Source organism: Artibeus jamaicensis, unplaced genomic scaffold (assembly GCF_021234435.1).
Source record: "Artibeus jamaicensis isolate MK-2021 breed Jamaican fruit bat unplaced genomic scaffold, CSHL_Jam_final scaffold_916, whole genome shotgun sequence".
Taxonomy (NCBI): Eukaryota; Metazoa; Chordata; class Mammalia; order Chiroptera; family Phyllostomidae; genus Artibeus; species Artibeus jamaicensis.
Genome location: NW_026522059.1, coordinates 921,869 through 988,155, shown reverse-complemented (window position 1 = coordinate 988,155; position 66,287 = coordinate 921,869). Strand labels below are relative to the sequence as shown.

Sequence of the window (66,287 nt, the reverse complement as noted above, 5' to 3'; positions counted from 1 at the left end):
AACAATACTTTGTTATAGACTTGAAAGTCGCTAAGAGGGTTGCTCTTAACTGCTCCCCTCACAAGGGAAAAGCAACTTGCAACTATGTGAGGTGATGGATGCTACTGAACTCACCATGGTGACCTTTTCACAATAAGCTCATGATCTGATCAGCATGTTGCACCCCTTCCACTGATACAGTGTTATCCACCAAGTATCTCAAAACTGGAAACAGAAGTAGCCCAGCTTTGCCTGTGTTTCTGTTTAGAGACGCCTTACTTAGCTACATTGTAGCTTCAGTGACACTGGGCTCACAGACATGGGCACCAGGACCTCGCCCAAAGGAAGCTCGTCCAACCTGTATATTTTCCCCATGGCGCACATCCCAGCCCTCTCCTGCCTTGGAAACCAGCCAGCACTTCCGCCCCGTGCCCGGGTGCTATTTTGAACAGCAAAATAACCAACAAAAATGCCAAAACTGTGGCACCAAGTAACCCATGCAAAGCACACCTGCCTGCAGCAGAGAATGTCTCCTGGTCAGGCTCAGTGTGTCGGGTGACTTGGGTTTGTTGCCACTCTGCCATGAAAGCTATAGGACGGGGGCTTGGTCCAGGAGGGAGGCAGTGGGATGGGATCGCAGGGAGAATCAAAATATCCAAGGTGGCCCTGGCTGGTGTAGCTCAGTGGATTGAGCACAGGCCTGCAAACCAGAGTATCGCGGTTCGATTCCCAGTCAGGGCACATGCCTGGGTTGCAGGCCAGGTCCCCACTGGGGGACACATGAGAGGCAACCACACTTTGTATTTCTTTCCCACTCTTTCTCCTTCCCTTCCCCTCTCTCTAAAAATAAATAAATATTTAAAAAAATATCCAAGGTGTGTCCAGAAGTTGGGAGTGAGGGGGAGGAGGGGAGAAGCGGGGGCGGACAGGAGCCTGGGCACCTCTCCTCACCACTTAGCCGCCTGGCATCCCGAGGGCCGTGTTCTGGGCTGTGCACAGTCAGGCGAGGCCACTGCAGGGCAGGGTGGGCCGGTTGCACCCCGCACACCAGTGGTGAATGAGGCTGTCCCCAGGGCTGGAGCTGGCTCTGGAGCTGACGGGGCCCCGGGGCTGCCACTGAACGATGTCTAGGGTGGTGGTGCAGAGGCCACGCCTGGTCTGCACCACCCCAAGCCCTGCAGCCCCACCACCAGCTCACACTCACACACACACACACACACACACACACACACACACACTCGTGCACACCCGGCCAGCCCAGAAGGGCTCCCCCCTCCCTCATTTCAGAGTCCTGTCTGCCCCCCCGCCCCAGGCTACCTTTCTTCCCAGGCTCCTGGAGGCTGCTGGCCTCCTTCCCACCTCCTCCCCGTGAGCTGCCCCAGTTCTGGAAGGCGCTGCCCACAGATCAAAGGTGTGAGCCGCCTCCTGAGGCTTGGCGTCAGGGACCCTGTGAGCAGGCCTGGCTTTCTCCAGCTGAAGGAGAGACTCTGGAATGGGGGTGGGGGCAGCGTCCCGACGGAGAGCAGGTTCACAGGTTCGGAGAGAGCGCCAGGGGGTCAGAGGGATCCTCCAGCTTGTGCCCAGCGTGCTCGGCCCACCAAGGGCCACAGACGGTTCTGCAACATGAAGCGAGAAACACACAAGGGGGAGTGTGCGGTTCGGGGTTTTGCACCCAGAAAAACTGACGAGCTATTCTCAGCTTCCATGAACCGGGGGGTTCTGTCCCCGGGAGACAAGGCCCCAGAGAGCCCACTGGTGACGATGCAGGAAGGGCCGGTGTGGACGGCGTGTTTGGAGGGAGCTAACGGTCCCTGAGGACGCGGCTCGGACAGGGCACAGACGCAGCAGGACCACGAAGAGGTGAGGGGCGCAACAGCGAACTCTGAGCGTTCGCAGCAATTGGACTGTGGCCCGGTAGCGCAGTCGCCCCGAGGCTGCGGCGTCTGCCGGGTAAAAGAAATGAGTGACTAGGAGGTGCCAGGAACCCGGGCCGTCCTGTTCGCTGCCTCCTGTCCGCCAGGGCTCTCGGCGTGAAAACCAGAGTATGAAAGCAGGTGCTACCTGGTCTGGAAACAAGGTCAGGGCTGAGGGGAGACCCTCCTGGATTAGCGTGTGTCCTCGACCCAATGAGAGTGTCCTCATAAGGGCAGAAAAGGACCCGGGGAGCTCCCGGGGCAGGGGCCACGTAAAGACGGTGCAGAGATTGGAATGAGGGGGTCACTAGCCAAGGAACACCAGGAGCCCCCAGAAGCTGGGGGTGACGAGGTCGGATCCACCCCCCGGGGACCTTGGTCCCGTCCAGGCCTTGACTCCGATGCCGGGCCCCCAGACGGTGGGACACGAGGTCCCGCCATTTCAAGCCGCCTCTCAAGGTCGTTGGTTACGGCAGCCCCAGGGGACTCCCACAACAAGCGTCAGCACGGCTGGGCCAGGGGCGCCACTGTCCCGAGCCCGTCGCATGGTAGCTGGTCCTCATACCCGAGGTCCCTGCTCCTCCCGGGGCCCATCCCCCGTCTCCACTCAAAAGCCTGCTCTCCTCCTCCCTGGAGAAGACTCAGACAGAAGACAGACAGACAGATAACAGACAGTAGATAGTAGATGACGGACGACAGGAAGAACAGCAGGTCGGCCGGTGGATGAGACACTGAACCCCACAGTCTCGAGGCTGCATTGTCTTCACGCCAGCTGCGTCCCACAACAGGTGTGTGGGTGCCGGCCGCATGGAGTCTCCTGGGACCCCCCCGGGCCCCATGTTGCTGGCACTTTTCTGCACTCTGTCCTGACACGACAGCTCATTTGCCGCAGCTGCTGCTGAAGCCGAACGCTGGGCCCGAGCGCGGGGCTCTCCGAGGGGTCTCGGGGGAGCCGACGGCACAGTAACCACGGTGACTCCTGCGTGGCGCACCCTGGGGACGTTTTCACCAAGAACAACTTGATTTGCTCAGCAGGTGCTGAGTCCCCTTCCCAGGGTGTCCCCTGGGGCCTCCCCTGGATCCAGACCCTAACTGTGTCGTCTCAGGAAGGTGGAGGCTTGTCTTTCTGTCCATCTTGAAGTCTGTCCATCTCACAGCCTGGCCGGGGCAAACGTGGTCCTCAGGTCCCCAAGTCTGACAGGGTGGGCCCAGTCCTCAGAACCAGTGGAGCAGGGACCCCATGTCCCCCTTCAGAACAGAGAGCTCTGGGGAGGCGGCGGGCTGTCGGAGAGAGCGGGGCTTCCGGCCCCGCCCCACACCACGGCACCCCGCCCTCATTCATTCATTCATTCGGAATCACCGACCGCCTGCCCGGGGGCTGGCCAGAGAGGCCTGGTTCCAGGGGTCTCTGTCCAGGGCTGGGCCAAAACACAACCTCCCTCACGCAGCCCACCCAAGAGAGTGGGGGCCAGGAGCGCAGACTGTGGTCCTTTCCCAGCTCAGGCCCAAACGAGGAGAAGCCCAGCCAAAACTCTTGAGAGCATTATTCGGGAACCGGACAAATGGATCCTGAAATTCATCCGTGAGAATCAAGCACAACCTTTTAAAAAGAAGAGCAAGGAGGGGCACCTGCCTGCCAGGTGTGGAACCTGCGGTGAAACTGCCAGAATCAAAGCAGCACCGTAGGGTCCTCGGCGCAGAGTGCACAGTGGGCTCCTGAGGGACTGCACGTCAGTAACAGGGTGACGCCCTGGCTGGCGTGGCTCAGTGGACTGAGCGCCAGCCTGCAACCCAAAGGGTCTCCGGTTCGATTCCCAGTCAGGGCACATGCCCGGGTTGTGGGGCCAGGTCCCCAGTAGGGGGCGTGTGAGAGGCAACCACACACTGATGTTTCTCTCCCTCCCTTTCCCTCTCTAAAAATAAATAAGTAAAAATATTTCAAAGAAACCAGTTGCAGACTTGTGAGGGACACATTCTGCTACCAAGGTGGCACTTCGCGCCAGCGGGGAAGGACTACTCGCAGAGAACACGGCTTTGGGGCAGGCGGGAGGGTGGACGGCTGAGAGCGCGGCCCCGGGCCCGGTGCAGGCGGCTGCACGGACCTCTGTCCGTCGGTTCGGGGGGCCTTCGGCTCGCGCCACGACCACAGGTCCCTCTGGACGTGCTGACTGGGACGCGCATCCCTGTGAACTGTTCAGAGCGGAGGGGCTCACCGCTGGGGCACGTCCGCGTGCCCGCCAGACCAAGCGCGGCCCCCGCACTGCGGACAACCACCTGCCACCACGGTCGTGCGGGTGTTGCGAGGCGAGACACAGGCCCCACAGCTCGGAAGCGGGGGCTCCGTGTTGCCCCCCGAAGTCCCCACTCATTTCCAGTCACACACCTTTCTTAAAAGAGCTGCGAGAATTCCCTTCCGTTTGTTTGAAGTCCTTCCCTCGAATAGCAAACTCGGCACAAAGGCCGGCTCCTGGACGCCCTGGCTCCCTGGTGCCCACCGCGGGGCCGGCTTCCAGCCTCTCCTGGGTCGCCCCCGCGCAGCCGCCCTAGGTCACAGGCGGCGGTGCTGTCCCAGGGTCCCAAAGTGGCAGCCCTGGGGGCGGGTGGCATGTTACTGGGGGGTGGGCAGGGCAGGGTGGGGGCATCGCAGAGCACAGAGCAGATGACCTTGTGCCGTTTCCGCCAGCGGAAGTGGACACCACTCAGCAGTGACCCCGGTGTCCCTCACCCTGGACCCCAGACACCTCTCCACAGGTCATCAGAGGAGCCTGACAGGGAGGTCAAGGCCAGGTCTTAATGGAACCGCTGTCCTTCCCAAGGAGTCCAGGACCCAGAAGTGACCAAGCCCTGGGTCAGCCACACAGGGAAGAGGAAGAACTGGCCAAAGACCTGAGCCAGAGGAAGCCTGAAGTGGCCGCCGAGTGTCACAGGGTGAGCCTGGACCACAGGACGAGCCACATGGCCAGTGGGTGCAGGAGGCCTGGCTGGACTTGGGTGCAGGGACAGGACCACAGAGCCTCAGCCGGAGCAGGAAGGGCCGGAGAGGCTGCGCCCTAAGACCCACCTCCAGCCGTCCTGCCCTTCTCCCCCGCCAGAGTGCCCCAGGGCCTCTGTGCCATCCCACACGGGGGTGGGGGACGTCTGGGGAAGAGGGCCCCTGAGTGTGGGTGCAGGCACTGGCACGGGCCTGTGTGTGCACCCCACCCGCAGTCGTGGGCCGAGAGTGAGGCGGGCGCGGCCGGGGCGTTGCTCTCGCCTCCGCCCGAACCACCTGCCCCACTGCTCCCTGGTCTCGCCAGGCTCCAGCCCCGCTGGGCAGCCGGCACCACAGCCCCAAAACCGGGTGCCCCCGCCCCTCCCCAGCACCCCACTCCCACCTCCCTTCGGGCACCCGTGTCCCCCACACCCGGGCCCAGAGCCAGGTCTCTGGATGCAGAAGCCACTTTATTTCTCGGTAGAAGACACCCTCACAGCCAAGCCGCTGAGCCGGGCCTGGCTCAGCCCGGCTGCCGCTCAGCGAGTGGGGGTCCCAGCCCCCTGCCCTCATCCCCAGACATCCAGCCCACCCGAGGGACGCTGGTGTCCGGCAGGCGCCCTGCTGGCTAGGACTCGGAGCTGGTGGGGAGACAGGCAGGGGTGAGGGCCGCGGAGGGTGGCAGAGCCGTGCCGAGGCGGAGCCGGGCAGAGGAGGGGCAGCCACAGGCCGGGGGCACCCCTCAGAAGCCCTGCAGGAGGCAGGGGACCTCAGGGCCCAGCCCGGAGGAGGGTGGGCCCCAGGCTGAGCAGGAGCCCGCCGGCCAGGGCCCAGGGGCTGCCGCCCGGCCCGGGCCCCCCGTTGCACAGGTCTTTGTGGCAGCAATCCACGTCCACCTTCAAGACCCCAGAGTTAATGAAGCCCATGAGGTAGTCCGAGAAAAAGTGCCGCTTCACGAAGTCACAGGACGAGGCACACATCCTGTTCACCGAGTGGTCCTTCCGGCCTGGGGAGCAGAGGCGCTGGACTGGGAGCCCCAGCTGGGCCCTCTCGGCCTCGCACCCGGCCTGGCCCAGGATCAGGCTCAAGCCCGGAGCAGCAGGCCTGGGACCCTGTCCCCACCTACACTGTCCCCAGTGACAGGGGCCGCCTTGGGGGGCAGCTCACAGTCACACGGCAGGCCAGAGGGGCTCAGGCCACCCCCACCCTCCCCACCGGGCCCCGGCTTACTGCTGCTGGGGTCCGTGATTCGGACGCTGGCACACACTGTGTCGGACGGCGGGCACTGCCTCGGGGTGCAGTGGCTGGAGTTGGTGGTCAGGGTGCAGTCCTGGCACCACAGGCCATGAGCTGGGCGGGCCGAGGGGCAGGGTGACCCGAGGAGCTGGGGGCCGGCCGGCCAGCACCCCCGCATCCTCCTGCCCGCCTGCTGCAGGTGCTCCTAGGAGAACCACGGGGCTGTGGGCGGCCGGGCAGCCGGCCCCTGGCGGGCAGTGACCAGGCATCCGGAGAGTGGGCCCTGGAAGAACCCCTGTGGCTTCCGGGTAGTTTACAGTGAGGGTCCCTCCCCTGGGATTCTGGAAGACCCCTGCCCCTCCTGGGCTTCCCGGGCGGGTGGGCCTGCACACTCCCACCCCTCCCACGTCCCCCCTTTCCCAGAGTTCTCTTGGTTCTAAGTTTGCAAGGACCAAACAGGACTCGAAGGGCAACCGGGGGTGGGGGGGCTCTGCGAGTCGTGGAGCCCAGACCCCCTGCACTGAGTGGGGCATCGGTGCAGCAGCCAAGGAAGAAGGCCCTGGGCCCTCCGGGGTCCGGAGGGACCCACGGGGCTGGGAGTGCAGCACGGCCCCCTGGGGCGGTGAGGGGGAGGGCCCGGCTGGCCTCGCAGGGGCCCAGGAGGGGCTGTGCCTTTGATGAGCGCTGGGGTCTGGGGGCGGAGGGGGAGGCTGGTGGCCCCACAGCCCAGCTCTTTCGGGGAACCGGCCCTCCCCGGGCCGGCCGCCCCAAACTCACCCGGCGCAGAGCACAGCAGGGCGGCCAGCAGCGCCAGGCTGAGGCCCTTCACGGCTGCGGGCAGCATGCTCCAGGTGGGCGTCGGGAAGGCACGGGCGCTGCGGGTGGGGGTCCTCCGGGGCGCAGGCCTGGCAGGGAGAAGCCTGGGTCAGCAGACACGGCGCCCCGGCAGGCCCGAAGGACCCTCTCCTCTTCTGGCCCCCGAATGCAACCTCCTCCCGGGAATCCACCGCCGGGTCTCCCCGGAGCGCGAAGATTCCCACCCCCAGCCCATCCCCCAGAGCGTCCGCCCCCACACAGTCCCCTCCGGCCGGCGACAGGCCGAGATGCACCCCTGAGCGCCCAGCACCTGTGGGATAAGGGGTGTCGGGCGCGTTTTCTCCTCCTCCCCGGGGCAGCGGCAGGCGCGGCCCTAAGGAGAGGGCAGGGCGAGGTGCGGGAGGACCGCACCTGCTGTGGGGGGAGGGGCGCGTGCTGAGTCCCCACCCCGCACCCCTGGGCTGGGGGGCCGGGAACCCCGCGCGGAGCCGCCTCCCTTCGCCTCCCCGGCGCGCGCCTCAGCGCTCCCCGAGGGTCGGAGAGTGGAGGGCAGGCCGCGGGTCGCGGGGCTGGGGGGAGGGGTGCGCACTCACATCCCTGGGGTGTTGGCGCTCGGATGCTCAGGGTCCCCGGGCGGTGCTGGTGGCACGGGGAGCGGCGTCCTTCGCTCTCCCTGCGGACCGGAACCTGGGGCAGTCTCCTCGTCTTTCGGGGAACGCAGCCGCAGACGCGGACCCCGCGCGAGAGGCGGGGCGGAGCCGGGCTGGGGGCGCGAGAGGGCGGGGGCGGCGGGACTCACGCTGCCGGAGCACCCAGGGCTCTGAGGTCCGAGGCTGCTCTCGGCCCCGTACGGTCCTGGGCCCAAAGCCAGTGGACGCCGGCTCGCCCGCGCGCTCGCCTCTCCAGTTCCCGCTCCCTCCGCCGCCTCCACCTCCCCCTACCCAGGCGCGGGAGGCATCCCTTCCCCCTCTGGTTGGCTGAGATCCCCTTGGAATTTCTCGGAAGAACGTTTACTGTGAAAGGAAGCGAAACACACAAAGACGCGGGGAGGGAGAGAGGGAGCAGCGAAGGTGCTGGTGCGAGGTCCCCGTTCACAGAGGCAGCCCTGCCCCTCCCCAGCCCCCGACTGCCGGGGGCTCTTCTCCCGGAGCATCCCCACGACCCCCACCAGCAGCCGCGGACAACCCCAATGCCCACCTCCTGGGCAGGACGTCACGGCCCTTGGGCTGCGGTCTTGGCTTTGACTCTGCCCCCACCCCCCACCCAGCTCTGACCTGCTGCGCCTTGGCGCCTGCGTCGCTGGGTCTGGCATCGGTCTCCACTGGGCTCTGAGTAAACCAAGCGGGGGCGTCGCCGCTCTCCGCCTGCCTTCATGTGTCCAGGAAATATGAATGGAGTGCCCACTATTGGCCTGGCGCTGCCCTAGGGCCCCCCCCCACCACAGCAGGATGAGAAGAGCGTGGCTGTCCCCTTGAATCTTACGCAAGACAAATGATCGTCACCGGCATGTCGTTGCAAGACTCGAAAGTCTTTGTGTTCGCGGAGCACACAGTGCACGCAAGCCCTTGCCTGCGGTGGCTTCGCTGCCGGGCACCCTGCAGGCGGCCGTTGTCGTCCATCTTACCGCGCGAACACCTCGCGGCCCAGAGATTGAGACCCCTGCCCAAGGTCGCACAGAGACCCAGCGACCAGCAATGCAGCTGATGCTGGGGCCCAGCCACCTGGCTCCCCAGCCTGCACACCTCCCCACCTTCCTGCTGCTCGGGAGGAGTGGAGGGAGAGGAGCAGACTCCCTTTTGGGGGCCGGGGCTCCCACAGATTCAGCAGAATTCAAATACGAGCTCAAAGGTGACAATCAGCAAACACCCTGCACAGCGGGATGCAGCTGAAAGAGTGACTTTCTCCGTGGAAGGAGGCAGGTGTAGAGTACAAAGTCCATCGGCTCCACAGCCTCGGATGTACCAAAGGAGGGGTCCCCTCCAAACTGACCACACTCACGCGGAGAAGAAAGGAAGGAAGAGACTCTGGGAGGCCTTGCCAGCCTCCGCAACTGCGTGAGCCGATTCCTTAAAGTACATGTCTTTTGCTTTTTCTCTCCCTCCCTCTCTCTCTCTCTCCAACACACACACACACTCACACACACAGTCAGGAAGTCAAATCTGTCTGGAAAATATCCAGCCATTGTTAACATAATGAGAACAGTGTGCGTGACATCGATGTGACCTGGCAGCCAAGGAGCATGGACTGGAATGCACATGTGTGAACAGCGACACCTTCACTGTACTAGTCAGTGGGGGCAGTAGATGCCACTGAGTGAACATGTGCCCTGTGTGACCGTCACATTCAAAATGACTGAGGGAGCAGAGCAACAACTCTGCATCGGATTTCGTGATAAACTTGAACCTTCCTCCATAGAAACTGTTTGGATGATTCAGAGGCCAGAGCTGTGGACAACTGGTGACTGGCAGCTTCATCACCGCAACACGCCTGCTCACACGTCACGTCTCACGCAGTGTTTTTCAGTGAAACATCCAATCCCCCGGGTGACTCAGCCCCTCTACAGCCCAGACTTGGTGCCCTGTGACTTCCGGCTTTTCCCAAAACTAAAATCACCTTTGAAAGGGAAGGGATTTCAGGCAGTCAATAAGATTCAGGGAAATAAGACAGAGTAGCTGATGGTGACTGGGAGAACTGTCCCAAGGTGCCTACTTTGAAGGGGACTGAGGTGTCATTGTCCCGTGTACAGTGTCTCTTGTATCGTCTTCAGTGAATATCTCTAATTCTCACAGCGTGTGGCTGGACGCCCTCCGGCAAACCTGGTGTGTCTGCACCTGTCCCCACCTCTGTCTGTACCTCTAACCCCGGGCATCTTCCTCCCTCACCTTCACCCTTTTGGTTCCCATGTCTACAGACGTCACTGATCACTGATCTTGAAGCCATTCCCAAGTTCTCCTGACTTTGTCCGAGACACTGTAAGGCCACAGATGGTGTCGTTTTAAGCCCCTAAGTTCTGGGGTAATTTGTTATGAAGCCAAAGATGATACAGGCGGGTGGGCCCGGCGTGAGCCTGGCGGCGGCGTGGGGGGCAGAAGCCCGATCCCGAGAGTGACGTCCCGAAGTCGGGGCCGGCAGCTGGGACTGCAGCTCGGGGCCTGCCCCCAGAGAACGGGGACCTGAGCTCTCGCAGGCTGGGCTTGGTTGCCAGGGAAGCAGAGATGCCCGCCCCCCTCCAGGCTGCTCTCCCTTCCTCCTGGGCCGCTGGGGGCAGTTCCCCGTCGGGCCTGTACTCCAGGAGTCACTGTCCGTCACAATTAGCAAAGGAAAGGGCCCCCTCATCCGAGTGAACGACAGTGGGGCCAGTCCCCGCGTGGCCCTGGCCCCCAGTCTGGGCAGCTCCTGCGGGGAGGTGGGACTGCCGGCCTCGCCCTCGCTCTTCCCAGCCTGACCTGGCCCCGATGCCCGGGCCCTGGCGAGGGGCCCCCGGGCTCTTGCCCTGCTGGGTGATGACACCCGAAGTGACCTCGGGGTCCTTCAGCAGGGGACAGACAACCATTGGAATAAACTGCTGTCCGTCCAGCAATGACACAGGACTCGGCCCTGAGAAGAAATGCGCCCGTCAGCTTCTGGACTTGGAGGAATCTTAGGTGCGTGTTTGGGAGCGAAGAAGCCAGTCTGGGCGGGAACACAGCGCACCACTCTGACTGCAGGGCGTGCCGGGGGCCGGGCGAGAGGAGGCATTGCTGAGCACGGAGGTTTGTTTCTAAGATCTCATTTATCTGTTTTTAGAAAGATGGGGAGGGAGGGAGGGGAAGGTCTGTGTGCCAGAGTTACCTCGACCGGCTGCCTTTCTCACTCCCGCACCGGGGGCCCAGCCGGACCCGGAATCCAACCGGCCACCTCTCAGCTCACAGCCCGAGCTCAGTGCACCGAGTCACACCAGCCGGGGTGCACAGGGGACCTTCAGGGCAAGGAAACGCTCTGTGTGACCCGATGACCACAGACACATGCGGTCACCCATCTGTGCAAACCCACTGAGTGCACACCCCGGGGGCCCTGCTGTGAACCGTGGGCTCTGGGCGGCCACGCCGGGTCCGTGTAGGTTCACGGTTCTGACGAAGGCCCAGGTCCAACAGGGACGTCAGTCCTGGGGGGTCCTGTTTGGGGGGTGGGATATAGGAAAGGGCTGTACCTCAATTTTGCTGGGAACTTAAAATTCCTCTAAAAACTATTTTTCAAAAACGTTTAGGACCTGGAGAAAATCAGGACTGGCCTGGGCGCTGGGGGCGGGGTCCAGGGTGGCCCCGGCCAGGTGCTGCCACCAAGGACTGTCTCACCGTCAGCTCCGATGTCCGAGACCCCCAGGCACGTGTGCCCACATCGAGGGGCCTCTGTGCACCCCCACTGCACTCCCAGTATCGCCCCCCAGCCCCGGGACCTGTGTTGGCTGCCTTGCTGACCTGCTGGCCTGGCCGTGGTCGCCCTGAGGCTGCAGTCTGTCCTGCCCCCACGAGGTCCACTGGGGCCAGACCCAGGGACGGGACCAGCGAGGACACTGATGCGACAGGATAGGTGGCCGTTGCGGAGCTCCAACCTGCTTAGAGAGACGGGGGGGTCAGGAGTCCTGCCTAGCTCAGTGTGGGCCCCAAAAGCTGAGGGTCAGGACAGGCGGCCGGGGAGCACCAGGCCCCTGGGCCAAGCTGCAGAAGGAGGCAGGTGGGGCCTAGGGCGTCGGCGGGAAGGTCGGTCCAGCCCAGAGGACAGGATGCGAGGGGCCGGAGGTGGAGCCCCTGCGCTGGCACTGGCAAGGCGCTGTTCAGTGGCCAGCTCGGCAGTGACCCTCCCGCGCTGCGAGTCACACCCCTGAGGAGAGGCGGGCATGGCCTGGAGTGTCGGGCAGGGTGGGCCGATGTGGGCAGCCCGGAGGTCCTGGCAGGCAGCCTGGAGGCGGGGCCGCAGGCTTGAGCGGAAGGCGGCACCTGGAAGGCCCAGCCGGCCCGGAGCAGCCTCTGCACAGAGACCGCCCCTCCCTCTCCACACACACACACACACACACACACACACACACACACACACACACACGGCAGCGCGGGCGCTCGCCAGCCCGGCCTCCTCCCTGCACTGTTTCTCTGGCGCAGGGCGTGAGCTTCTTCCTTCCTGTCCTTGGCTGCACAGAATTCCTGCTTATAATTTTTTAAAAGATTTTATTATTTATTTTTAGAGAGGGTAAGGAAGGAAGAGAAACATTAATGTGAACTGGCGTGCAACCCAGGCATGCGCCCCGACTGGGAATTGAGCCGGCGACCCTGTGGTTCGCAGGCTGGCACTCGGTCCACTGAGCCACACCAGCCAGGGCCTTGCACAGTTCTGGGCGTTTTGTTTATTGATGTCAGTTGAGGGAGACTGATTTCTAATGCGATAAAGGACGTGCGAGGTGCACCCTTGCTGAGCAGGGGCTCCGGATGGCGGGCAGTGACTGGCACCCCTCAGTGGGGGTGGGCGTGGGGTCAGCGGGTGGGGATGAAAGGTCAGCCCCTGCCACGGGAGATGTTGCCACAAGGGAGATGGGGGGGAATCTGGTAGAAAATTTGGGAAAGAAGGGGATTTTCAAAAGTTGCTTTTCTTTTTCCAATGTAAGACTCTCACCTGCACTGACATGCGGAAAGAAGCCCCAGTGCGGAAACCAAACAGAATCGCCATGAGTGAGACCCAGCCAGTCCGCTCCAGGTCCGTCCCTTGGGGACTGGAGCAGGGATACCAGCAACCAAGGCACACGGTGTCCCCAGGGGCCAGAAAGGAGAGCAGCCGCCATGCCACCGCCGGAGGGAGGAAGAGACAGGGTGTGGGCACACGCCCTGGACTGGGGTTGCCCAGCCCAACCCAGGGGGGCGGTTCTGGCAGACGCTTCAGTGCAGACAGGCCTTGGAGCCTCGACGCCCCGTGACCCAGACCAGTTCCCGAAGGACGATCCCCGTGTGTTCACACTGGTCCCCGGAGTCGGGTGCCCAGGGAGAAGGTAAAACAGTGGCCGTGGCCTCGGGGCTGGAAGTCAGTGTGTGACGAGTGGGTGAAGCCAACACAGGCCTGCAGGTGCGGGTGCCGGGGTCGTCCTGCAGTCACTGGGCTTAGTGCCCCTGAACTGGGCACGCGAAAACAGTGAGGACGGCACGTGTTATACTGTGCACATTTCACCCCATTTTTTTAGTTGGAAAAAACTGAAGACCAGGAGGCGGGAGCAGGGCCAGCCTGGGCCTCTCCCCCAGCCCCACTGAGGGTCAGGGTGGGCGGAGGCAGGCTGTCCTCACCCGGACAGCCCGGCCCCGAGGGTGCCCCCGGCAGGGGGAGGGCGGGCTGCAGGGGGGGGGCAGGGGGAAGCCCACCTCCAGGGAGGCGACAGCTGAGCAGGTGAGGAGAGCCGCATTTCAGGGGGTGGGTGAGTGTGTGGGGCGGGGCCCGTGGGGCGGCGTGTGTCGTGAATTCATCGGAAACGCTCTCACAGAGGCCGTGGGAAGTCAGCGAGCCGACTCGGGGCGGAAGGGGCCTGGCCAGTGGCCTGCAGCTGCGGTGACACTGAGCTCCTGCAGCTGTGGGGCCTGGGCCCAGGTTCCCAGGAGTCCAGACTTGGGGCAGGGGGCATCAGGGGCCGCAGCAGCCCAGAGCCGGGCTGTGCAGCGGGGCTGGGCCCCCAAGGCCCGAGTGGATGGATGGCCGGGACTCCCCAAGGCCAGCCACAGTGACTTCCCTCCCCCGTCCCTCCAGCTGGTCCCTCAGGTCTACGGAAACTGGCCAATTGTTTGAGGCTGGAGCTGGGGGGGAAGGGCCGGGCCTCCAGGAAGCCCCCAGCAGTGCTCTTTGCCACACTTCCCACAGGTCTGCAGCTCGGCAGCATGAAGGCGCTCCTCGCAGCGCTGCTGGCCCTGCTGCTTTGCAGGCAGCCAGGTACGGGGCCGAGGGGCCGCCCGGGAGCAGGGCGAGGACAGCGGGGGCCGGGCCCCGGGGACCCCGGCCTCAGCACAAGACTTGGTTTGGGAGGAAGAGAGAGTGAGGCTGGAGTCTGAGGCCAGAGGGAGGGGGAGGGGGGCCGTCCTGGGCCTCCAAATCTCTGCAGCAACCCCCCTCCGGGCCCCCCACCGCCCCAAGGCTCAGCCTCTCACCAGACCCCTCAGCTTCGGGGTCCCCTCCCCTCTCCCAGCCTCAGTTTGCTTTTCCGTACAACGGCCGGCCCTCCTGAGGGCCAGGGTGGGGCTGTCGGAACGGCCGGCGGCAGCTGGTGTTGCAAGGACAGTGCGGGGCCCCAGTCCATAAGTCAGCCTGGCGGTGCTGGCGGAGACCCGGAGGCCGCGGCAGCCTGGGACCTGCCGGTTGGGTGGGGGCGGGAGGTGGGAGGAATGGGGTGGGGGCCTGTCCTCTGTACCTGAGGAGTGGAGCTTCTCAGGTGTCCCTGCGCAGCCAGGGAGAGGACAGGCACAGGATGACCGGGACTACACCGAGGGGGACGAGGACGAGGAGGAGCAGGCGGACGAGGACGAGGGGGACGAGGATGAGGAGGACGAGGAGGCTGGCGCCAGTGTAGGCAGCAGGGACAGAGGTACCCCCCCGCTCTCCCCCCAAGGCCCATGCTCCTCTCTTTCAGCATTTCTTGGGGCACCCCAGCTCCCTGGCAAGGTCCCTGGAGTGACGTGCATGGTCAGGCTAAGGCCACCTGTGGGTCTGCCTTCCAGTGGGGCAGAGCGGGGTACGGTGGGGGCCAGACCCTTGGCAGTCAGCACCCCCTCCCCTCTCACCCTGACCATGACCTTCAGCTGCCACCTGGAGTCGGGCCTAGAGAAGCAGCCGGCTCGGGGAAGGCAGCGGTGCCGGGGCAGAGGCCCTGGTGTCGATTGGACCAGAAAGATGTGAGCAGTCTGGCCCCGGCAGGGCGGGGCAGGGCCAGGCGGGCAAGGTGGGACCACCCAGGGGCCAGGGTGTGGATGGGGACTGGAGGGGACTGGGAGCCAGACCAAAGCTTAGAATGGAGCCAGAGGACGAGGAGGACCCCATCCCCACCCCTCACCCTGACTCCACCCTGAGGGCTCGGGCCACCCATCCTGTGTCCCCTCCTCTGTCCCCTCCTCTGTCCCGCCCACAAGGATGAAGCGGAGCTGTCAGCACGGTCCACCTGCGTGGCCTGCTCCCCCAGCACGCCCGTCCCCGCAGCCAGCGCCCACCTCCACGCCCTCCGCGGGCTCTCACCTCCCAGGCAGTGGCCAGTGTGGGCTCTGCTGGCCCGTGTTCGGGCGGTCCAGGGGGGCCGGCAGGGCTGGCTCTGTGGGCACCAGCTGAGGCAGGCAGGCGGATGGTGGGCATCGGGAGGTCTGGAGGGGAAGAGGTGGGCCCTGGGAGCCGGGGACTCGGGGACTGTGGCACAGTGGAGCCCCCCCCTGCCCCGTCCCCAGGGCTGCAGTGCTACACCTGCCAGAACCTACCCCAGCAGGAGCGCTGCGGCCGGACAGACAGCTGCCTCCCGAGCCAGCCCTTCTGCAAGACCCTCATCTTCAAAGAGGACACAGGTGAGCGTCACGCAGGCATCCGCAAGGCCACGTGCCCTCAAGGGGCCTCGCCCCTATCCAGACATCCAGGGTGACTGCCCTCTCTCCACCCCTCTCCCCAGAATCAGGTCCTCTGACCAGTTACTCAGTGTGGTGTGCGGACAACTGCCAACCCATCACCAGGATAGTAGGCAGGACCCTGATAACCATGACTTGCTGCCAGACCAATCTGTGCAACACCTCGCCCTGGCAGAGCCGGCCAGGCACTGGGGCAGGGGGCCCCCAGGGCAGCCCCGAAACTGTGGCCGCCGCCCTCCTGCTCAGCCTCCTCCCTGGCCTCGGGGCTATGGGGTCCTGAACACAGCGGCTCCCCTGCACCCCGGCCTGGCCCATCCTCGGTAGCCAGCACCGCATCCAGGCCTGTCCTCTGCTGCCCACCCTCCCCCACCCCACCAGCTTTGGAGAATAAACTCGGGGAGCCAGCACTGGCTCCTCCCAGCCGCTCTGCAGAACCTCAGTCCGGCCCCTTGCCCTCCTCTACCATGGCTGGGGGCCTCGGGTCCGGCCTGTGCCACTCACTGTGTGCCTCGGGGAGCCTCGCGCCCTTCTCTCCCCAGCTTCCTGACTCCATCCACTCATCTGCCTCCCGGCCCACCTTGGGGGGGGGGTTGGGGAGGGAAGCTGCAGAAGCTGGGCTGGGCATGAGGTGGAGTGAATGCAGGGGCACTGAGAGAGGAGGAAAGGGTGAGACAGGGGGGTGGGCTGAGGTGGGACGTTCCAGCCAGCCCCTCAGCCTGGTGGCTGTAGATTGAGGGGCGTGGGGTGGGGGAGACTGTTTGAGGAGGGGCCCAGAACAGGCCTGGGGGTTCCTGAGAAGAGCAGGGAGTGGGCGGGGTGGATAGGAGAGCCCAGCCCTTCCCGCGCGGCGGGGTGGCTTGGTCCCTGTGGCCTCCTCAGCTTCTGCTCTGGCTGCTCTGGGCCGCGCTGGCCGCTGCGCCCTCGGCCTTCTTGACCACACCAAATTCTGCCTCCCCTAGGAGCTGCTGCCAGGACAGAGCCCTGGGGTGGCGGAGGGAGGTGGCCTGCCCTGGGCCTCAGCCTCTCCCTCGGAGCAGTCTCTCCGTGCAACGAGGCTTAGCGGACCCCCAGGCCCCCTCCCCAGCTCAACATGCCTGGGAACTCTGGAGTCCTCCTCTGCCTGCTGTCTCCCTGGGGGGCAGCACAGCACCGCCCACCCCTGCACTCCCACGCTCCCCTTCCCTTCCTCATTCATAGAAAACTCGAGGTCTAGCTGGAGGTGAGGGGCAAATCCCCCAGGTGAAGGTGGTGTGCCTTCTTCCCCCTTCATCCCTTCTGCTGGCTGGAATGACAGCCAGAGCTCAGCATCCACCTTGGACCCTGAGGCAGCACCTGTGGTTCAAGGCAGAGCAGCCTGGTGACGGGGCTGGGGTCACGGGTGACCTGGAGCCACCACACCAGCCCCGCACGGCCTGACCCAGGACCCTGTCGCCTGGGAGTGAGTGCACCTCTGTCACACTGTAGCTCCGTCACCTGCACGTGCACACTCGTGGGCACACTCGTGGGCACACCCTCCCACACAGCCCCTGTTAAGGCCTTGGGTAAGGGCTCTGCCCTGCCGCTCAGATACCTTTGAGGCTTCCCAGTGGGACTTGGGCCCAATGCCCTGAAGGGGAAGGCTGAGGGGCCGGTGGCCGGGCCTCGAGTCTGAGTTGCCATTTCCCCACCGTGCGATCCTGGCAAGCCTGGCATCCTGTCTGTTCTCAGGTCCCTGCTCTGCTCCTGGGTCGGGGCTCAGGCCCTGGAGCTCTCGCCTGTGGAGGCGTCCTTTCGTTCATCCGCGCCTCTTCCCAGCATTGGCACAGCCCTCTGGCCCTTCTTCCTTCAATGACCCCCACCCCACCCACCAGCCCCTAATGAGAAAGAAACAAATGAGCCCTTTAGGCTGAAGGACTCCTTCCCAAATTGCCTCACCCCCCCCACACACACACCAGCCCCTGGGGCAGTGTCAGGGCCCTGTGTCCCCAACTCCCTGGCTTCAGAAGGAAGCTCAGGGTGGACACTGTGTTCCCTTCTTTTCTGGGCTCAAACGACCTGCCAGCTGGAGCCTGTGGCCTCTAGGGTCCTCCTGCTTGGGGAACAGACCTTCCCTTCCATGCAGCCTCCGACCTCCCCAAAATGCTGGGTCCCCTTCCCCCCTTCCCAGATCCATTTTGTCATCTGTGCCTGAGTGCCCCGCCTTGGGTTACCTGCCCTTCTTTGCTCCCCTCTCCCCACCCACTCTTGGCTCCTGGGAAGTTCCTGTTGCCAGCACAGGAAGCAGGTGGCCGCGGTCTCATTTCCTGTCCTTGTTCCAGACCTTGAGAATGGGGCAGGGACCCAAAGCAGGGTCCCTGAGGACACAGGGCCTGAGGACCGAGATTCCGAACAGTGTCCCCCTCTCCACTCTGCCCCCGCCTCCCGGTAAGACCCGGGGCTGCAGGGGCTGCAGGGCCCAATGCACCGGGGCAGGTCCGGCCAGGAACTTGCCGAGCAGAGGGGAGAACTCAGGCCTGCCCGCGTCTCGGAGCAGGACCCGGGACCGCCTAGCGGTGCGGCGGGCGCGCGCTCCACGAGGCAGGCGCTGTCCAGCACTCAGGCGTTGGCGTCAGAGGCCACGGGAGCAGGAGGCTCGCGGTTGTGTTCAGGGGCTCCGAGCGGGGCGGGGCTGCCCGTGGGACCAGGCCTGGGTCTCCGGGCCTCGGAGAATCGGCGGCGGTGGGGGGCGCTACGCAGGGAGTAACGTCGGGAACCGTGCGCTCGTGGTTCCCCGTTACTCACTTCATCATCCCCGCCGGAAAGAAACCCGAGACGAGCGGGGCGCAGGGGTGAGTGCTGAGGTGCAGGGGAGAGCGAGGGCGGGACCGTGGCTGGTGCGGCTCAGGTGGGCGCCGGCCTCCAAACCTAAGGCCCCGCGCACTCGCCCGGGTTGCCGGGTCACCCCCGGAGTGGGGCGCGCGAGGGGCAACTGACCTCTTCTCTTTCTCCTTCCTCTCTTTTTCCCTCCCCTCTCTGTAAAAATAAATAAATAAAATCTAAAATATATATATATATATATATATATATATATATATAGAAAAAAAGAGTGGAGGCGGGCCGCAGGGGTGAAGGAGGGGGCTCCGGGCTCAGTGAGGGGCTGGCGTGATCGGAGACGAGTGGGAGGAGCCTGCTCGGGGGCGGAGCCCTCCACGGCGCACCACCGAGAGGCCCGGAGTCCCGCCTCCTAGAGCGGCCCGGGGGAAGGGGCGTGGCCAGTGGCTGGCGGTTGGGCGGGCTCCGTCGTCCTGCTGCTCTGCTGGGCTACTGCTGGGCCGCGGGGCTCAGCGAGGCTGGCGCCCCTTCCAGGGATCCCGCTTTCAGCCACGGACTCCCTCGGTCACTCCGGCGTGGCGGGGGCCCCGGCGCGGGGCGGCGGCCTTCCCACCTCGGCTCCAGGTGCCGCGGGCGGAGAGCGAGGCTGCGGGATCACCATCTCCGCTCCTGTAGAGGTGAAGTCGTCGCCCCTGGCCCTGTGTGCGCTGCCCGCTAGGCTCTATCGTGGACGGGGCGGTGCCCAGCTCGAGGCCCTTCGCATCTGCTGCAGCACAGCCCCTGGCCCCTGCAGGCCAGGGCCCAACAGACAGGGTGCATGTTTGCCCCTGGATATCAAACCACTGGTGTTGAGGTCTCTCTGTGAGGCCCAGGCTCCTGCAGGCAGCTAGAGAGGGGGCCGGGCCGGGTGAGGTTCCTAGGGAGCTCAGAGCTGCGTGGACCAGGGAGCAGCAGAGCGGAACCCTAGTTGCATGGCCGGTACCAGCGCCCAGGCTTTGGGCCAGCGCTCTCGTCTGCTCTGCCAACGTGGACTGAATTGTCTGTGTCTCCGTAACTGGCACTCGTGTCCACAGACCTGTGACATGAGGGGACGGAGACGGTGACCTCTTTCTACTCCGTCTTTTAACGATGATGTTATTCTTGGGCGTGCACAGCACATAGAGAAGTGAGAGAAACCAGCCTCTGCCATGAAGCACCTAACAACTGCTGTGCTTCCGCAGGAGCCCAGGCCTGACCTGTCGGTGGGACTAACTGGTTCCTGTTTGCAGTTGGGACGTTGGGGTGCTTTTCGGTGGCATCAGGGAGAGGGACTATCAGGTTTTAAGACAGTGCAAGCAAGAACCTTGTTGACCACCTGGAGCTTTGGGCTTCCATGGATGGGTTAGCTGAGAGACGTGCTCCAAGGAAAACTAGAGCCGTGAGTGGGACAGGGACACCTCTCTGAGAAGGGCCCTCCCGGCGGAGCTCTGCGTGAGAGAGGCCAGTCCCACCGAGGCCTGCTCTCAGGGCCTGTTTCCAGAAGCAGCCAGGCACTTGACAGGAAAGAGCCTGTTTAGGGACCTAAAGAAGGCTGGATGGCTGGAGGGGAGTGCAGGGTTGGCCATGTGACGCTCCAGGGCCAAGGGGCAGGAGTGTATTGGGCTCGCTGCTGTGTGCGATGGACCACAAGGAGGCCCAGGGCCAGGGTGGGAGCAGGGCAGACACCAGGGAGCCAGCAGCAAGTTTCATGGGCCTTAGGATCCAGGCCCAAGGCAGTGGGCGGCACCTTCCAGGAAGGGCATATCTGGCTCCAAAGACACGTTGTCTGGCCCCAAATATAGGAAGTGGAGAAGGATCAAGAAACTCCAGTTTGGGAACCACAAAACAGACACTGGTCTGTGGCACAGGTCAGCCCTCCTAGACATGGGTGTGGTGACCTCTGCCCCAGCAGAGGAAGAAAACCCTGTGGTTAGTTAGCAACTGAGTAGATGCTATGTACAGATACCAGGACGCGGTTCAGAGTGCAGCGGCAGGGCTCCCGGGAACCCAGTGTTCTGTGAGGCCTCGTCCAGTCTAAGATGCCCCTTCCATGTCTAGGTGGCAGGACAAGTGTAGGGAAGTGAAGGGGCTACATCCCCATGGGCCCCGGCCCCTTCCCTCAGTCCGTCTTCAGGAAAGAGCTCAGTGTGTCTTCCCAGACGCCTGTCTCATGCTCAGGCTTTGGCTTCTGTGGCCTCTGCAGGGTTGCTGCCACCCTACTTTCCGTTGCAGGTTCCCGCTCCAGCTGCCACGATGAGCTCAGAGCAGTGAGGAGCTGTGTCTGAGGCAGGACACCTCTGAAGAAGTGACCACCAAGAAAGAAATTTGTCCGGCTGGAGAACGGTGCCCCGCCTTTCCCTTTAGCCCTCACAGGCTTCCCGCAGCCCTCCCTCCCCTGGGAACAGAAAGATGGAAAAGCCCACAGGCAAAAAGAAGACGGAGGGCCCAAAGGAGCACACGGTTGTGCAGAGGGACACCGCCAAGGACCGGAAGGTGTCCTGGGGTGGCACAGGGCCCGGCAGGAAAGCCGCTCTGGCTAAAAAGCGCAGTAAGGAGCCCAGCCTGAGCGCTGAAGCCGAAGCCCACATATTTGATGCCTTCGATGCGTCCTTTAAAGATGACTTTGAGGGGGTTCCCGTATTCATTCCTTTTCAGAGAAAGAAGCCCCACGAGTGCAGTGAGTGTGGGCGCATCTTCAAGCACAAGACGGATCACATCCGCCACCAGAGAGTCCACACCGGGGAGAAGCCCTTCCAGTGCGCTCAGTGCGGGAAGACGTTTCGGCACAGCTCCGACGTCACCAAACACCAGCGAATCCACACGGGGGAGAAGCCCTTCATGTGCGGTGAGTGTGGAAAAGCCTTCAACTGTGGCTCCAATCTCCTGAAGCATCAGAAGACGCACACCGGCGAGAAGCCATACGAGTGTGAGGAGTGTGGGAAAACCTTCGCCTACAGCTCCTGCCTCATTCGCCACCGGAAGCGGCACCCCCGGAGGAAACACTGAGCGTGAGGGAGCTGCCCGCACGGCTCCCCCGGCTGCCGCCGCTGCTGGGCACCCTCTGTGGCTGCGGCCCTCTCGCCTGCTCCTGAAGACGTCAGCCTGCAGCCCTTGGCACACTGGGTCCCCGGCCCGTCCCCGTGCGGGCGGCAGGAGGCCTGTGGCCCCGAGCTAGACAGCAGTCTTCTAGGAGCACCAGAACCCCCCGTCCCCCCTCGGCTGGCTGCAGTGACCACCCTTCTCGGGCTGCAGCACCAGCCGTGAACTCGACCCCATCCCCAGGAACTAGAGGCTCTGTGACCCGTGTCCTCTTGGCCCAGCCACCATCCCGGATCAGCGGCCTGACTTACGCAGATGGACCACGGGCGGCATGGCTCCTTGGGCCTGAAGGCTGCTGCGTGGGAGCTTCCTTCCACGGCCACTCGCTGGGGCCCCAGCCTGCACCTCCCACACGGGAGGTGCCACAGCCGTGAGCCCTGCCCCTGGGGTTTGGCTCTCTGTGCAGGTGAGTTCCACTGCTCTGCGCCCCGCCCCCAGGTTCCACCCCGCCCCCCCTGCCCCCATCAAGTCCACGTGCTAGGCCTGCCCTGGTTTCCCTCAGGAGTGGTCCGCGTGGGACTCTGCCCTCCTGGGCTGTGCCCTTTGTCCCCGATCTCCAGACAGTACAAGGGGGTGAGGTGAAGGTCAACCTGGAGATAACAAGGCTTTTTATTTGGGAAAGGATGACACCTACTTTTTCACTTTATTGAATCCAAAAAACTAATAATGGCCTGAGTCTTTGGGGACTCTGTCTTGTGAGGAGGCCCGAGCTTGCGGGGGGGGGGGGGCATGGGGGAGGGAGGACAGGTCCCTTCAGCAGGCAGCCCAGATGATGGGAGGGGCTCCTGGTCTTTCAGGTAGGTAACATTATAACACCTACCTGAGCTGGGCCCCTGCTGGCCCCTGGGGTGTACTGAGGGACATCCCGCCCACCCCCGCTCCATGATGCCTGTGACCCGTGCTCACTGTTCTGGAAATGAGACCTGACGGGGCAGGACTGTTCAGAAGCAGGTGCCAGAAGCCAGCCCTGGGGAGACACAGACGTGCAACCCTGCATCCGAAGGACGTTCCCGGGACCTTGGGCAGACCTCAGGTCCAGACTGCCCGCCAGGTGGCAGGGCCGCTCCATGTCGGAGCTCCCCGGTTCGAGCGAGGCTGGTGGCTGGCCCATGCCACGTCCCCGAGGCACAGGGTCACGGGTCTGCAGCTCATCCTTGGGCATCTTGCGGAGACCCAGTGAGGACGGTGCGGACATGCGCACTGAGCGTGAGCGAGCGAAGCGGGTCCAGGGCAGGGTCAGCAGACGTCTTCTGCGAAGGGCCGGACCACGCCTGTTCTTGGCGGCCTCTGCTGCCGCGAGGTCTCCGTCATCACTCGGCTCCGCCGTCACTTGCGACAGCGGTCGCCCACCGCACAGAAGCAGACGAGTGCAGCTGCGTGCCTGTAGCCTGTGCTCTACAGAGCCCGGTGGGGTTGAGACTGGACCGCTCTGGACAAAGGGCGTGTGAGTCCGCCCCCCGCCCTGCGCGCCGCGGTGCACCGCGGTATGCGCACGCGCAGCGCTGCCACAGAGCATGCGTCGGGCACGCCAACGTGCCCCACGCCCTGTGGGAAACGGCGAGTTTTGTGCTGCGGCGCTCCACCCCCTCCGTGGGAAGCACTGTTTTCTGCTGCTGCGTGATGACCCGCCGACTTCCTCGTGGGTAATGCTGCGACGTGTGTCTTTTCCACACTCAGGGCCGGCAGGAGGGTCCCCTGGCCGGGACTGACAGGCGGAGGTGATGCTGGCAGAGCCCTTCCTGCAGTCGCCCTGGCGCCCACTCCCCGGCCTCTCCCGCGGTGGCAGGCAGGAAGGCCCTGATCCTTGCCAGTTTGGTAGGAGGGAGAAAACACGTGTTAATCAGGTGTCTGGTTTCCGGAGAGGAAGCGGATGGCCAAGGGCAGAAGATCTCGGGCCAGGGGGTACCAACCTGACCCCGAGCTCAGGAGACGTGGGACCTTGGGCAGATCGCTTAACCCCCGTGCCTCGGTTTCCTCGGTTGTGAAGTGGGGCAGCGCCGGCCCACGCCGCTCCGCCTGGTGGTTTGAGGGCTGTCTCCTCTCCGTCCCCGTCCACGCTCCTGGGGGGCGTGCTCTGCTGCAGGCTGACGGCCTTCAGTGCCTCTCTACCTAATGAGATAATACCCTTGGGGATTTCTTTACAAATACAGCGCACGGGATTAGAGAAGTCACACATCTCACACTCAACAGTCCTTGGTCTCTTTGGCCTCCTGTCCTGTTGGGAGACGGGCCATGTCCTTGCTGAGTGGCGGTGGCGGCCCAGGGCCCAGCCGGGCGCCCCAGGGGGCAAGGGCCGAGTTCTGCTGCTGATCCAGCGCCGAGGCCAGGGCTGCTCCTGCAACCTCCGCGCTGGAGTTTTTGCTTGTGCCAGCGGTACTCGCCTGCCTTCCAGGAAAACGAAACCTCGTAAGCAACGCCTGAAAAAACACCAGAAGTGATAAAGTGCGCAAGCTTCAGTGACAGCGAAAATGCCACTCACCGGAGCGAGTGCCAGATGGGCCACTGTCGCCCTTAGCCCCGTCCCAGGGAGCGGGAGGGCTGAGGGTCAGCAAGCTGAGGGACATCCCCGTCCTGCGGAGGAGGACAGGAGACTGCGGGGGACAAGAAACGGAACAGCCACCAGTCAAGTCACAGGGTTGGGAGCCGCTGAGGGTCAAAGACAGGCTGGTTTTGACAGGACTGAGCGCTGAGCTGGGGGGGGGGGGCAGTGTGGCACAGGGGACCCTGGCCTGGTTTTAACCATCTCAAATGCAAAACTGGGCAACACTGAGCGGTGTGGTGTGCGGGACACGCAGCAAAACCGAAGGAGCAGAGCGCGGCCCTCACCCAGCTCGGGAGGATGCTTCCCTGGCCACAGGCAGGCCCCCCGGGCTCAGGGCCGGTGTGTCGGTCCATTGCTCTTGACACCGTATATACCTTAAGTCTGCGTGTTCCTTATGTTCCCCAACTTGAGTTTGGAACAAAATTAAGCACTTTCCTGGACACTCTCTGGCCATCCAGGTGAGGGTCTCAGCCACACCTCCTGCCTTGCCCATCATCAAACCGTTTCCTCATGCCCATAGTTGGCTTTTTCCCAACAAAGGCAGCAGATAGTAATCACAATTTTTTAAATATTTATTTTTAGAGGAAGAGAAAGCGAGGGAGAGAAACACCAATGTGTGGCTGCCTCTCACACATGCCCCCTGCTGGGGACCTGGACTGTAACCCAGGCCTGTGCCATGAGGAATCGAACCCGAAACCCTTCAGTTCACAGGCTGCACTCAGTCCACTGAGCCACACCAGCCAGAGGCAATTGTGTTTCTTTATTCAAGAGGCACTTCTTGTCTTTTCAGGTTGTGAGAGTAGACTATGTCCGGAGCAAGACATTCCCAATGAAACGCGTGCAAAGAGGAACCTCAAAACTAACAAGGAAGTTCCCGCATTCCTGAGGTCCTCCAAGAGGAATGGAGGTCAAGGACAAGAAGGCGGGAAAGCTGGGTCCGGCCTCTCCGGCTGAGGGACAGGTGGGGACACAGGCATGGAGCGGGCTGTCCCTGCAGGAAGGGACACTCCAGGGACACGCCTGCAGACGTGAGCAGGGCGGCGTTTCACGTGGGGGGCCTTCCTGGGGCTCCCAGATCTCTCCAGGGTGGGCAGGTTCATGGCTGTGTTCTCACCCCACCCAGCAGGCACCTCAGCGCAGCGTCAGCTGGGCGTCCTGGGGAACCCTGCAGGCTGAGGACATCCCCGGCCAAATGCCGGTCAGGGTCCCACACTTCAGGGAGTCTCCCCCCGTCACAGGAGGGTGCACGGCAGCAGTCCCAGACCCGTCTCGGGGTGGCTCGGCCACACCACTGGCTCCACCACGGTTCAGCATGGAAGGCACAGCGATGGCTCCAGGGGGACCTGGTGTCTGGGCACGGGCCACACAGGACCTTGAACGGGACATGGGGACGCCCGTGATGACCCGGCGACTTGACACAGATGGTGCCGCATGCTGGTATTCTGTGATCCTCACCCCCCTGGACCTGAGGGCAGGTGGGGAGCCAGCACGGCCGGGCAGCGGCACGGAGGGCCACGGAGCAGGCGGGGTCTGGTCCTCTCCCTGCGGCAGGGGCTCCTCAGCCACCTGGTCCTTGGTTGTCCTTGTACCATGGCCCACCACATTCCAGTGGCAACAGGGTGCCCCCTGGGCTTCACGTCTAGTGACTTCTTGTGTCTGAGCCAATCTGGGTACTGGGACGCGACCGCTCGGTGCCTCTGCCAGTGAGCAGGGCTCCGACACGGGAGCTGGGACTCGGGGCTAGGCCTGCAGCCTCAGCACCAGGGAGGAAGCTCATGGCCCTGTGGGCACGTGGACATGTGCCCTGGAGCAGGACAGAGGGGTAAAGGGGGTGCTGCCAAGGCCCAGGGAAGCAGTGCTGGGACCAGAGAAGGAACAGGCTAGGGGCCAAGGTGGCCTCTGGGTCCCCTTCTTGAGGACCCCTGGGCACCGAGCTCAGAGTCCGTGTCTCCTGATCCCTCCTCACGTGCTGCAGCCGCCTGTTGTGTGCACTGCAGGCTGGTCCTCCTCGTGGCCGGGGTCCTGCCAGGGCGTCAGGGCTGGCGCCGCTGCCCGACGTCCCCTGCAGACCCCGGAGATGTGGGTTTCCGAGGCCGGAAGTCACTGTCCCCTCAGGGCGAGCACCCTGAGTGCCTCAGCTTCAGTACACGCCTTAGTCTTGGCACAGGGGTGCCCAGCGTGGGTTACACGCACCGCTCTGAGGTGCCCTGGCACGCCACCTGTGCCCCGGGTCACTGTTCCCTTACCCACGTGGCATTCTGGTTCTGTTTCTTGAGACTGTGGCTCTTGGTGTGAGCACGCTTGCTCCTGGTGGCTCCAGCACTCTGCATCGGCCTTCTTCTCACGGCCCCACGGGGGGTGCGTCCAGAGCTGGCAGCTCTGGGTGACTATAGGCCACAAACACTCTTGCCTGCAGCTGGCGGTCTTGGGCCTGAGGTGGTGTGGACACTTGCTAGTCTGGTATCTACCACTTATTTTTATCTGGAAATCCAACTCTCCGGCTAGTCAACGCTGCTGAACTTTTACTCAGTGATCCCTTGGTCCCTTCAGTCCTTACTAAGCAAGTGCGCTCTGCCTGGGCTGGGTGGTCTCTCTGCTTCCCTGGTTTCCTGTGGCCGAATGTCCCTGTGGTCTCCCTTTCCAGGCAACGCCGCCTGGTTCCTGCGGCGCCCCCACCCTGCCTCCACACGGCACAGCAACCATGTCCTGCTGCCTGCTGGGAGCTGCTTTCTCCTGTAATAAACGTCCGTCCTGACCCCTTCACTGTGCTCTGTTCATCTGTCTGCAGCTGCGGGGGGGGGGGTGGTGGTGGTGCAGTCGGGATTCCGGGAGAACGCTGGCACCGGCCAGCACAGCCAGAGACCAGCTGGTCACTCACTGCCTCTGCTAACTTAGGATGGGAGTGCCCTGCTGCACTGACAAGATAGCGTGTCCCCTGCACACACCACCTTTGTGGTCCTCCATACCTGGGAGACTAAGTTTGGCTTTGCCGGTTGCTTAGGGCCTGCAGTCCTGACTCCTGGCGGGTGGGGGGTGGTCTGGGAGGCCCCCCGGAGCCTGGGACCCCGGCCCTGAGGTCCTCATCTCTGAAGGGCTGGGGCGGCCCTTCAGGCCTACTTGCTCAGTCTGCCTGTGCAGCAGGGGTGAGTTAGTCACCCAGAAGGGTTCGCAGACAACGCCTGGGGGCGTTTTTGGTTGTCAACAACTGAGAGGAGGTGCCACTGGTACCTGGTGGGTGGGGACAGGGGACGCTGCTGGGTGTCCCACACAGCGAGGGTCGGGGAGTTGCCGGCCAGGTTTTGATTTAGCAGCTGGAACCTGGGAGAGGCAGCTTTCGGCAGAAAACGGAGCACTTGTTTGGCGAGGTGCCCGTTCAGGCGGCGGAGCCCGGCAGGGCCGGGGACGAGGCGAGGCGCAGGCGGGCAGAGAACGCGGCGAGCGCTGCGTCTCAGCGTGGAGCAGCTAGAGCCCCGGGTCCGCCGTCATCTCGCCGAACGAGCCCGGCGGGGCGACGCAGGGCGGCCGGGCACGGGGAGGAGAGGGCGCAGGCGGGAAGGGGGGCGGCTCCGGAGCAGCAGACCTGGGACGACGTGGTCAAGTGTGTCCTCCCATCGCCAGCCTCGGGGCCGCCGAGGCCGCAGTCCTCCAGGCGCCCAGAGCGGCCGGAAATGCGCTCGGCCGGGGCGGGGCGGGCGCGGGTTCACTTCCGGCCGGCGCGGGCGGGAGTTCGGGCGCGGCGTCCGCAGACTCCGAAGGTGAGTGGGCGCTGGGTAGGGGCGGGGACGCCGGACACCGTAAGCCCTCGCGCCTCGTCCCCGCGAGCTCCGCCCCGAGGCCGCCGTCGCGTGACCTTGACACCGGCCTGGGGGGCGCGGGTTGTCCCCGAGCGCAGAGGAGGCCTCCGCCGGGCGCGCTGGTCCTTCCAGCCCAGCTCCCGGAGGCTGGTGAGCAGCTGCCGCTGCCCTGCCCCCCACGCGCCCCCTCACCCCTCACCCTGCCCCGGTTCTTGTCTCCCCAGGCCCCGGGCGAGCACGCCTGCCTTCGTCAGGCCTTGGGGAAGATGGCAGCCCTGGGGGGCCGTCAGCAGCCCCCTCGTGTCCCGCCCCCCGTCAGTCTCAAGTCGCCGGGAACACCTGGAGCCCACCACCCGGAGGCCCAGCTCCGCTCCCGCAGTCGGCGACACGGTACTGGCACCCCGCACAGCCGCCCAGGGTTGGGACTCAGGCAGCGCTGGCTGAGGCTGGGGGCTGAGCTTCGTGAGCAAAGATTCCCCGGGGACAGTCCCCTGAGACTGTGTTTCCTTTGGGGGTGGCATCTTGGCAAAACCACACGCAGCCTCAGTGCCTAGGTCCTCAGCAAGTCCCGCATACCCGCCCCTCACCCCGCAGATTTTGAAAGTTGTCTCTTGGCTCTGGGCGTGCTGGTTCGTGTTGGGAGCCCCAGGGACCTTGCTGCACCCCCTGGGCAGGGCCTGGGGTTGTCGAGGTGTGGAATTTGGGGGGTGTCCAAGCTCCAAGCACGTCGTACCCCGGGCCCTGCCTGTGCTCAGATGCCAGGGAGCCCCAGGGGGGTGCCCGTGTGTCCGTCCACAGGAGGCCTGGCCTCACCCCTCACAGCGGAGGACACGGATAAGCTGAGATTCTTGGGGAGGCAGCGGTGCCGAGGGCCAGGCTCTGGGCTGTGGGAGGTGTGCCGGGCTGGCCACCCTCCCTGCACGGTGGTTCCGGTGCCTTGTCCAGGGCCCCTGCGGCCGCGTCCCCTGCCACGTGCAGTCAGGACTTGGGGGCCTGTGCTTTACCTTCAGTTTCTCATGTCACCTTTGAAACATCTTGGCAAGGTAGGACGTCCTGTCTCCATGTTTTTGATGGGGACAGGGAAGCCCACGGGGTTCAGACCACATCTGTCTGACTCACCGTGCCCTTGGCCCGAGACTGGGCGCAGCGAGCCACAGCTCCTCTTGAGAGTCGGGCCAGCAGGACGTAGGACTGGGGAGGGGCCATTCTGAAGGACTGCACCAGCCCTGCAGGAGGAGAGAGCTGGTGCCCAGGATGAAGGCCCAGAGCCCATACAGAGTGGGGCCACCCCCACCCCGGGCTGCACTGGCAGAGACCAGCCCTGGTGGCTCCAGCCCAGATCACCCTGAGCCACAGCCAAGTGTCTGGAGAAGTGGCCCAGTGGGGGGCGGGGTGGGCTGTGCCCATGAGCTACCAGGGTTGTCCCTGAAGGAGAGAGTGTGGGTAGAGATGAGGCCCTGGAGGGGGTGCTGTGTGTTGGGGTCATAACCTAGGAGCAGGAAGCATCGGGCAGGTTGCAGAGAGAGAGCCCTGAATTTGAGGGGGTCAGGGGAGAATGAGCCCCGGACCCCAGGCTGCCTTTGCAGAAGCCCTGAGGTGCTCTCCCAGCCCCCATGGGAGGAGGAGCTGTCTGGCGCGGGAGACACCGAGGGGGTCCAGATGGGCAGGGAGCCTGCTGGCCGGGTGGGAAAACAGAGGCTGCCCCGCACCAGGCTCTGTGCAGCCTCACCGCCCCAGGCGCCACCACTGCCCAGACCCTGGGCCCCTCTGGTCCCTGGCTCAGAGCTCACCTCTGTCCCCCCAGGCCGCTTGCCCGTTCAGTCCCACTCCTCACACCTGTGGGTGCCAACCAGACCCCCACAGCCACCTGCCTGTCTGACTGTGGTTCCTGACTCAGCACCCCTGGCCTCCACTTGTCCCCCAGATCAAGCTCTGGTTCCCAACCCCTCCTACCCACAGCCTGGCTGACAGGCACGCTGACCAGGCCTCCAGCCCCTTGCCCACCCCCACCCCTACCTACCTGCTCAGGAGAAGCGCTGGGGATGTCTGCCAGGCACAGCCCCGCCCCATCTGGAGACCCTGCAGGGGTCCAAGATATGGCAGTTGCCACCTGACCTTGGGCAGCGCTGGGAAGAGCTGTGCAGCAGCAGCCTGGCGCACTGGCCCCTGCGGGGGTCTGGGCGGCACCCTCTGGAACGGAGGCCCTGGTTTCCCTGAGTCTGGCTCCTGTCAGGCCTGTGCTCAGCCTGGTCCCCTGCACTGTGGCACCCCTGCCAGTTGGTGTCCTAGAATGGCAGGGCGGCCCAGTGGGTGGTGGGCACTAGCTACCTCTCCCAAATGTCTTTTCAGATCCTGAGGCGGGGCCCGCGCAGTCTCTGCCGTCTCCCCATCTGCAGGATGCTGGACATGAGGTGGGCCCAGACGGAGGGGCGCTGCGGACCCTTCTGAGGGGTCTGCCCTGTAGACCCGAGGGTGTGGGCAGCCTCGGGCAGGAGGCCGGCTTGGAGCAGCACGCAGGCCAGTCGCTGGGAGCTGGGTCCTGCCTGCCCAAGAGGGGTGCCTGGCATGTGAGGCTCAGGCTGCTGGGAACCTCGGGGACTGAGGGCGGCTCGGAGCTGGGCTCAGGCCTGGGGCCTCTGCAGGGCGGCCCACGCAGCGCGAAGCCACACGGGTGCGAGGCCTGCGGCAAGAGCTTCAAGTACAACTCGCTGCTGCTGAAGCACCAGCGCATTCACACCGGCGAGAAGCCCTACGCCTGTCATGAGTGCGACAAGCGCTTCCGCGGCTGGTCGGGCTTCATCCAGCACCACCGCATCCACACGGGCGAGAAGCCCTACGAATGCGGTGAGTGTGGCCGCGCCTTCAGCCACAGCTCGCACTTCACGCAGCACCTGCGCGTACACAACGGCGAGAAGCCCTACGCGTGCGGTGAGTGCGGCCAGGCCTTCAGCCAGAGCTCCAACCTGCTGCGGCACCGGCGGCTGCACACCGGCGAGAGGCCCTACGCCTGCAGCCAGTGCGGCAAGGCCTTCGTCTGGAGCTCGGTCCTCATTGAGCACCAGCGCATCCATACTGGCGAGAAGCCCTACGAGTGCGCCGAGTGCGGCAAGGCTTTCCGCGGCCGCTCGCACTTCTTCCGGCACCTGCGGACGCACACGGGCGAGAAGCCCTTTGCCTGCGGAGCCTGCGGCAAGGCCTTCGGCCAGAGCTCCCAGCTCATCCAGCACCAGCGCGTGCACTACCGGGAGTAGCGGCTGCAGCCAGGCCGGCGTGGTGTGGGCGGCGCTCCAGCCTCCTCACCCTTCCCAGCTGGCGCCGCACACCCCGCGCCCCCAGTGCCCCCAATAAATTCTTTTTAATTGGTGGTAACCAGAGCCACTTCCACCTGGCTGAGGCCAAGGGCTGCTCACTGTCCCCAAGGGCCTGTCTCGGGGCGGAGCAGCATGGGACCCTAAGAGCGCCCCTTCTGGTCTTCTGAGAGGTCCGGGGCTGTCCGAGTTTCCCCGGGGACTGAGCCCCTCAGGCTCCGGGAGGTGTGTGGCGCCCACCTCTGAGCCATTGGACTCCAGGCCCCCGGGAGAGCTCAGCCGGGTGGGGATGGCGGAGGGCCAAACAGCCCGCGCCCCGCTTCGTGCTGCCTGTTCCACCCTGGGCAGGGTGGCGCCACGCCACACTCGGCAGTTCCCCGCCCCTCCCGAGGCTGCGACTTGGAGCCACACCTCAATTTTTGCTGCCTGCTACACTTGGTCCACAGGGCCCTGTGGCCACTAAGTGCCTTGGACTCCCCGTTCTGCACCCCCACTGGGTGAGAGCCACCCCAGGGGAGAGGGCTGGAGGCCACACAGTCTCTGGACGTTAGCTTCCGGGGTCAAAGCACTTCTGAGTCATCCTTGCTGATGCACAGCAGCAACGGCGTCCTGGCGCTGATTCCCTTTGGCTAGGAAGTCCGGCAAAGGTAACTGCCTCCTTCTCCCCACCGCTCGTGGCAGTGCCACCAGGGAAGCGGTGGAGTGGGCTGGAGACCTGGAGGGTCCTGTGTAGCCTCAGCACGAAGGCTGGACTTGATGCCCACACAGCGACAGGACCTAGCAGTGCCTTCTGCTCACACCAAAGTCACAGCCAGGGGGTTCCCCCCAAAGTGAGGCAGACAGGAGATTCAGCAGGGCAGAATTTTCTTGGGGTCATGGTCTACAAAGGGGACATGATTTTGGGGGACTTGGTCCATGTTTTCCTAGAGTAACTCCTGAAGCCTCGTGTGCAGACGGTGCTGCTTGGCACAGCTCACAGAGGTCTCAGCACACACAGCCTGTGAGTGTGCAGGCTGCAGAAGCCCGTGGGGACTCGAGGGTGAGACCCTGAAAGGGCCACGCACCTGGCCCACAGGTCAGTCCACTGCAGTGTGGTTGGGGGAGGAACTGAGCTCCACCCAGAAGCCCAAGGGAGGTCCTTCCTGCAGGGCCTTCTGACAGTGGAGCCGTTCCACCCGTCTGCCACAGTCCCACCCTCTCCTTGTTCCAGCTCTAACCCTTCTTGGAACACCTGTGCATCCCCCTGGCTGGGTGTTCAGGCGTCTCCTGCAGGGGCCAACCCCATGAAGCACTGGCCCCTTGCCTTGCATTTTCTAGGACTGTGTTTCATGGGGTGTGAGAACCCAATAAAGGACCACCCAGTACCACCACAGGCCCCACCCCAGGGGAGACAGTCAGTGGGCCTGCGGTGGAGCCAGGGTATCTGGATTTGTTCCCCACCCCCCCAAGGACTTTGACAGTGCGCCTGGCTTGGGCACTTCCGGTGTCCTCCAGCCCCTCAAAGCAGGCGTTCCTGCGCAGGCAGTCGTCCCTGCCACACTCAGGATGTTTCAGGAATCATCCCCAAATTGCAGACAGGCAACTCGAGCCAAAGGACAGCTCTGGCATGGGCCAGAATCTGCCCCTTCCCACTCTACTTCCCAACTCCACCCTTGGGGTGGAGATGACCTGGCTCGCTCAACATGAGTAGGCCTGTACCCAGGCCCTGTCTCCTGCCCCCTCCGGTTCTTTGCTAAGCAGTCAGTTCCTCCAGCTAATCGCCATGGACGGTAGGGCTCTCCAGTCCAGGCCGGAGTTCACCGTCCCTCGGGCCACTCCAACCAGCTGGACCTCGCCTCCTGCTCCCCCGCCACTGTAGCCCAGCGAGGGCCTCTGGAGCCGTAAGTTGGACGCCCCCCGCCTGCTTCCCGAGACCCTTCCCACGGCCTCAGAGCCCTACACGCCTTGTGGGCCCCTGGCTCCTCCCCGTCCGGGGCCCTGCCTCTCTGACACCCTTGCAAGGGCGCGTGCCCCGCCCAGCACCTTGGACAGCTCCAGGCTCTCAGGCCAGCCAGGCCAACCTGCCTGCCCTGAGCTCTCCCAGCCCCAGTCTGTTCCCAGCAGCACCCCAGGCTGGCCCCCTGGGCTGGTCTCCAGCGGGTCCTCCAAGCAGCCGGAGGCGCCCTGCACACCTCAGCTCCAAGCGCTCCCAGCGCACGGGCCCCCTGCACCCTATTGCCATGGCGGGGCTCAGACAGCACTCCCCCAGTGTGACTCGAACCCGGATCTAAGGTGCTGGGGCCCATGCTTTCTTCCGCCCCCGCCCCCAGTTAGCTGTCACCATCGAGGACGAGCCATCCACCCGCTAAGTCAACTGTCAGCACAGTCGGACTCCCAGGCCACGGCTATTCCAGCTGCTTTGCGGTCCCACTGCTTTTGACCCACAGATCGAGGGAGCCCGTGGCTGGCGCTCCGCTCTGTGTCCCACCCGGACTCAGCGGCTTTAGACTTCCCCCACCATCCCGCGCGCCCAGTCGGGTCCCTTCGCCGCTGCTCTGCGGCGCCCCCTGCCTGCTCGGGGGACTGACAGCTTCTGGCCTGTCGCTGAAAATGCTTCTCCGGCCCCCCCCTTTGACCCAGCGGCTCGGTCTCCGCCACGGCCCCTCCTCCGCCCCCTTCTCCCGGGGAACCGTCCACAAGTCTCCCGCCGGCGTCCCTCTGCCTCACGTCTGTCCCCGCTGTCGTCGTCGTTCTGCCCCTCCCGCTTCGCTGCACGAGGGGCTCTCGGACCGACCCGCCGCAACTCAGCTCCTCGTCGCCCCCGGCAATGCCTTCCTTTCCACAGGAATACACTCTGCAAACATTGCTCTTTTTTTACAAAAACATTTTAAGGAAGAACAACCAGTGTACAGTGAAATCCTAGTAAATTCTAGTTTGTACTTGAAAGATGACTTTAAAATTCTAAGTAGTTTCTTACTGTGGATGTTCCCTTTGCCCCTATTTTGCCTTCTCGAGGCTCGGCCGCTCAGCCACTCGGCCGCCCCGTCCCGCCACCCCACCCCGCGCCGGCCCCCCCCTCCCCCCGCGCTCCAGAGCCCGCCCTGCCTGGGGGTCCCAGGGCGCCCCCTCCGCTCTGCTGTCCCGCCTGCTCTGCCCGGTTCCTGCGGCCTGAGGGCCAGTTCGGTGGTTCTGCCGCCAGGGGGCGCGACCCGTGACTGTTCCTGTAACAGGAAGAGACGCATCTGTGCTGAGGACAGGCTCCGAAGCACCACTTCCCGGGCTCGATTTTGCTGTTTTTTGGAAAGTTGACTTGAAGTCTGATACTTTTTTTTTTTTAAGATTAAAAAAAAACCATTTTATTATTTTATTTTATTTTATTATTTTATTTTATTTTATTTTTAGAGAGCGGTAAAGGGAGAGAGGAAGAGAAACATCAATGTGTGGTTGCCTCTCGTGTGCCCCCTACTGGGGACCTGGCCTGCAACTCAGGCACGTGCCCGAGACTGGGAATTGAACCCACGACCTTTGGTTCACAAGCTGGCATTCAGTTCACTGAGCCACACCAGCCAGGACGTGCCCCAAAACTTTTTGTGACGGGCCAGACAGTCCAGGAGCTGTGCGTGTGAACCTACACTGACCACCCTTGAAGTGCAAAGCCAGGAGTTGGCCCCACCTGGCTGAGCCCTGGGCTGGGCCTGGCCAGGGCGCCTAGAACGGGCTGGAGCCTGGCACCGGGGCAGGTCCGGCGCTGCAGAGCTCCTGGGAGCCAGCTCAGACTGAGCTCAGAAGGGGACTGTCCTGGGTTATGCGGTGAGAGGAGAGACCGACCAGGCCCACGCGTGGAGGGTGCAGTTGGGCTCCAAGTACAAGGCCAGGCCGGCCTGTTGAGTGCCTTGTGGGCCAAGCAGCCCTCAGACCGGAGGTATCCCACTGGGATGTATGCGTTTTGCATAATTTGTTACAAATAAGTAAGAGCACGTGGAGGGAGCAGACTGTGTTGACAGCAGTGGTGAGCAGTGACGAGGGGCTGCGAGGTCGGGCGGCCAGCTGCGGCGGGAGCTGCGGAGCTGGAGGGTGGGTGCAGGGTCCTAAAAAGCTGCGGGGCTGTCCCCCTTCTGCACCTGAGCGAGGTGGCCTCCCTCAGGGTGCACTGCCCCGCCCACAGCCACCCTTCGTTCCTTGGGCTGCAGGTGTCTTAGGGTCTTCATTCGGTTCTCCACCTCTGCTGCCCGAGGCTATTTCTGGGCCAAAAGAAGTAACTGCTCTGGCACTGGGTCAGGACACTCAGACGGCCTGGGCCCCTCCCAGCTGGCTCCGCTGTTGACCACCAGCAAAGGGCCAGCCCACTGAGGTCTGGCTCCCTCATCTCATCTCTGGGTGGTGGTGGAACTGCACGCTCCAGTCCTTGAGCTTGTGGTGTCTGAGATGCTCTGGGCAGTAACAAGAGCCCCCAGCCCCAGCACTGACCGTCGGTGAACACGGAGCTCTGGGGGCTCTGGTTTTCTGCCCTCCCAGTGCAGCCTGGCCGAGGGAGGGCTGTCACTTTCCCGTGCTGAGCACCAGCTCCTCCTCCTTCCTCGTTTGCACGGCAGCACCTTCGGGGCACTGAGGTCAGGCCAGGGGATTCACACGTGTGCGGGTAGTGGACATAAGGACTGAGGGCTGGGCCTCTCACAAGAACCAGCGACGTGTGGCTCCCCCCATTCTATTTTCTCCTGCTCCTCCCCATGGAGCAGCTTCCTGAGTCTGTGGCCTCCTTCTCCCTGAAGCTCCCCCTTCTCCACTAGCGCTGACTTTGCCATTTGCTCACTCTGCAGTCAGCTCGGTCACCAAACCTGGACCCACTTCCCTGACCTTATCCCTGCACCTGCCTGGACTCAGTGGAGCCCAGGTGGGAGATGCTGGGGCTGCACCAGGCAGGTGTGTGGGAGCGGGGACTGGCAGAGTCCAGGATTCTGGAATGCCCATGGGAGCAGAAAGGCAGCCGGTGCTGCTATGAAGATCAGGACAACAGCCTGGGAGGGGCCTCGCACTGGGGCTAGGGACCCTGCTTTTAAGAGTCTCAAAAGGAAGCCAACACCAGGATACCACCCGCCTGCGACCCAGCAGCTCCCCTGTGCTGCAGAACACAGCTGAGAGCACTCACGGGGCAGTCTAGGTCATCACCAGAAGTGCCCACCCACGGCCTCCAGGGCAATTCAGTCCCCAAGTCTCCATTAGCCTACGGCACAGGTGGCAAACACAAGGCCCTCAGCCAAATCCGGCCTGGCACCTTGTTCCTACCCAGTGGCAGCGCCAGCCCTTTGCCCCTAGTTAAGGAGTAGTTACATTTATACAGCTCTAAAGTTGCATTTGGCCCTTTGTAGGCAACCTCGAGGCTGATATGGCCCCGGTGAAAATGAGTTTGACACCCCTGGCCTAGAGCATTGCAGGAAGCAGCCTTAAAAAAAGTGGTTGCAACTGTTCGCGGCAGGTCCTCCAAGGCAGCTGAGAGCACAGTCCTCTGGTGGCCTAGAGCGTCCAGAGAGTGCCTGTATCGCGGCCTCCAGGGCAACTAAGAGCATAGTCCTCCAGAGTCTAAGAGCGTGCAGGAAAAAGTACCTGTGTCATGGCCTCCAGGGCAGTTGAGAGCACAGTCCTCCAGATGCTTAGAGTGTCCAGGAAGTGCTCGCATCTCGGCCTCCAGGGCCGCTGATCACAGCCCTCTGCCGGCCTAGAGCGCCCAGGAAGTACCTGTGTCGTGGCCTCCAGGGCCGTTGAGAGCACAGTTCTCCAGAGGCCTAGAGTGTCCAGGAAGTGCCCGCCCTGCGGCCTCCAGAGCAGTTGAGCTCACAGTTCTCCCACAGCCCAGAGAGCTGCCGGAAGTGTCTGCGTCGCCTGTGAAGGGCCTGGCGCTTGGGGCTAGCAGCGGTGACTGCAGGTAAGTGGTGGCTGGCTAGGTGGGGCGCCTGACGTTGGGGTCGTGCCGAGTGCGACCGTGAGGCCCGGGATGAAGGCCGCGTGTCTGTCCTGGGATTTCGCTGCGGGAGAGCCGCAGGTCCGCCGGGTCGAGTGGAAGCGGGCAGCCTCCCCAGGCCAGCGTGACGGCCGCCAGGGGTCGCTGCGTCCCCAGTTGCTGGCAGGGGTTAACCAGCCCTGCTCTTTATGTGAAATGACCTAATTTACACGGTTTCGTCTGCAAACCTCCAGATGAAGTTTCCGTGCAGATAAATTACGATTTCGGTGTCGGGAGTGGGAGTCAGTGCGGGGCCACCCCCCCCCCCGCCACGTTGTCCCGTGACCGCCAGGCGCGCAGCGGTGAACCGGGTGGATCTGCTCAGGGTAAAACATGGAGGTTTTCACTGCACTTTTTAGTTGCTCATGAGATGGGACAAACGTGGGCCTTAGATCTGAAGGCGTGTTGGCCCTGATGTTTGGTGGGTTGCGTGTTCATGACTGTTACCCACTTTTTAAAATAGTTCCATTCTATTATTTCAGTTGTCCCATTTCCCCCTCTACGCCCCTCCCACCCAGTTCCCCCTTAGTTCGCGCCCGCGGGTCCTTCGTGGCAGTTCTTTGGCTTCTCCGTTTCCCACACTGTTCCTGCCCTCCCCCTATTTTCTCCCCGCCGGCTATGCTACTTGTTCTCTGTGCCTCCCCCGCCCCCACTCCCGTTGCTAACCCTCCATGTGATCTCCATTTGTGGTTCTGTTCCTGTTCTAATTGTTTGCTAAGTTTGTTTTAGGTATTTGTTAATAGCTGTGAGTTTGCTTTCATTTTACTGTTCATATTTTTAATTTTTTTAAGTCCCTTTAACATTTCATATAATAAGGGCTGGGCGATGATGAACTAACTCCTTTAACTTGACCTTATCTGGGAAGCACTTATCTGCCCTTCCATTCTAAATGAGAGCTTTGCTGGATAGAGTTTCATCTTGGATGCAGGTCCTTGCCTCTCCCGACATTTGGAGATGTCCCCGAAGGTCCTCATACTCACAGGGTTTTTTTATTGATTCCTCCTTGCTTGCTGTTCTGGTCGAATGCTTATTTCTCCCTGATGTACCAAATCGATGGTTTGAATCCCGGTTCCTCCCCCAACCGATGGTTCCCAGCGGCTTTTTTTTTTTAATCTTTAGAGGGGAAGGGAAGGAGAGAGCGAGAGAAACATCACTGTATGGTTGCCTTTCATGCGTCCCCTGCTGGGAATTGGCCTGCAGGGAACTGGCCTGCAACCCAGGAATGTGCCCTGACTGGGAATCGAACTGCGATTGTCTGGTTCGCAGGCCCACGCTCAATCCACTGAGCTACACCAGCCAGGGCATGGCTGTGTCTTTATTGCACTTTGTGGGCCCCATTCTTCCTTCACACTGTTGCGGAGCCGAGTCCTGTGAGCCTCCTGACCACCCGTGTTGTGAGCCCTGTGTCTGTCTGCTGGGTTGGTTGTGTCCATTCCGTCTAGTTCTTTTTCTGGGGTTTTGTCCTGCTCTTTGGCTTGGGCTTCTCTGCCCCCTTGTTGTGGCCGCCTCCCTGTGCTTCCGGGTACCAGGTGGGGCTGCCGTGGCCCCTCAGCAGCAGGGCCTGCTGGAGAAAAGGCACCTGTGGGCGTGTAGGGGGCGGGGCACAGGGGGTGGGTTTACATTCCCTCTAAGTGTACGAGGCCCTTTGAACAGTCTTCTGAAATTCTGGCCGTTTCTCCCACCGCCCCACCCCCTCCGGTTATTACGCAGAAGTCGAGAGGATTCATCCTCCCGTCTCCGGAACCCTGGGCTATGCGGTCTGGCCTGGGCCGGCACCCCTGTCCCCACGGGTCCGTCCCTGTCTTTGTGCACCACACATGAAGGTGGGGCCGCCCTTCCTGTCTGGGTGAACATGGCTTCTTCTTATCCCAGTCGTCGGAGTTCCGTACAGCTCTGTCTTCTGACAGTTTTGGGTGTCACTCGAGGTCTAGTTGTAACTTTTCAGTTGTGTGAGGAGGCGAAGTGTGTAGATCTACCCTTTTGCTTTGAGGAAAGTCTTCCCCCAGTTTTTTATTTACTTTCGCTTTTTTAAGACTTTATTTTTAGAGAAGGGAAGGGAGGGAGAGGGGGAGAGAAACATCAGTGTGTGGTTGCCTCTCACACACCCCCCACTGGGGAACTGGCCCACAACCCAAGCATGTGCCCTGACTGGGAATCGAACTGATGACCCCCTGGTTTGCAGCCTGTGCTCAGTCCACTGAGCCACACCAGCCAGGGCCAGTTTTTTATTTTTAACATTAGATGTTCTGGTGTGGTGAAACCCGTCAGATTTCGGCGTTGCACTTAGCGAAATCTTTCCTCAATCCAAAATTACACCATTTTTACTTCTTTTATATTAAAAAATTCCATAATTACCAAAGAATATGAAGACCTCTGTGGCTTTCTCTAGACATCTGAGGGCCAGTTGAAGGTGCTGGGCTGGGTCCCCCTGGAGCAAGGGGACTGCAGGCATGGAGCCACCCAGGTGTCCCAGTGACAGACGGGCACGTGGGTGAGGTGGCTCCTTCAGGACCCGGGGGCTCTGACCCCCCCCACTCCTCCTGTCACTTCCTCCCCTTCCTTCCTTTCACTCGAACAGGTGTCCCCACTGCTGGTGTGTCTGCAGGACGCCACGCGAGGGCCGCCCTGATGGACACCTGTGCAGGTGAGGGCTGGGCAGCCAGAGGGGTCAGAGCCCAGGAGTGGGGGGTTCCCGAGTCCGACCGCGGGAACACAGTTGCCCCACGCTGTTCCTGCCACAGCACCCGTGGTCCTCACCTCCCGGTCCCCCCGCCACGCCCCGCACCCCTTCTCAGGTCCCCCGGCTGCAGACATCCGGGAACAAGGCAGGTTCTGGGCGTCCTTTCCTGGCCCAGAGCAGCTGACAAGGGAGGGCTGGGTTGGGGCCGCATCGGGGCAGACAAAGCCGAGTCTCAGGTTCAGTTTTCTGTGGCTGCTGTCACTGGCTGTTACGTGACCAGCGCTGAGGTCAATGCCACCTTCCCTCACACAGACGCACCCTGTCCCCCGCATCCCTCCACAGTGCAGCCCACCCGTCAGAGGCCGGCAGGAAGCCTCTCGGGCACCTGCCCACGTCCCACAGGTGTGCTCGTCCTGAGGGACTGCGGCAGGTGAGGTGCCTGCCCGTGGGTGGACAGGTCTTCTCTGGACCTCGTGTCTGTGCCCTGCTGGCCCTGCCCTTGTCCCGGGCCACCTGTCGCAGGAGACCCTGGTGACGCTGCAGAGACCACACAGCCTCCTGGTGTCCCCAGGCTGTGGTGCCACGTCCCAGACGCTCGTCTACATGGGCACCTGCTCCGTGCCAGGAGCCAAGGGGCCTCCACCTGCCACCTCACCACGGCAGCCCCACTGGCTCCCAGCTCACTGTGCGCACTCTGCTGCTGACACCTGGGTCAGAGTCTGCTCCGCACACACAGCCCCTCAAGGTGGCAGGTGGGGGGCTCGCCAGAGACAGTGTCGCTCCTGGAGCCCAGAGTCAGAACAGTTGAGTGGGGCCCAGGGCCTGGCATCTCCGCTCTTGGGGCTGGGCTGATGGGGGCAGAGGCTCAGGTTTCCCGGAGTCAGAGGGAAGGAGCCTGACACACTGTCCCCAGCCCTGTGTCTGTCCCTATCCCTACCCTGACACTCTGTCCCCAGCCTGTGTCTGTCCCTATCCCTACCCTGACACTCTGTCCCCAGCCCTGTGTCTGTCCCTAGAGGTTGGAAAGGGCAGCCGAGCAAGGACCGCACACAGGTACCGGGTGCGCACCGACCTCGTGCCGTCTTCCCGGCGTGGCCGGGGGGCACCGGGGCCCCTGCAGCACAGGGCAGCCCAGAGTTTCTCGTGTCTGAGACCACGCTGACCCTCTCTTCCAGCTCCCTCTCCACGGGCGTCATGTGGCCACCAAGCTGCTGCCCTCGAGGCTCAGAGCACAGGGTCGACATGGCAGCAAGTGGCTGTGGAAGAAGGGGACCACCAAGGAGAGCAGGCGCCGGGACTGTGTCGGGGGCCCGCCCAGGCCCTGGCGTCTCTGGACCTTCGTGGGAACGAGGGAGCTGGAGAGAAGCCCCAGGAGGCCCCCCGGGGGCCGGCCCCCCGTGAGGAAACTGGAGGGCGGAGTGGCCTTGAGACCGCATCAGGTGTCTCGCTGAACGAGGGCCCTGCGGCGGACGGCAGCAGCCACCGGACAGGACGGCTTTACCACTGCGACACCCCCGCCGCCAGACAGCAGAGCGCCCACGCCAGGGAGAAGCCCTACGCGTGCGGGGACTGCGGCAAGGCCTTCGTGCACAGCTCGCTTGTCGTCCGGCACCAGCGCACCCACAGCGGGGAGAGGCCCTACGTGTGCCGCGAGTGCGGGAAGGCCTTCAGCCAGAGCTTCAACCTCCTCCGGCACCAGCGGGTGCACACTGGGGAGAAGCCCTACCGCTGTGCCGAGTGCGGCAGGACCTTCGGCCAGAGGTCCGACGCCACCAAGCACCGGAGAATCCACACCGGGGAGAGGCTGTACGAGTGCCGGGAGTGCGGCCAGGCCTTCGTCCACAGTTCCAACGTGGCCCGGCACCAGCGCACCCACCACGGAGAGAACCCCTACGAGTGCCGGGAGTGCGGCCAGGCCTTCAGCCAGAGCTCCAACCTCATCCAGCACCAGCGGGTGCACACCGGGGAGAAGCCCTTCGCCTGCCGGGAGTGCGGCCGCGCCTTCAGCCGCAGCTCCTTCCTCAGTGAGCACCGGCGCATCCACACCGGCGAGAAGCCCTACCAGTGCACCGAGTGCGGCCGCGCCTTCCGGGCCCTGTCGGGCTTCTTCCGGCACCAGAGGGTCCACACAGGGGAGAGGCCGTTCCGCTGCGCCCAGTGTGGCCGCGCCTTCCGCCTGAGCTTCCACCTCATCCAGCACCAGCAGGTCCACAGCAGAGAGTGACACGGGGACTCGGGGCAGGAAAGCGTGCTCAGGGGTGGGGGCCTCTCAGTGGTGTGAGTTGCCGCTAACGGTGGGTCTGTGGCCCCCTCACGCGGGAGCAGCCGGAGGGGACGGTAGGGTCTCCAGACACTCCCGGAGAAGGGGACGTGTGACGGTGGCCCGTGTCCACCGCATCAGCTCCTCTTGTTCTCGCGGCTCACTGTTCCTTCTGGGGCGTGACCTGCACGTGGTGCCGAGTGTGGCTGTTAAGCGTTTTAATTTTATGGGATTTGAGAGACACAATTCATTTCAACCTTTGTAACCACCATGCTGTTAAGACAGACTCTGACACCCAAAGGGTGACTCCTTGGCCCCCCAGGCCAGCCCCCACCCTCGGCGGGGAGCGCGCCCGCCACGGGGGCCTGTGTTACAGGCCGCGGCCAGCACTGGGGTCCCACCTCCACGTCCCTGACGCACCGCGTGGCGGCAGCACCGCTTCAGTCGCTCGCCCGTCTCCTCCCGTGTTGGTGCTGCTGTGCACGTCCGTGTTCCCATCAGAGCGCGAGGTCCCTGTGCCCGGGGGGTCGGGGTGTGACGTGAGCAGGGCGGGTGCCAGGTGGGGGCAGAGGAGCGGCCGGCACTTGCCCCCGTGGCCCTGGGGCCTGCAACACAAGAAGACGTGTTAGACCTTTGTCCGTTCAGCAGATGTGTCCTAAGCACCCCGGCCGGGCTCAGTGCTGCTGCTCCAGGGACACGGATGTGCCGCACGGGGGGGCGGGGGGGGGGCAGGACAGGCACCGGGAGGGCAGGGGAGGGAGCAGCCCGGCTGCTCCCAGGGCGGGTTCCCGAGTGGGCTGTCCAACCACCGCGTGCACAGGTGGATACAGCGTGTGCAAAGTGCGCTGGGGTGTGCGTGTAAGAAACACACTGCTCCTGGGACATCACAGTGCACGGTTCCGGCAGCAGTAGCCCGTGACCCAGCTGTACATCGCAGGGCGATGGTGACGGCACACGTGTCTGCCACATGGGGAAGAAGAGTCTGTGGGGGAAGATGTTTGGGTGCACGTCGTGGAACTTGGCCGTGGTGACCATGTCGTCACGACAGATCTGTGCGGTCCTGAGGCCGGTGCCCCCCCTGTGGCAATGGGACCCCAAAGCTGCCGGCGGGACCCCCCAGACAGCGCTGGTCTGGGGCTCTCGTGGGCACCCAGGTGAGGTGTGAGCTGAGGCTGCAGGACTGCGTGGCAGGCAGGGGCAGGCGTGGGGACAGAGCTCCCCGCCGAGTGGATGCACATCAACCTGGGCCACCAGGGAGGGGACAGCTGGGGCCTCGGGTGTGTGCCCGGTGTGTGTGCCGGACCCGCCCGGTGTGCGACCTGCCAGGTGCCAGAAGCCAAAGCAACTGTTCTTGGAAGGAAAGCCCCCCACCGCCACGCGCGTATACGTAGACTGTCCTGCTCACCGGTCGTCGGCAGGTGCTGAAACCGCCGCGGGAGGCCGGGGAGACTGGCTAGTCTGGGCGTCTAAGGAAGACGGTCAGTGGTGAGAGCAGCAGCGGCTGCCGGGCACAGCCAGGCACTTTAAAGGGAGCGCCTGAGAATGGAAGACTCGATTCTGAAGGAGGCGTCGGTGCTGTAGAAGGAGCCTGTGAAGAACCCGGGGTCCCCGGAATGGGAAGCTCATTTCCCATCCAGTAGAAAGAAAAGTGCAGTGACTTAAAACAAACAGCCCTGGCTGGTGGGGCTCAGTGCCTGGAGCACGGGCTGCAAACCCAGGAGTCGCTGGTTCGACTCCCGGTCAGGGCACCTGCCTGGGCTGCAGGCCGGTCCCGGGAAGGCTTTCGAGAGGCAGCTGACGGGCGTTTCCCTCCCCTCCCCCGCCTCCTGCTCTAAAAACCGACAGCGGTCCGAACACCGGTCCCCCTCGGAGGGACGTCACCTGCAGACACGAGGGGTCAGGCCCACCCCGGGGGACACGCCCCGCCTCAAGGGCGGTCTGGCGGCTCCGACCTCCACGGCGGCTGGTCATCGCCTTCACTCCCTTGTGCACAGAGCGCCGGCGGTTGAGGACCATTTCTAATATGAAGGAAGAGATCAAGCCACAGAGAAAGTAGGTTTTTTTACCAACTCAAAGGAGACACAGTGCAGGACAGGGTCTCCGCAGCCTCGGAACAAGCGGGGGCTCAGTCTGGAAGTTGCCTCTTTCCTCACCGTGCCCAGAGTACAGCAGCCGAACTCCCATGGAAGCTCTCCTGCCGCATCTGTCGGCGTCCGAATGACCGGAATGTCACACAGACGTCAGCAGCGACGAGAGGAGCAGCCTCGGTGCCCGGAAGCTAAGCTGGGGCCTGGGCCTTGCCCACCGTGGGGGCGCATGTGAGGACCCCTGGTCCCGGCCAAGTTCCCGAGGACACTAGTCTGGCAGAGCCCCACACGCCAGGCTTCGTGAGACACCAGGGTGCACCACTCCGCCTGTACCTGAGCCCTCGTGCCCACAGCGACCCCGACCCCCGCCCCGTGGAGGCCCCAGGAGCCTGGAGCACGCTGGGCCCGCCCGGCCCCCGCAGGCTGGCCTACCTCTCCTGTGGGCGGAGCTCCGTGGGCGGAGCTCTGTCCAGAGCACAGGTCTCCGTGAAGTCGCCGGGTCCGGGCGCGTGGCCACTCCCCCCTTCCTGTCCTTTCCTGCATGGGAACCACAGACACGCGTGTTCCTGGCATCTGACCAGTAATGTGCATGATGGGGACCCCAATGTTGGTCACGTAGGCCACTGCGACCCCAGCCCACAGGGACGGTCCCCGACCCATGCTGCCCAAAAGGGCCTTTCTGCAGGCAGCCCAGGTGGTGCGCTGAGGCGCCTCGTCGGAGGAAGAGCCCACCTGGGCTGAGGTGGACACTGACGTGGGGACAGGACTGAGGACGGGGACCCTCAGCCTGCCCGTGAGGACCTGCCACTGCCCAGCACCGTCAGCCCCATTGAAGCCAGAGTCCTCGAGGCGGAGCGCAGGGACAGACCTGGTGCAAGGGCCTCTGCGCCTCCCGTCCGGCCGGGTTCCGTGGGCGGGACACCGAAAGCTCAGTTCGGGCCTCGGTGTCCAGTGGCTGACCCCTGAAAGGGTGAGCGAATGAAGGAGCAGCAGTGTTTGGAGGCCGCGTTCCCACAGGACTCAGACCCCACACGGCGTGTGGGCGGGGAAGGAAGACCCGTCTCCCTGCTCGCCCGAGGCACAAACTAAGCACACAAAGACGCCCCATATCTTTTAGAGAAACGTGAGTTCAAGCCCCGAGACCACCTCTTGCTCAGCCCACTGAGCGTGGACCTCGGGGCCTAGTGCACCACACCCCCGTCCCGCGTAACCAGGCCCCTCCAAGGGGTGAGCGCCCGCGACAGCCCGGCCCTGGGGGGCACACGTGGTGCCCTGCTGACAGCAGCCGGGGGGCAGGCAGCATCCCACAGCGGCCGTGGGAACGTTTCTCAAGTGAGAAAATAAACTTCTTGTCTTCAAAGAGGCCCCCCCAGTTTCTGCCCCTGGCCTCCCACCCCCTCGCTGAGCGCCACATGCCTTTCTGTGCGAGGTGCCCGGGGGGAGGTCCCGGCTTGGCTCCAGCCCATGCCTGCATCTCCAACTCTGGGCAGAGAAGTGACCAGGCGGGACCTTCTAGGGCACGAGGTGTCCTGACCAGAACATGGCCACTGAGCACTTGGAAAGGCCACGGGGAGAGCCACCAACCGCACTGGGCCCCGGAGTGGCGGGTCAGGACCACTGTCCCACCGCACACACCTCCCACCAGTTGCTGAGGTTACCTTGGAGGGCTTGTATATTTTCGATCTGGTGTTTTCCCACAAAACGTGGCAGCCTCCTCAGGTTCAAGTTCAGCCTCCACTAAGCTCAAGTTCACGGGCTTCCCTGTGGACAGCAGAGGACACCCGAGCTGGGGAGCCTGCCCTTCGTCCTCCTCACACGGCAGGCCCAGAGCCAGGTGTCCTGGTCTTGTTCAAGTTCAGGGGTGCATTCTCAATTCAAAAAGACGAATGTCCCCGGCATCCGGGTGGACACTGGCCGCCCAGAGTGCCCCTGGGAGCTCCGGCCGGTGGCCACAGCCAGGTCACTCACAACTTTCCTGCTGTGACATTTCATTTTGCTGCTGCACCAAGGATACTTTCGGCCAACAGTATGTACAGTTTTAAAACACGTTTTCCATGTGATTACTGAAGCAAAATAAACATGAAAGTTAAGGCCTCAGAGCAGAACCCTGAGTAACAGGCGCTGTGGCCTCTGGTGCCCACTTTGCTGCCGCCAGGCCAGCAGGTGCCCCGGGGAGGTGTCAATGGTGAGGACGCAGTGTTCTCCGGGAAGGCTGTTCAACTTTGTGTTTAAAATTTCATAGCCAAATGGATAAACCAACAGTAACTAGATCAGTTAAGTTGATGGTGTTGCTGTGGTAACTAGGAAGAAGACATTCACAAGAAAGCAGCAACATCCTGTCCAGCCAGCTTCACAGGAGGACACTCAGCAAACAGCTTGGGAGCCCGGGGGACCCAGGGCACAGGGCTGGCTGCCAGCCACACGCCTCGTCTCCGTGGCCGGGTACAAAGGGCTGGTCGGGGCACAGCAAACCCACACACGAGGCCCCTGCCTGCAGCGCCACCGTCCCTACCAGCCGCCCACGTGGCTCCGACCACTCAGCCAGTCCCAGAGTAGGCAGCGGGGCTTGGAGCAGCAGATGCTGGACTGTAGATGACGTCAACGGTGCAATAAACAAGGAAAATGCGTGGCTGTGTGAGTCCCAGCTGAACGCCTACCAGGCACAAGGAGAGCATGACCCCACCTGAGCCCTGGGAGGTCAGGGTCCTCCTGGGCCGTGAGCAGGTGAGGGGTCCCAAGGGAGGGCCACACCGTGCCTGGGCTGCCAGGGCCTGGTCTGGCCAGGAGGGGAGAGGCCTGCTGTGGCAGAACACGGACCAGAGTGAGTGAACTAGCCGCAGGAGAGCCACAGAGGGGGTGTCCCAACAGTGGGAGAGGGCCAGGGTGGCCAAGGGTCCGGGAGAGGGCACCCCGACTCAGGAGCCTCAGGGGAGGGGTGGGGGCAGGGCGGCGGAGCTCCCGCGCTGGCCCTCAGGTGAGATGGCCACAAGCTCAGTTTACATTGAGACATTAGACCTGGGCCCACAAGCAGCACCTGCAAACACACCACACACGCACGGCCGCCACCAGAGGGCTGGCCATGGACAGGGCAGGAAGGCCAAGGCCACACACACCAGTGGTGTCTGAGGGGACGCCGGGCTGCAGGCGCTAGAGGGCGGAGCCTGGCCTGCCTCTGGCCCCCGACGGCCCAGGAGCCTCTGCCGCACTGTAGGTAGAGGTGCAGTGTGGCCCCCAGATGCTGCCCCACCAGCAGGCACCCCAAGACCCCAGGACAGACTGAGCAGCAGAGTCCAGGGTGGCTCTGTCACCATTGGGGGTGGATGGAGGCCGGCCCCTTGATGAGACTGCCCTCTGCCCACCAAGACGCAGTGCTCACTGTCACAGCAGAACTGCAGACGGTTAGGAGGGGGCGGGGCACCAGCTCCTGTACTCCACCGCCGCCACTTCCCTGCGTCTGGGCGTCTGCAGAGCAAAGCCTGGGCTTCGCCTTCCTCCCCAGCCAGGCCCGTGAGCCTCTTCCGTGCCTCCTCGGAGGTGCTCACCTGCTGGGGAAGCCAGCGGGGTGACCCGCCCGACCAAAGTCCACACTCTGGGTCAAGGAGCTGCACCCGCCCCCGCACACGCTCAAGCTCACACCCACCAGGGAGGCGCCCGAGTCTGGCTGTGCGGGAAAGGGATGGGCAGGCTCCTCCAGGGGCCTCCCCGGCGGAGTCTGGAACATTGAAAAGGCCCCCCGGAGCTCCTCCAGGAGCTGGGGCTGTCTGCACTGTGACGGTTCTTTGCTAAGCAAACACTGTCTTCCATGATCGGGGCTGGGGGAGTGGGGCAGACAGGCCCAGGGCACCACCCTGAGGGGCTCTCAAGAGGAGCCTGCTGCTGGCCATGGGGACTCGTACGGCCCCTCACCGGACACACATCATCCCCAAGGCTGCCGCTGAGGTCCCCCCATCCCAACCTGTCCCCCTGTCTCCCAGAGGCCTTGTTCCACCCCAGACAACGGCTGGTGCTGCAGACAGACGGACGAGGCTCACGCGGTGCCACGGCAGGGCCCGTCTCCATCCATCCCTCAGACCCCAGGTCTACGGGCCTGCTCTGGGCCACTGGCCACGGGCCCTGGAGACACACGTGACCAACCGGCCTTTCCCAAGGACCTACGTGAGGGAGCGAGGCCCCAGCCCCAGGAGGCAGGCAGGACATGGGACAAGTTTCTGGATAAACGAATAGTTCCCGGGGAGCACTGTGGGCAGAGTCGCGCCTCAGCGCACAGCACGGCGGCCCTCAGAGGGGCTGGATGCCTGGTTCTCGCGGCCGAGCAACCTGGAAAGGTGGAGGAACCGAGACCCCAGTAGGGAGACAGGGCCGGTCTCCGGCGGCCCACGTGAGGACTAAACCCAACACTGTGGAGCTCAGGTCCCACTCCCCACATAAACAACACTCAACAAAATGCAAAGAGACCCCCAAATGGGGCTCCCCTGGGGGCCAGGACCTGTCCACCTCGGGCAGAAGTTGCCAGTTAGGGAGTCACACAGCGCAGTGTGGGCCCCGTTCCCCGCGTCCCGGGGAATCCGGGTCTGCAGCTCCCCTGCAGTGCGGCCGGCACCCAGGTGGCAGCGGCCAGCCCGGAAGCCCCGCCCACGCCAGCGGCTGGGGCGCCCCTCCTCCCCGGGGTGGGGCCGCGCTGTCCAGGCTGCTGCGCACCGCGGGTGGGCGCAGTCTCTTCCCCTCGCCTGGTCTCTTCTGCCACTGCGCACTGTCCCAGTCTAGTCTGGGCCTCGGCTCCGCCCAGCATCCGGGGCCTGCACGCGGTAGGCGCCGCGTGTCAGCGCCGGCCGCCCACGGCTAGGGGTGCCTGATCAGAACCCACAAACACGCACGCCCTGCCGGACACTCAGACATCAGCGGGCGCGGAGCTGCGCAGGGACACAGGTCAGACGCCAGCGTGGGCGGGCAGAGGCCCCAGACACACCTTCCACCCAGCCCTGGCGGCCTCCCCGGGGAGGCGCTTCTGACCACAGGCCCCACCGACCGGCCCTGCGCGCCCAGGGAGGCCCCTGGGAGCTGACCCTCCCCCCCCCATCCGGGGTTTGACCACCAATGGCCCCCGGCGGCCTGGCTGAGCTGCAGGCCCTCCAGAGCAGGTGCTGGTCAGGACAGACACACGCTCGCCCGTGGGCTGAGCCAGCAGCGGGGGCCGGGCTCTGCCACTCGTGGACCTTGGGCAGGTGGCCGCTTCCCCGAGTCTCAGCTGCCGGCTGTAGGATGAGGCCGACACACTGGGAAGGAGACAAGCGAACCCGGCGGGCCCAAGCGCAGGAGCCCAATGAGCCCACCTGCTCTCACCTGCTCTCTGGATCTCCTGTCCACACCCGCGTCCAGGGGCTGGAGGCCAGGCGGAGCGGGTGGCTACAGAGGCTGGATCTCAGATCAGGGCAGCCAGGTGGCAGTCGCTGCCATTCTGGAAAGAGCCACACGTGTGCTGGCTGGACACCAGCTAGGACAACAGCCGCTGACACTCCTTACGCTCCTTATGGCTCTCTTTGTGCCCCGTGTGTGAAGTTTGCACACTTTCTGTCCTAGAATCCTTCTAATATTGGGAAGTCGATTCTAGCACAGGCCACCACTCCTTCCACAGAGCCCTGGGCCCCTGTTTTCCAACTCAGGCAGCTCAGGGTTTGTAAACAGCACCCCAGGGGCTGCGGCCAAGGGGTCTCTGAGCAGGTGCGGAAGCAGCACCTGACAACATCCAATGCGATAAGAACGAAGAGCGGGCTCCAGGACTGGGATGGAAGGGGCCTCCCCTCCCCAGCCAGGGCAGCCCAGCGGCTCAGAGGCACCAGGCACAGGCAGGGAGCTGACGTGAAGGCGTCCACATCAGAAAGGAACTGAACTGCCTCTATTTGCAGACAGTGCAGTTTTGTGTCCAGAAAACCTGAGACGGTCTATGAACAAAGTTAAATGAGATGAGAGCACTAACAAAGGAGTTCGACACCACCGCAGGCCCAGACCAACAGACAAAGACACACCCAAACCGGTTCTCTTTACACCTGCTGTGAATGGAGAACGTTAAGAAATGACGCCATTTACAATGACGTCAAAAAGAACACCTAAGAAATTCAGCCAAGGAGGTGACACCTGGGCACAGAGCCACAGAGCTGCCGAGAGAAATGAAGACCCAGACCATGGGGGTGCCCGGCTCAGGGCCTGGGAGGCTTCATCTCCTGGGGGCGACTCCTGGAAGTGCCCCACAAACGCAGCCCAACCCCCCTCAAAATCCCAGCCAGGTCCATGCAGAAATGGACAGCCCAACCCCAGAATTTGCATGGAAATACAAGTCGGATGAATTCCGACTGATCTTCGGAAAACAGCCCTCTGTGCCTCAGCCCCATGGCCCGGGTCAGGTCCGAAGTGGAACCCACAGCAGGCGTGAGCAGCCAGGCCACACTGCACCCCTGCCCACTGCCCCCAGGCACACACACCAGGGCAGGGCGCCAGGAGGCACCGTTCTAGGCCATTTAGCCCCCCCGCGCCGTCCCACAGCAAGTCCCCAAGCTCACTCCTTGCCGCCCGTTTGCCAGAATAAGCGTCGCACGCTTTAAAGCTGGCCGGAGCAGCTCAGCCGGAGCAGCTCAGCCGGCCCGCTCTCCTGGAAGGCCTTCCCTGCTCACGCCTCCCCACTGGCTTGCTGGTCTGTGCGGATCTGGAACACAGGCTTACACGTGAATATGCCAATCTGCCGCTCACCCGGGGAAGTTTCCCCGGCCCTTCACAGACGTCTCCCTCTTTCTGAAACACGGGTAGGAAGACGGGACGGGAGTCTCCACGCAGAGTGCACGGCGCAGCTCCAGTCTGAGCACAGGCCCGACGGCAGAAGCTGCCAGAGCCGCTCGGGTGCGTCTCCCACCCACAGGCGCCTGCCTCCGCCCCCTGCCAGGCCTGCAGTGTCCAGGACTCACCGACTTAGTGAAGTGGCCCTCAAAAGTGCCTCCTAAAGAGGCAGCCAGTGTGCAAAACATATTCTGAAACAGAAGTCAGGTGACTCACCAACCAGGCGTGACCCAGCCTGAGCAGGGAGCAGAGCGGCCGCCCTCGGACGTGGCGCCTTCGGGGCTGGGGCGCCAGGCCTGCCCCGTCCACCTCGCACCCGCGGGTGGCGAGAGACAGAAAGAGAAGGTGAGTCTGGAAGGAGAAACTGCACGTGCAAACTCCACGCACACGGCGGCCCTGGCCTGGGAGCACCTGTCACTCTCGTCCACGTGGTGACACGCTTGTGAGGCCGACGCTCGAAGACGAAACGCCGTGACTCAGCCCACGCTGCTCGGGACCCTCACTGCAGCAACGCTCACGTCTGCGTTGTCCCAAAAGGAGAGACAACCCAGGATGTCCATCCATGGGCCAGTGGAAAAGCAGGACGTGGCCCCTGCACAGGGCAGACTCAGCCACGAGAGGCAGGAAGCATGACACACCGTGGCGCGGACGAGTCCCCAACACGTGCCAGCTGAGCTCGGCTGGACAGAGGACCCACGCTGTGGCATCTGCCCGAGTGAGCAAGCCAGGACGGGGACACCCACAGCGGCTGAGAGCAGGCCAGGGACGACAGGGCGGCGGGGGCGGCACAGGCGGACGGGATGCCTTCTGGGTGACAGAAAGTCTGGCACTGGTGGCGATGACTGCACAACACCGAAGGTCTGTGGTGCCACCAAACTCTACGCCTTAGGTGGCTGAAATTGTGACTTTGACAGTACATAAATTTTACTGCAGTACAAAAAACACAAAAGGAAAGTTTCCGTGCGTTCTGACGTCGTCCACTAGAGGAAAAGCTGGCCTAGAACAGAACGCCAGGCGAGGAGGGGCTCCCTGCCCCGCCCACAGCCCGGAGGCTGCAGGCTGGGGGCTGGGGAGGTAAATCCAGGCCACTTGCATTTCTGTTTGGCTGGCCAAGCATTTTTGTAAAATTTCAGCAACGTTTAACACTGGAGACATTTCAGCACGAAACCCCCTGATTCCTGCCACCTGAACCAGCAGCAGCCTGGAGCGAGGGGGCCCACACACCCACGCACCTCCTCAGAGGGGAGCAGGCAGCTCACAGCAGGGCCGGGTGGGCAGGTGGGGGTGCCTGAGGCAGCAAAGGGTGGGCAGGAAAGGGGCCCACCCGCCGTCCCCCTGGGGAGCAGATCGCAGGAAACTCGTGACCACCACGTGATGTGACTCAGAAAACAGCAAACAACTGCCAGCTGTGAGGCCAAGTGCATCAATCAAAAATGGAAGTCCCACTGGACACAACATTGCTCAAACCACCCAATTGTGACACTTTGGTTCCAGTCACCGGGAAGGTGACACAAAGCTTGTCACCAAGCCACATATTAATTTACAGCATCAAATTCTTCAAAAGCAAAACCTCCCGTTTTCCCACCAGGCCATCTCCCTGTCCTGCGGCACAAAGAGCTACTTATGTCTGCCACTGCCACTGTCTGATGCAAAGCAGGGAGGAGCTGGGGGGCGGGGTGGGGGAGCAGAAGTCACAATGCCCGGGCAAAGGCCACTTCTTCCCCACAGCGCGCTGTTACCTGGTGAGGGCACCCGCACACTAGGGCCCAGACCATCTCCCATCCCCTCTTCTGTGTCCTCCCACGGCGCGGCCCCACTGCAAGGAGCCGTTCGGGGCGGCGGCAGGCGGGCTCCCGCAGGAGCTTGGGCCACGTGGCAGGGACTGTCTACACCAGTCCTGCCTGCAGCAGATGGGGAGTCCCAACGGCAACGCAGCAACAGCCAAGCCCCAGCACAGCCCAGAAACCCACAGGGGCCTGCAGCCCGCGGTCTGCCCCGGGCGACGCTGCTGACCCTACAGTATGTGGTTCGTGTCCCCAGGAAGCTTAGTTAACAGGTCTGAGCGTTTCCCCGAGTTCCTCCACCATTAGCTATCACATGTATTTTAGATGCAAGCACAGGCTGCACACAGCCAGTTTGCCAGTTCTAGCTAAGTACTATGACTTTGCATGAGTCCGACCAAAAGAAGAAAACAAAACAGCAGTGCGCTGAGGTGTCACGGAGACGCGCACTCACTCCCAAGGCCACACGGAGGGGGACAGAGAGCGTGAGCTCCATGATGAGGGGCGCACCATGGCCGGGGAACCATGCAGGCCTACCGGGCCTGGGAGATGGGGCAAGGGCTTGCGTCCACAGGAGCCCCCAGGGCCACGGCGGGAGGGGCACCGCGACCGGAACGGGACGCCAGGCGCTGCGGACTCACCGAGCCGGCAGTGGGCCACACAGCGCGGTCAAGGGGAACGGGGTCACCGAGGGTAGGGCGGGGCCTTACTCGAGCCCCACTCGGCCTGCACCAGCCCTGCGACCTCAGGCCGCGTCCCAGCCCCGCGGCAGCCGTTTGGGGTGTCCCTGGGACCCGCAAAGCAGCCGCACCAACACAGGAGACGACACCTACACTGTCTGCAACCAGGGACGCAAGCTCGCAGCCCAGGCCACCTCGTGCAACGTGCGCCTCGAAGACGCTGCCGCGGGGGCCGCTGGGAAGATGGCCAGGACGGCGCCTGCGCCGATTTGCAATGGGGGCGGGGTGGGGGCGTGTCCCAGGGGCGGGGCCTGCGGCGCACGCGGCCCCAGCGCAGGCTTTGGGGGCGAGAGGCATGGACGCAGCTGCTGGGCCGTCAGGTGCGCCAGCCACCCGGGGAGGGGCCGCGCCCCCTTGCACCGCCCCGGCACCGCCCCAGCTCTCGGGCTCCTGGCTCTGCTGCCTGGGGCTGTTGGAGCTCACGGGTCTTCAGTATCCTCAAAAGATGGGGACATCGCCACGGTTTTTGCTATTTTGAACACTCCCCGGATGTTTTGAGAGAGGCTGTCCAACGTGAGCTGTTACCGCCGGTTCGCTGCAAGTTCGAATGTTTTCTCGCAACCTGAAGGCCGGGCCTGTGCTGAGTGCTGGGCTACGAGGCAAACTCGGCGCCTTCTTCGGGGAGAATGGGAGCATTCTGAACACAGACATGTGCGGCACGCACCTCGGTGCCACCGCATCTGGGGCCACAGGTGACACGCAAGCTGCTTGTGGAGGGTCGAGTAGATGTTGGCAGACGGAAGGATGGAGAGTGGGCTCCAGGCCCTCAGAAAGCTGCGTGGACAAGGGCACAGCGAGCAAGTGGCCGGGATAGAGCTGTGGCGGCCCGTGTGTGCGAGAGTACGAGGCTGAACTCATTGGGGAGCAGGGAAGTGTTTGGGTGGCGGCCCGGGAAGCACAGGTAGGGGAGCGGGGAAGTGAAACAGGAGAAAGTGGCCAGTTCCCAGTTGTGTGTGAGGAGCGGGTGTGTGCCTTGGGCTCGCCCCATGTTGGGGCCTCGGGGGAACCTGGAACGCGGTTCCAGACCCAGTTACCTGCAGTGGGTCTCCATCTATGCCTCATTTTGCCTCAGGGCGATCAACTCCAGCTTTTCCAGCAAGCCCCAGGCCCGCGCAGCTAGACCCTAGGAGAAGCCCTCTGGGGAGGTCCACCATGGGTCCCGCTCAAGGAATTGAAGTGAGTGTCACCATGGCACACTGGGGACACCGGCCAGGTTAGGGAGACACCAACATGCTTCTGTTGCAGTTGAAGATGACTGGGCCTCAGTGGGCTGGACAGCCTCCAGTGGGGGGCAAGTGGGGAGCTGAGTGCTCCTGTCCAGCGGGAGCCGGTGGTGAGGACAGCTGGCTGAGGGTGTGGGAGGTGGGGACAGAGGAGTTCTATTGCCGGGTGGGTGGGGCTGGGTGGGGCTGCCCTCTGACCCCAAAACCCCTTCTCTGGACAGGAAATCAGCTTAAAAGCCTTCGATTGGGAAAACAGGAGGCTGCTTTCCTGTTCCACGTGTGCCCCTTACTCTACAGTGTGGTCGTGTTGTAAGTTCTAGCGCCTTTGTTCACGGTTATTAAAGATGCTGTTTGCCTGCCTTCTTTACAAATGGACGTGCAGTAAGTAGCTGCTTTCCTTCGTGGGTGAGTGATGGCTAGGCCGCAGCCTTCTGTCACGCAGAGCTCCGAGTGCGAGCCGGGCCGCTTTGCATAAAGATGGCATCTAATCTACAATTGCGCCCGGATTTACTGAGCCCCACGGAGGCTGAACTCATTTTATTCAGAACGCCACAGGAACAATAACCAAAAAAGGACACTGTGAAGGCAACATCAATCACAGGCTTCTTAAAAAACCCCATTGTCAGCATCAGTGACAACGGCATTACCGCTCAGTCACCGAGATTAAAAATTAGTCATACGTGGAAAATAGAAGCGGGTTTTCAGGGAGAAGGAAGCTTTGGTTCCACTGAATAATGCCCCCTTTTTGCTTGGTAAATAAATGATGCGTGTTTTCCGATGATATATACTTTCGGGGGTGGCTGTGTCTAGGTGGCCCTGGATCTGGGGTGCGAGCTCTGCTGTCGGCAGACTGGCTGGGCAGGTGCCCAAAGTACTTGGCACGTTACATCCAAAACCGCTGGACAGCAGGATGCTCTGCAGTGGCAGCAGAGCCTCCTCCATCCAGAGTCTGGTGCTCTTTGGAGTAGGTCACGAGTGGATGTGTCCTTGGAATTAAATGTTCTCCTTGCCTGTGTCTAAGGCTGTCAGGGAGGCACGGTCCCCGCAAACCCCTGCGAAGCCCAGCCCTGTGCCTTCCCAGCGGCCACAGAGCCCCTGCCCACCAGGCCTCAGTGCACCCTCCGCTGCCCTCCCAGGGCCTCCAGCACCCCTTCCCCAGTGGGGGCCTTGCTTCCTATGTCACCAACACCCAGAATAGTTCACGGGCAGTGTGCGTGCCCCCCAGCCCTTTGCGTGCCCAGCTTGCACCCCATTCCTCTGCCTTCTGTGACTGGGGTCAGACTGCTTGTGCCTCTGTCAAGGCCAGCTGCCCTGCCCCCACTCTCCCCAGACCCCAGAACCAGGTGTCATGCCACTCTGGGCCCACCCCTAGTGCAGAACTCCCTGGACGTGGGTGGGTTCACTCAAGGTCCCCATCAAAACAGCCCTTTGTGCACACATCCCACGCCCACACACGGCTCTGTCTTCGGCCTCCCCCTGTTCCAGCTGTGCAGCCTGCCCCCCCTACTGGCCTCCGCCCCTGAGAAGCGCCCTGCTTCCCCCAGACCACGGTGGGCCCTCGGCAGTGAGATTTGCACAGAGGCTGGGGAGGGTAGGACATGGCCGGCTGCTTCCCCCACCCCCACACCCTCGATCAGACCAGCTCAGCACCTTGGTGTCCAGGAGGGCTGAGAGCACAGACAGGGCCTGGGAAGGTCCCAGAGTGGGGTGAGCACTCAGGGCCCTCCGGCCTCTCCCGCCAGGGCCCCCAGGGAGGGCGCCCCAGCAGAGGGGGCTTTAATAAAGCGTTCTCTCCACTGGTGCCCACTGCCAGCCCGGCGGGGTCCACATGCTCCTGCTGGCAACCCCCCCGCCCCCAGGTGACTGTCAACTCATCTTCAAATAAGAATGAATATGTGTGTCTGGCCCTGGCCCTGGACAGCCTGGAGCTGCCCCGCACCTCGGGCGGGATTGATGGCCCCGTCTCACCGGCAAGCCAGGTGCATCTTTTACCAAAGGTGGTTTCCAGGTGATGGATGGCTTTCTCGGGAACACAAAATTGTTGATTGTATTTACAAACAATTCATTTCTCACGTCCTGTTGACTCCTCTCCCCAGCTGATGCATGGCCCGCTATTACCGCCATTGATGAAGGCTTCCGCGGTCCTGGCTGCCTGCTCCTCCATCTGTCACTGGCGGCGGCTCGCACGCGGTGCTCTATCCTGTTCTCTTCGTGCCTTGCGGTTATTTATTTTCTCAGTTTGCGTCATGCGCCCTCCAAGTGCAGGTGCCCTTACGGAGCTCCGGGGCCTTGGCAGGCCGCGGCCACGCGCAGGCGGGTGCGAGGTGACAGTCTGGCTTCCCAAGTCCCACACCTCGTTCTGAAAATGCTCGGACGGAAGTGGCACTGTCACCTACGAAGATTGGGAACCGGAGAGTTGGCAACGCCCAGTCACCGGCATTTGAAGTTGAGCCCGAGACCTGGAAGCCCAGTTCGTAGGCACCTCCTGGGGGAGAGGCGGTCATCAGAGCTGCCCGGTCCAGGCCTGGGGGGAACTTTCTAGAATCAGCTGCTTTCTCCATGTTCTTCTGTCCAGACCGCTCTTCCTTTCGGCGTTTTTGGTTCACCTGTGGCGTCCCCCTGGCCAGTCCCTACAGGGAGACGGGCCGGCATGTGTCTCAGGTGCGCCCTGCTTCAAGGCCCTGCAGTGATTGCCACCGCAGGGGTCTTGGGCACGTGAGCAAGTGTGGGGGCGGCCAGGTCCTCGCAGAGATGCAGAAAGGAGCCCACGTTTCCTCCCCGCCCAAGAATCTGGACGTGCACATTGGCACTGAGAGACTAGCAGGCTCCTGTTTGCAGTGTTGGCCGATCAAGTGTCCGGCAGGCCCCTGAGCACCTGCCGCTGCCGCCCCACGTGTGTGCCCTTCCACGCCAGACCCCCCTGCACCGCCGTCCTCTCGGTGCCCCTCGTTGTTCACTGCAAAGTGCAGCCGCCCACGCCGCACCAACAGGCCCGGTAGCACAGAAGGACTGGCGGGGGAAGCCGGCCCCCCTCGCTGGCGCTGCGGCGATTCCACAAACAGGTGCACTCTGGGTCTCCTTCCATGTCTGTCTTTTTCCAACACCAGTCGGGCCTTTCCCCACGGACACCTTGTCCGCAATTCGCTCTGCTCCTCACCGTCGCATGGGCTCCGCTTCAGACCGTCGTATGAAGCTCTGGCTCTGAAACCACCTCATTACGTCCCCAAGCTCTGAGAGACCGCTGTGGAATTGCCCAGTCCAGGGACGCTGCTGAGGCATCCAGGTGTTTATTTTGTTTGTTTCTTTATATTAATTCTGACAACTTTGCATCAGGAGGCTTGATTTGCACAAGCAGGCTCCCGAGGCCGGGCCTGGCGGCTTCTTCCAGATGGCCCTCCTGGACTCACCCCGCACGCCGCGGGCCGCCCTGCCCCTGGCTGGCGCTGCCGACGGCTGACTGACCTTCCCCCAGGCGGCCCCTCATTGCCGGGTTGGCCTTCCCTGACGCCTGGTGCCGGAGAGCACGTCTTCACGGGGGAACTTTGGGTTTAAATATCAGAAAGCCAGACCTGAAGTGTCCAGGGACATTTGCTCTCTCCCGGAACAAGTGAGAACAGGGGCAGGGCCGGGGTTCTCTGCCACCCTCAGTGCATTCGTGACGTCCCTTGCAGTCACAGGCAAGACATCAGGGCAGGTCTCAGCGTCCTGCCTGACCATGACAGTGCCTGGGCACAGGAGACATGTGGCCTTCCCCCTGGGGACCCTCCCGGGAGCCCCCAGAAGCAGCCCTGTTGCCCAACTGACCAACCCTGGACCCTAAGTGAAGGGGTGGAGGCCAAGGTCACTACTTCCGTCACCGAGTCCCACCGGCGTTGGAGGCGGGACAGTGGCTGTGCAGGTGTGGCTGGTGCCGTGGATCATTTCACAGCCCACCTCTGACACACCGTGGCCATCCCCCCCCCCCCCCCCGTTCCAAGGTCCCTGGGGACCACCACTGGTCTGCACTCGCCGGGCGGGGCCTTCACTGGAGCAGGTGACGGAGCTTGTGACCTCACCAAGGAGGAGCAGAGGGGACTCTAGTGACAAGCAGGGCGAGTAGGCGGGGCCGAGCCACCAACCGGGCCACCAGCTCCCGCGTGTGGGTGGACTGGGTCTGCGGTGAAGAATGTGGCCTCTCTCACTGGATTCTGGTGTTTCAGCCCAGTGGGTGTGGTGCCCAGGTGGGCCTCGCCGGACCAGCCCGGGGACCGTCCGTTGCTGCAGGTCAGGGGACTCTCTGTGGGACGACGGAAGCCTGGCGCCCTTGGCAGTTTACCCCCAGCCCGCCCGGCCTCCCGCTCTCCACGGGTCAGTGCGGATCACTGCGCTTCCTCCGGTCTTCCAGTCCCTCCCACGGTGTCCTCTCGGTGTGCACCGTCCCCCGGCTCCGCTCACACTTTGCCTTTCGTGTGTTTGAGTTTTTGCTCTGAGGCAGCCCCCCCTCATGGCCAGTCCAAACTTACCCGCGTTTTCCTGATGGACAGGACCCCAGCTGTGTTGGGCACAGCACTGTGCCAGCTGGAACAACAGATCTCCGCCTCCCTGCAGCCACCCGTGGCCACGTGACAAAGTTCTGAGGACTTCTGGGGGCGTTTTTGCTGTTCTCTTTCCCTCCCTGGGACACAGAATCCAGAGGAGGAGTGACCAGCCTTGGAGACCCAGGCATGGGCGCCTCCAGGGCCGCACCCCAGCCTCCGCCTCCAGACGGAGCCCTGAAGAAACAGCAAGCCCCTCCCACGCTGGCCGCCCGCAGGCAGAGGCGGAGCCTCTGAGTCTCATTTCCCCTGGAGCCCCTTAGGTTTATCAACCTATTTCCCCCCCCCAAATATTCAGCTTTATTTGCTATGTGACTCATGTCAGTCCTTAATCTTGAGTAACCTCCTTCTGTGACTTTATTTTGATTTGGTTGAAGGACTTTATGTTTGTATTTTTAGCGAGAAACTCACTTGAGTTTACAGAATTTTCTTGGGTTTATTCCTAATGTATATGAGGTCTGTCCAGAAAAAGTCCAGCCATTATTACTATAATGAAAATGGTTTGGGTGACATTGATGTCACCCGGCAGCCAAGGACAGTGGACTGGAATGCACATGTGTGAACAATGACCACGTCACTGTACTAGTCAGTGGGGGCGGTAGACACTGTTGAGTGAGCCTGTGCGCTGTGTGGCCGTCATATTCAAAATGACTGAGCGAGTAGAGGAACGAATCTGTATCAAATTTTGCATGAAGCTCAAACGTGGAAACTATTCCAGTGATTCAGAGGCTGCAGCTCTGGGCAACTGCTGATTGGCAGCTTCATCACGACAACACTCACTCATGCATCACGTCTGGTGCAGAGTTTTTTAGAAAAACATCAAATCGCCCAGGTGACTCAGCCCCCCCCCCCCCCCCGCCCCGGCCACAGCCCAGATTTGCCACCCTGCGACTTCTGGCTTTTCCCAAAACCAAAATCATCTTTGAAAGGGGAGAGATTTCAGATCATCAATGAAATTCAGGAAAATATGATGGGGCAGCTGATGGCAATTGTGAGAACTGTGTGAGGTCCCAAGGTACCTACTTTGAAGGGGACTGAGATGTCATTGGCCTTTGTACAATGTGTCTTGCATCTTGTATCTTCTTAATAAATGTCCCTACTTTCCATAGCACATGGCTAGATACTTTCTGAACAGACCTCTTACAATGTTGTTTATATCTTATTTATAATTTACACATAATTTTATACAGCATTATTAATGTTATTTACATATTACATAATGTTATGTAAGGTTATTGACTTTCTAATTACTTTTTAGGTCATCTGATTTGTCTTTTAATTTCCTTTTAATTCAAACCTTAGAGATATCTTTTCACTTCCAAATGGCTATGTTTTACTTTGGATGTTTTTTTGCGGTCAATTTCTAGACATCCCGTCTTTTTTAAAAAGCCCAGGGACCGGAAGGCACAGCTGAGGAAGGTACAAGGTACGCCGTTTCCTAAGAGCTGCTCCACCGCCCTCCCCAGGGGCAGCCCCTTCAGTAACCCTGCCGCTGATGACTTAGCACTGGATTCCACAATTCCGAACAACAAGCTTCAGCTTCTGGAATTTTATTTTCTAATTCGGGCCTCATCTGTTGACTTAGCCTTAGGAGGATGAAGGTTCATCATCTTCCACCATCTTCCTCCCCTCCCCCTCCCCTCCCCTCCCGCTAATCAACTCTGGCTGTAATTGTGCCTGGGTCAGGTTGCCGGGACATCTGGAGTCCATTGTTACGGCCATGAAAAAGAAACACCCAGCTCAGCCCGGTAATATTCTGGGATTACTTCTGACTTCCTGAACACCATTTCTGTTCCCCGGAGTTGAAATCTGTCCTGTTTTGTTGCGGCCGGCGAGCCGCAGAGCTTTTACAGGACTGAGCTCTGGGGAAAGCTGGATCGAGGCCCGAAAAGCTGTGCACCAGGCCCGAGCCCCATCCCCGGCGCCGCACCGTGGCCGGCAGAGTTGGAGTGGGAGGGCGGTAGGGTGAGCCAGGCTGGAACTTCAGAGGAACCTGATAAAAGATCAGTTTCTGCTTCTGCTCTGGTGTCCTGTCTCAACAAAGGGTGTGTGTTCTTGGGTAAGGTGAGCCCACAGGACATCTGAGTGGGTTCCAGAGCCACCAGGAACGCAGGGAAGCTAGGAGAGGGGCGGGGCGGAGGGTGGGGGGAACAGGTTGCGGTGGCCGATCTGCACGGAGGGCAGGTTCGGGACGAGCACAATTCTGGAAGCAGGCCGGTTCTGCAGTCGGTTCTGAAGTAGGCTGTGGACATACAAGGATTCTGGAAGCAGGTTCCCGAGACTGGCTCTCGTGTGCAGGCGGCACCCACCGGAGAGACGCCAGGCCAGAGCCCGCGTCCGCAGCAGGGAGAAGAAAGCGGGCATTGTTTAAGAACTCGCCCAGCGCTCGCTCCTCCAAAACCTTAGTTAAAACCCCCATTGTGAACATTTTTGGACGAGCCTCTTGGAAGGTCCCTGTTGCCGTGGGACGGAGTAGAACTGCGTAGCCGTAACCGTGGAGTCTGCCCGGGAGCCGCGGGCCGCGGCTCGAGGAGAGGGTCGGAACTGGCACAGTTCGCGAGTTTCGCGTTATTTTTTTTCCTCTTCCCCAACCTTGGCGCACAAGAGCTGCCGCCCGCGCATGCGTAGTGCATGCCCCGTGGCTGCCGCTCGGCGTCGCGCCCTGCGGTTGCCACGGGTAACCGCATTCCCCTAGGACATCTCGGGTGGGTGGGCGGGGCCTGGGCGCCCGGAACCCCCTCCCTCGCTCTCTGGTTGGCCGAGGCTGCTTTCCGTCGGAGCCGCCGCAGTCGCCGACTGGGCAGAGGAAAGTTTCGCACGCTCGGCTCGGGGCGCCACGCCCCTCCCTCCTGCCGGTCTTGCCACCCGGGTCCAGAGGACAGTTCAGGACCCGGCGCGGCGCCCCGGGGGACCTGCACGGGCTTCGGCTTCCAGGCGGGCGCGCCCGAGCGGCGAGCTGCGATGATCCCCGAGGAGAAGCAAGACGGCCCGAGCGCCAGCGAGGAGAGCCCCCGGCTGCAGGCGTCCCGCAGCGTCTGCAAGGTGGGAGCGCCCGCGGGGCATGGGGGGCGCCGGGTGAAGGGGCCAGTGGGGGGGGGGGCGGAGCCGGCGAGCATGTGGGGCTGCTGATCCGGCGCTACAATGCAAGCCTCTCAGGCGGCCGCTTCCCACACCTGGCTCGCTCCAAGAGGGCAAGCTAGGCGTTCCACTGGGGAAACTGAGGCCGGTGGAGGGCCCTAACCCGCGATGTTTGCCTGTGCTGGCTCCTCTCATGTCTGTTCGCGGTCACGTGCGGGGAAGAGGCAGGAGGCCCATCCTGTGTGGCTCAGGAATGGGCGGGGGAGCGCAGTTCAGCTTACTGTTTTCTGGACGCTCTGGGCTCCCTTCTCTGGCAGGTGTTGGGCTCTGGTCTGTGACAGCCGGGGCCCTAGGGAATGTTCTTGGGCTACTCATTTCACTTCTCCTAAAACCTCCCTCTCCTCAGGGCTGTCCGGCTTTGCCCCGGGCACCCGGCTCTGTATTTGGTGATGCTGAGCTGCAGGCGGCTGAAGCCTCCCAGATACAGGAAACAGCTGGAGGATTTCACAGCTGGGGAGTTCATCCTTTCCTCACGCCCCACTGCTGCACACCCACCCCCTTGTGAGCGCCCTAACCCCAGGCACTGACTGTGGACTGTGGACCATTTCCAGGAGCACTGGAAAGCTCTGGGAGGTCCCGGGAGGGGTAGAGACCTACCAAGTCTGTGTCTGGGGAAGAGGGGGTGCTCTGGCTGACTGGATCTGTGGCCCAAAAGCGGAGCGTCCCCTGGGGTCAGCTCGAGGCTGCCCCCGTGTTCATGCTAAGAGCTGGGCTTCCACACCTCAGAGTCATCCAGTCTGGTGCCACCAAGTAGAAGTGGCACCTGCACCTGCGGTGACACTTTGCCCCCCTTCCTTCTTCCATGTCTGGCTGTATAGTGGGCCCCAGCTGCTCTGTTCAGCTTTTGTGTGCCCGGGGCCCAGGCCTCCCAGGAAAGACATGGGGGTTCAGTGGGACAGGGCTCCAGGTTCCTGGCCACGAGATGCTGACCAGACCCTTGGAGGGGCAGGCTCCTCCCTCCTTGCCCCCAAGAGATGCCAGGTGCTGCAGCAACCGTGGGAGAACGCCAGCCAGGGGTCCCACAGCATGGGTACTGGAGAGAGGAGGCCCGTCACCGGCCCTTTGTGAACTCATTTCCTTGCAGACCGACAGGGCAGGCCGGTAGTGGCCTTTGGAGACAGCATGAGTTGTTTTGGACTGAGTGTTTAGAAGGTCACTCACTCGGGATCCTCCGGAGGGCTCCGTGGACACTTCCAGGCTCTCTGTCCCACTGCCACCTGGGGAGGAGGCAGACACCTGTTTCCAGCCCTCTCTCTGGGACAACCCAGCAGTGGGAGCGTCCTGGCTTGTGTCCCAGCAAGCAGACCTCGGGCTGGGAGCAGGCAGGCAGGGTGTGGACCACAGCCCAGCCCAGCCCTGAGTGACACTGCAGACCCTCGCACCCCACTCCGTCACATGGCCCAATGGTTCTGGCCCCCTGGGAAGTCTAACCAACCCCCCCAACACCAGGCCAGAGGGAGAGGCTAACCCCACACTGGTCATGACTTCCAAAGTCAGGACGGGCCAGTCAGCTGTCCTCGTGAAAGCCACACCTGGGTCCAGCGCCCCTCTGGACCAGTATGGTCCAGTCTCCAAAGGCTCAAAAAGTGCCAAGAGCAGGTGTCCAGAGGGCACCCTCTGGCCCTGGTGTCCGCTGGGGACTTACCAGCACCAGATAGGGGCCCACTGAAGAGCAGCTCGGCCCAGTCAGCAGGGGCCCTGGGTGTGGGGCTGCCCAAGGTCTCCCAAGAACCACCAGTGCTGGCATAAGCCTCAGCCAGGGCGCCTTGGGGGTTGCTCAGCCAGCCTGAGTGGCCTGATCTGTGGTCGGTCTAGTCTGTAGGTGGTTCAGCCACCGTGTCCTGGCTCTGTCCCTCTAACAGTGTTTGGTGGGTGGAAGAGGTGGAGGGTGGGGGGTGCTGGGCTTCACCCTCCTGGGGCGTCCAGTTCTGTGTTCAGAGGAGGGCCCTCAGGTGGGTGGGCATCAGCAGGCAGAGCAAGGGCTCTGGGAGGAGAAGCTGGTCTACCAGGCCGGGGAGCCTCTCCCTGGAAACCCATGGAGGCAGGGGGAGCCTGGGGAGGGGGTGGGGCCCTTGCTGTTTGTTTCTGGCCTGTGTTGTAACTGCCTCCCTCTGGCCGCCGCCCACACCGTTTCCTCCCGGCCGGCCGCGGGGGGCCATGGGCCTCAGGCTTCCAGGCAGCCAGAGTGGCCAAGCCCGTCCTGTCAGGGCCCCAGCGGTGAGGGGCAAGGGGGTCACTTCACTCTTCCACACCCTTCCCACTTGAGCTGGATTTCCAGAGGGGGCAAATACCTATCGCCTGCCTCCTGCGCCCTCGCTGCTGGCAGACCCCTTCACCACGGGCCCTGGCTCGCCCAGGGCGGACAAACGTGAGCAGAGCTTTCGGGCATGTCCAGCAGCGCCCAGGCTTCAGTGGCGGCTCCCACACCTCTGCGCCCAGGCCATGCGGGAACGTCAGCGGCAAGTCCGCAGCGGAGCCTGCAGTTTGGGCATTTGCCAAAGAGTCCCCTCCGGTCATCGCCAGTGGGGACAGCGCCCAGCAACAGGGTCGGCATGGGCGGAGCATCACACGGAGGGGTGGGCCCAAGAGCCCGGGTTGCCTCCCCTGGCATCGCCCCAATGGTGTGCTGGAGCACGTGTGGTCAGGCTGGGCTGTGGGGGCTCCGCAGAGAAATTCCAGAGTGCAGACAGATGTGCGCGAGCAGTTGGCCACCGCCTGCCCGGGGCTCCCAGAGCCGACTGGGTGTCCAGGCTGGGACCCAGAGCCCCACCACGCTGCCGCGGGCCGCACGTAATCAGCCAAGCTTCTTCCTCGGGCCCCTGGCCCGGCTACGTCCCATTCCCCTGCGTCTGCCTCTCCTGCCCACTGCCCTTCTTCCTGGGGTCCCCCTCTGAGCCCAGGCTCCATGCCCATCTACCCCGTTCCCCGTGGGCAGGAGATCCCTGGCCCAGCCCCAGGGCCGCTGTGCAGTTGTGAGCTGCTGACAGGGGCAGCTGGCCCATGACCTGTGGCCTCTCTGCAGGGCAGTGACGCCCTGGCGCAGACCCAGCGCGGCCGCCTGCAGAGCTGCAGGGCCCGTATCCACCAGCAGATCAGCAAGGAGCTACGGATGAGGACAGGCGCCGAGAACCTCTACAGGTGAGCACTGGCCGCCCGGAGCCGGGCCCGTGCTGGGTGATGAGGGCAGCGCGGTGACCTAGGCAGCGCCTGCTCTCGTGGGCAGGTCTGCGCCAGGGACTCCTGAGCAGGTGACCATGGCTGGGACTCAGGGCAGGCCTTCTACCACGGTCTGGGGTGGCCTCGCCACTCAGCCAAGGCCTTCACTGCCCACTCAGGCCCCCAGTTTGGTGGGTCCCTGGCAGAGGCCAGCTCAGGACCAGCTGAGGTCCATGCTGGGCTGGAACAGACCTTGAGGGGCCTTTCCGCTGGTAGGCAGTGGGGAGCCTCTGAGATGCCTGTGGTGACTAGTGGTGGCTTCTCAGAAGGGACACTGTTTAGGCTGAGCTCTGGCTGGTGACCAGCATCCCACAATTGGGGACCTAGGGAAGGCCCCTCCCCCATAGAGCAGGAGAGCTGCACACATGTTCTGGTTTCACACCTGCCTGCCTACCCTGGTGCTGTGGGGGGTGGCCGGATGGTGGCAGCTCCAGGGTAGGGCTCTGCTGGGCCCAAGGGGCCCCTCCTCCTTAGCAGCCTGACCTCTCTGTCCACCCCACCCGTCCAGCCTTCCCAGTGACCCACCGCCCCTCTGCTGGGCACCGAGATGCAGGCACAGAGGGTCGGACCCCACCATCCAGGGAAATGGGCTTGGAGTGTTTGTGGAGGGTGGCTGTGTCCCGAAGTCATGGGTCAGAGTCCAGATGAGTGTGTGGGAGGAGGTGGGGCATCTCCTGGGCCCGGCCTGACTGCTGCCCCCTGGGGATGGGGCTCTGGAGC

General features: G+C 63.0%; 5 protein-coding genes and 1 long non-coding RNA gene across 16 annotated transcripts in view; 4 read left to right on the top strand and 2 right to left on the bottom strand.

Moving 5' to 3' along the window:
• Nucleotides 1–5,314: 5,314 nt before the first annotated feature.
• LY6H (lymphocyte antigen 6 family member H) lies at nucleotides 5,315–8,254 on the bottom strand. Of its 5 annotated transcripts, none has more exons than XM_053660891.1 (6): nucleotides 8,113–8,254; nucleotides 7,509–7,928; nucleotides 7,226–7,288; nucleotides 6,877–7,004; nucleotides 6,094–6,213; nucleotides 5,315–5,869 (listed from the first exon to the last, which is right to left on the bottom strand). In XM_053660891.1, coding segments are annotated over exons 2-6 (549 nt in total). In that variant the 5' UTR covers nucleotides 7,511–7,928; nucleotides 8,113–8,254; the 3' UTR covers nucleotides 5,315–5,633. The 5 variants fall into 5 exon arrangements, with proteins under 5 accessions (XP_053516866.1, XP_037022541.2, XP_037022543.2 ...); XM_037166646.2 differs by having other exon boundaries at nucleotides 7,509–7,678; XM_037166648.2 differs by lacking the exon at nucleotides 8,113–8,254 and having other exon boundaries at nucleotides 7,226–7,329; nucleotides 7,509–8,081.
• Nucleotides 8,255–12,831: 4,577 nt separating this feature from the next.
• Nucleotides 12,832–16,109, top strand: GPIHBP1 (glycosylphosphatidylinositol anchored high density lipoprotein binding protein 1). Its single transcript, XM_037166642.2, has 5 exons — nucleotides 12,832–12,928; nucleotides 13,783–13,851; nucleotides 14,348–14,500; nucleotides 15,348–15,461; nucleotides 15,563–16,109. Exons 2-5 carry the CDS (start codon nucleotides 13,800–13,802, stop codon nucleotides 15,796–15,798), a joined length of 555 nt encoding a protein of 184 aa, XP_037022537.2. The 5' UTR covers nucleotides 12,832–12,928; nucleotides 13,783–13,799; the 3' UTR covers nucleotides 15,799–16,109.
• Nucleotides 16,110–16,273: 164 nt separating this feature from the next.
• ZFP41 (ZFP41 zinc finger protein) lies at nucleotides 16,274–26,730 on the top strand. 3 transcript variants are annotated; one of them, XM_053660890.1, is made up of 3 exons: nucleotides 16,274–17,921; nucleotides 20,559–21,831; nucleotides 24,758–26,730. In XM_053660890.1, exon 2 carries the CDS (start codon nucleotides 20,736–20,738, stop codon nucleotides 21,330–21,332), a length of 597 nt encoding a protein of 198 aa, XP_053516865.1. In that variant the 5' UTR covers nucleotides 16,274–17,921; nucleotides 20,559–20,735; the 3' UTR covers nucleotides 21,333–21,831; nucleotides 24,758–26,730. The 3 variants fall into 3 exon arrangements, with proteins under 3 accessions (XP_053516865.1, XP_053516864.1, XP_053516863.1); XM_053660889.1 differs by having other exon boundaries at nucleotides 16,274–18,325; XM_053660888.1 differs by lacking the exon at nucleotides 16,274–17,921 and adding an exon at nucleotides 18,574–18,985.
• A 426-nt stretch (nucleotides 26,731–27,156) lies between these two features.
• LOC119064769 (zinc finger protein GLI4) lies at nucleotides 27,157–41,947 on the top strand. Its single transcript, XM_053660896.1, has 4 exons — nucleotides 27,157–27,722; nucleotides 27,986–28,151; nucleotides 30,111–31,008; nucleotides 41,269–41,947. The coding sequence occupies exons 1-4, from the start codon at nucleotides 27,636–27,638 to the stop codon at nucleotides 41,945–41,947; spliced, it is 1,830 nt and encodes a 609-aa protein (XP_053516871.1). The 5' UTR covers nucleotides 27,157–27,635.
• A 131-nt stretch (nucleotides 41,948–42,078) lies between these two features.
• On the bottom strand, nucleotides 42,079–46,012 carry LOC128626713 (uncharacterized). Its single transcript, XR_008390762.1, has 6 exons — nucleotides 45,729–46,012; nucleotides 44,939–45,032; nucleotides 44,503–44,607; nucleotides 43,389–44,001; nucleotides 42,404–42,588; nucleotides 42,079–42,167 (listed from the first exon to the last, which is right to left on the bottom strand). It is a non-coding gene; the product is annotated as an uncharacterized LOC128626713 (long non-coding RNA).
• A 15,997-nt stretch (nucleotides 46,013–62,009) lies between these two features.
• The window catches only part of RHPN1 (rhophilin Rho GTPase binding protein 1), a 9,572-nt gene continuing 5,294 nt past the window's right edge, over nucleotides 62,010–66,287 (top strand). For 2 of the 5 annotated variants that reach the window (XM_037166740.2, XM_037166738.2), the window contains exons 1-2: nucleotides 62,010–62,255; nucleotides 65,374–65,489. In XM_037166740.2, the coding sequence (XP_037022635.2) occupies nucleotides 62,175–62,255; nucleotides 65,374–65,489 (197 nt within the window). In that variant the 5' untranslated portion in view covers nucleotides 62,010–62,174. The remainder of the gene's footprint in view (nucleotides 62,256–65,373; nucleotides 65,490–66,287) is intronic. The other 3 variants (XM_037166736.2, XM_037166739.2, XM_037166737.2) reach the window with 3 other exon arrangements.

Coding starts and splice junctions, on each gene's coding strand:
- GPIHBP1 (XM_037166642.2), top strand. CDS start 13,800: ATGAAGGCGCTCCTCGCAGCGCTGCTGGCCCTGCTGCTTTGCAGGCAG. Junction 13,852..14,347: donor GCTGCTTTGCAGGCAGCCAG/GTACGGGGCCGA, acceptor GGAGCTTCTCAG/GTGTCCCTGCGCAGCCAGGG. Junction 15,462..15,562: donor CATCTTCAAAGAGGACACAG/GTGAGCGTCACG, acceptor CCCTCTCCCCAG/AATCAGGTCCTCTGACCAGT.
- LOC119064769 (XM_053660896.1), top strand. CDS start 27,636: ATGCGCTCGGCCGGGGCGGGGCGGGCGCGGGTTCACTTCCGGCCGGCG. Junction 28,152..30,110: donor CTCCCGCAGTCGGCGACACG/GTACTGGCACCC, acceptor ATGTCTTTTCAG/ATCCTGAGGCGGGGCCCGCG. Junction 31,009..41,268: donor CAGCGCGTGCACTACCGGGA/GTAGCGGCTGCA, acceptor CGCCCACGCCAG/GGAGAAGCCCTACGCGTGCG.
- ZFP41 (XM_053660890.1), top strand. CDS start 20,736: ATGGAAAAGCCCACAGGCAAAAAGAAGACGGAGGGCCCAAAGGAGCAC.
- LY6H (XM_053660891.1), bottom strand. Junction 7,005..7,225: donor CGACACCCCTTATCCCACAG/GTGCTGGGCGCT, acceptor TCTCCCTGCCAG/GCCTGCGCCCCGGAGGACCC. Junction 5,870..6,093: donor AATCACGGACCCCAGCAGCA/GTAAGCCGGGGC, acceptor TCTGCTCCCCAG/GCCGGAAGGACCACTCGGTG.